A 60,948-nucleotide genomic window follows, 5' to 3' on the forward strand; every position below is an offset into this window, starting at 1 on the left:
GCCAAGAGGACCCCAAATGGAGTCACAGAAAGTTGGGATACAATTGAAAACAACTAAATGGCAACAACAGCAACATAAGAGCTCATATGGAACGTTGACTGTACCTGAAGAGACTATTCCTTTCTAGTTAGCCATCCTCTGAGAGAGCTGGGGGTTGACATAGTGATAGAGGGCTACTTAGTGCTGCCTTTTTTATCCTGAGATTGCTTCATCCAGCCTATGGCCTTCCCTTATGGAATCCCAAGTTCCTCTCTACTGAGAAAGTGAGTCAGAGTTTCTGAAACATCCCATTACTGAAACTTCAGAAAGTCAGCAAGAAGTGGGTTAAGTTAGAGCCAAGGGTTCTAAGAGGTACCTAGTTTCCCTCCCCAAACCCACAGGATTCTGGACAGTCTGAGGCTGAATACTCCTTTGCATGTCTTTATGAACTTCACCATTATTCCCCTAAGGCCAGCTTGCCCTGTGATTCTGTAGCTTCCATTATGGACTCTGACAGCAAGGCTGGCTCCTATTTGAAGGCCTGTCGTTGCCAGAGCTGCAAATCATCTCTCACCTTGTCACCGTTGAGATGGGAATTTTACAGCTGGCAACTTCAATCAACTGAAATTTGCAGAAGCCCTGCTCACCTCTCCCCTCATGCCTGGCTTGGTTTGACTTGGCCCTTGTGGTGGTTCAGATGTTCAGTTGCCTCTACTGCATTTCTCTTTCTCTCTCTCTCTCTCTCTCTCTCTCTCTCTCTCTCTCTCTCTCTCTCTCTCTCTCTCTCTCTCTCAATTCTGGGAGAAAGCAAAGGCTTCTGGTTCCCTGTGAAATGGTTGATAGTTCCTAAGGCAAGCAGTATGACTGATGGATTAGCCTCAGCCACTACCTACTGCTTCCTATTGAATACAAAAGTCAGTCATAGATAGGGATGGGGACCCTTCCCCCACTTTTTCTTCTCTGACTTCTTCAGATACCTCAATCTTTTCTCATGAAGCCTTCTTTCTGAAGCAAATGAGGTATATGTAGTTATCCAAAGAAGGAATATTGGAGAAACCTGGAGAATGGAGGCGGACGGTTTATTTCCCTAAGCTTAGAATAGTGCCTGGAACTTTTTTTTCTTTTTTTGAAAAAAAAAAACCAGATCTATCATTTCATTACTGTGGAATTTCTATTGCTTTGCTGGAGAAATAGACTCTCAATACAGATCAGTACCTGCTCTGAAAGACCTATTAAAGAACAAAATAAGTGAAGGGAACTAGGAGGGGAATTGGTAAGAAGGATTAATGAAAGGTTATTGGGTTTAAATGAATCAATGGATTGGAGCCTGGATTTCATTGCTGTAACAAATTGTCAGTGAGGACCCTTCCCCCCTACAAATTAATCCAAATAAGAGTTTTAGTTGACTGGGACACTGAGAGGCACCAGAGTCATACAAGCCAAAATGTGTCAGAGATAGGAGCTTGAACCCAAGGCTCTTCTTGACTTAGGAACTACCTCTCCTGTTCCATGATGCCTCTCACCTGGTAAGTACTTACCAAATACTTATTAATGGATTGAGTCCAGTGAGCATCAATTAAGTATTTGTTTTGTTCTAGATATTATTCTTGGTGATGGGCAATATGGAAACATGACAACTTTTTAACACTTTCTAGAGACTTAGAATCTTAAAGCAAGTGGACTCTGGGGTGTCATCATCTAGGACTTTAATTTTACAAGGGAGGAGGCTGAGACCAAAACAGTGATTTTGCCCCAAGGAATTCCCTCTGGGATTGGAATCCAGAACTCAAGAATGCCACCAATTCTGTTAGGCCACTGAGTTGTTGTCCTTTGTTCTTGGAGGGGACTGATGACATCAGGCGGAAGATTCCTTGACTTATAAGTGAATTGAATTTGTGAGTCAGAGCTGTGTCAAATGATCGGTCTCCCTCTCTTCTCCAGAGATATCAGAATTTAATAGAGGTCAAGATGACAGATGGGGAAGAAGTGAGAAAGACCAGATTTTAACTCAATATAAAGAATAGGAGCCATCCAACAATGGCCTTGGCTGCCCTCTGGGTGGTGAACTCCCTGTCATTGCAAGACGGTAGATGACCCATGCTAAGGGTACTGATGAGAAGATTTTTTTTTTTTGGAGTAGGAGGCCTGTCTAGGTAATTTTCTCTGACTCTGAAATGAGTTATATCAATTATCTAAATGTGACTTACCCACACAGATCAGAAATCACAGTCTGGTTTCCTCCTACCCCTGTCATCCCAATTAAGAGGAACTTTTCTTTAGCAGTAGCTGGGCAGTGTAATAATAGAGCATGCTTATTTTATATAGTAACCTGAGTCAGAAATTTAGGAAAGTAAATAGTGCCCCACATACTGAAAAAAGAAAGAAAAAATACATTCCATTCTAAAACCTGAAGGCAACTTTGAAGAAAACATCTCCTCTGGAGGATTGCTCCTTCTCTGCCTTGAGATGTTCTGTGTTGGAAGGCAATGCTCTTGATGGTCTTTGTGTTCTGGAAAGGAATATAATTCTTTAGTCAAAGACCCAAGTCCTTCAAAAGATCATTCTTTTGCATACAACACAACTGCAATTTTTGCCTTTGACTTCTTTTCCCTTAGACTTGTATAGTCAGTCAATCTGAAGCTCCTTCCTGGGAAGAATAATAGAATACCAAAGGTCATGGCTGGAAAGGAACTTTGAACACAGATCAGAAAAAGTCAGACTTCCAAGGGAACCTAGAATGTGGAATTCAGAAATGGAAGGGAACTTAGAACACAGGTAATTGAATCTAGAATGTATAGGCTACAATGGACCAGAACCTTAGACACAATATTCAAGAAATCACAAATAATCTTGGAGAGAAAAGTTTCAGTTATAGATATATTTAGATTTGATGTAGAAAAGAGTTTCTAAAAATAAGACTACCCTCAAATGCACCTTCAAACTGGAAGTAGTGTCTCCCTTCCCCAGACTGTTTTGAAAATGGATGGGATAAACACTTGTTGAGTTCTTGCTATTGGAGAGATTCTAATTTAGGGCTGAGTTGGCCTGAATGGTCTCTGAAGCCTTTCCAGTGCAGAGCTTTTGGAATCCTTGAATACTATAACCAAGGAATGCTTCTTAGTTTTCAGAATGCTGATGCTTCCTCTCCTTGGGAATGGCAAGGTCATAGTTGCTCTTGGTATTGAAGAAGGTCACGACATCAAGGGAGTGATATCATGACTTGCAAATAAGATTGATTTTAAAGTGAGGGAGATTGTCCAAATATTCCATTCTCACTATCCCATGTGAGACAAGTGGCCTGTCATAGTAAGACCAGGACAGAATTCCTAACGAATAGACAACAATCACTGGAAAACCTTTTCCCTGAATGTGACACACATTCCTGCATCAATCTGGGGCTCTAGATTGTCTGAGCACACAATTCTTCACTTGAAAGTTTTGTCTTCAAAGAAAGGAGGTTGGGTTAAGGGATATTCTGGGACTTGATGTGGATTGGAACAGAGTTGAGGGTTTGGGTTTTTATTGGACTGGTTTTGATTTCGTTCTGCTTGCTTTTTTGAATGGGTAAAGAAAATGCACTTTGAGTTTCCCGCTTCAGCTTGGATCATAGAAGTCTGGAGCTGGAAAGAATATTAGCGGTCATAGGAACCTCCACCTAGAAGAGCAAGAGACTTCAGAGGTCATCTAGCCCAATTTCCTTCTTTTATAGATGAGGAAACGGAGAGCCTGAGGAATGAAGTGATTTCCCCCAAGTACACAAGCTATAAGAGATCAGAGGCAGGATTTGAACTCAGGACTTCTGACTCCAAAGACAATGCTCTTCCTACAGCATCATCCTGCTTCCCTGGTGTGTTTGTTTACTCTATACAGCAGTGATAACCTTCTTTACAATCATCCCAACAAAGGGTCACGCATTTTGTATTTTGTTTCCAAAGAGAGAGAAACCTCTACTCTGCCCTAACACATAACAACTTTCATCAGGAGTTGGTTTCATCATTGTCAATGCCAACACCATTGCCAAGTCAGCCAACATGTATTAAGCCATTTAACACATGTTGGATACTAGGGAGACACAAAGATAGACAAATGACATGTCCTCTGACTTCCAGGTTCAGAAGTTGCTTCAAGATGCAAGAGGTTTTAGTTAGTTAGCATCACAAAAGAAGTGCATCATGGGATGGGAGTTCAGAGGAAGAAATAGCCCCAACCTGCCTGCCCTATTCCTGATGGCAGGGAGGGGTGGAATGAGCAACATCTACAGAAAGGGAGCAGTCATTCTTTTCCCACCACCACCTGCTTGGGTTTCTCACCACCATTTATAGGATGCTCCCCAATTCCAGTCCTTACAGCCTTGAATGATCCAGGCCTTCAGGGAACCTTGACATTCTTTCAAATAGCTGAAAAATCTCCCTCATATACAAAATACTTATGGCAATATTAATGTTTTTTTCTGACAAAGTTAAAAATAATCATTTCTGGGTAATTGAATTATTTTTTATTTTTTAATAATACCAGCATTGTAATAAAAGAGTGATCATTTGGCCCTTTTTCTCTTAGATCAAAGATCTTCAGGCTCATATGCCTATTAAAAGAGTCTTCCCAAGGATGACAATCCACTTTTGCTAATTAACAATTAATGAGAGAATGAATATTATAGTGAGGGGCTGAACCTATTCAAATGAACTTTGATTATGTCATTTACTTTTAAATTATTCTCAGCCTTGGGCAATCTATTAAAAGAATTTATCCCCACCCAAACCTGAGTAAAGCACAATGGTTTCTCTATCTGGGTGGGTGTGAACAATGAATGTTAAGAAAGTTAATCCATTCTCATTATCAGTAATGTCCTTCAAGAGACTGAAGTTTTGAAATGAGGACTTTTAGAAAAAGAGGGGGGAACTGGATCTTCACAAATAATTAGTTATTGATAATAATTTCTCTCAACAGCATTTGTTGCAATAGCAAAAAGCTAGAAGCAAGTAAAATGCAGTGGTGTGTATTAGGAGTCCTGGGTTCAAATTCTGATTCAGAATCAATGAGTTGTGTAACTTCTGACAAGTCATTTGACTTCTCTCTGTCTTGTTTCCTCATGTAAAATGAAAAAGTTGTACTAGATAGATTCTAAGGACCATTTTCAGTTCTAAATCCATAATCCAATGAATTGGAAAATGACTGAAGAAATGATGTCACCTGGATGCAATGGATCATTGCTATGCTGTAAGAAATGATGACTGAGACTAATTCTGGGAAGCATGGGGAAAACGGAGTAATTGGTGCAGAATGAAAAGTAAGCTGAATCAGGATATACAGAATGGCTACAATGAGATCAATGAGAACACAGAATCAGTCACAACTATTATAGCAATGATCAGTAATTATAGTGACCAAATATGGACTCAGAATGAGGGAGCTGTGGTGTAATTCTTTTTCCTTATTGGTAGAGATGGGGCTTTCAGGTGTGGAACATCATATAGAATACCAAACTTGGTTGATATTTTGCTTACTCTGTTGACTTTTTTCTCTTTCCTTTTTATATATTAGAAGGTATGGCTCTCTAGCAAGGAAGGAGAGACCTCTTGGGTGAAGGTGACAGTGAACACAAAAGGTAGAAATAAAATATTTAAATAGATTGCCAACTTGTGGCATCTCTATCTTACAGGAAAAGCATGTTGAGGAGCTCCTGGCAGTGAGGCTGACATTACAGGCTGACCTGGAGATATCCATCCGGCGAATTGCAGATCTGCAGGCTGCTCTGGAAGATGTGGACTCTTATACTAGTGATGACAGGTAACCAATGGGCTTCCTTTCCCAAAAGGTTGGTAGCTCTCTGGGAGGCCTGGGAAACCTTTGAAGCATGAATGAGGAAATAATTCTTATTTACATTTTCTTGAAGCTGGGCAGCATGGGCCAAGATACATGGGTCTCTAGGTGGTGTGGTCTTTGGGGAAGAGAAGGATGGAAGCCAGAGTTCATCTCAGGATCTTTCAGGACATCCCAAAACATCAGTCAGAACTCTGAGACATACTTGTGGGGTAGTGAGGTAGAATGAGCACTGACATTGGGACTAGAAGGTGCGGATTCAAATCTTTCCTTTACTTCTTCCAACCGATGAGACATCTCTCATCATTTAAGCTCTAGGCCCATATCTGGGAAGCTCCTAAGCACATAAATGAATTTCTGGCTGAGCAAGAATTCCTTTTATTTCAAAGTCTCCTTGTGGTGTGTGCCCTTACTATGTTCCTTGATAATGATCTGTTCCCTTGGCCAGGTCTCTAGTATCTATGCATTTCTTGATTCATAGGTCTGAGAACTGGTAAGATCCTAAGGCATTGTCTCACCCAGGGCCCTACATGCTCCTGGGACCCTGAGGCCTAGGGAGGTCAATTGTATTTTTTGAGGTCATTGAGCTAATTAGTCAGTGGTGGGACTGAAAGTAGAATTCATTGATTAAGAGCTATTGATCAGTGCTAATTATGTGTAAAATGACAAACTAAGCCTGCTAAGATGGGCAGGTTCTCACTATTATATGCATTGGATTTCTCACTTGATCATAATGATTCCTGATTATGATCCAGTTCCCAGCCCCTTGGCTTCTCTTGGATCTTTAGTAAGCATTTGCTTCTGGGTAATGAACTTTCCAGGAATGGAAGTCCCAATAGGGTACAGTAGGAAAAGCCTTATCTTTGGAAGTGGGAGTCCCAGCCTGGATTCAAATCCTTTTTCTTGAGATTTACCACCTGTAATACCTCTGACAAGTCATAAATTCTAGGAATCCCCTTTTTTATCATTTGTAAAATAAGGGAATTGTATAAAAGTGACTTCTGAAGTTCATTTCAGCTTTTGATCTAGGAACCTTGATCTCATACCTTTGTTATGTTCCTGTCTTTTCTCTATCTCTTTACTGTGACTTCTACTCCCCTAATCCATCTCTGCTAAGGTTGGATGAGAATTGATTTGCTATTGATCACACCAATAGTCTGGACCAAATGCATTTATGGCTCACAAGTGAAGTTTGTTCACGTGTATAAACAGATTTAAACAATTCTATCAACACACCTTGGGGAGGCATTTCAAGGCACAAATTCTACTCATAATAGGTTATAAGTATCATGGGATATACACCCATAGGGGGTGCTTAATAAATGTAAATTGAAAAGAACTATCTTAACTGAAGACTCATTTGATTCCCTGAGGACAAGCAATTCTATAGGTATCTTGAATAAGAAAACATATTGGTATAATTCTATGGTCAGTCAAACCTTTCTTGCTAGATCAATTTTCTAGGCCCAATCCCCAATTCCTAATTCTCCCACTCCCCCCCCCCTTCCTCATGTATAAAATTCATGGACCAACTGAGAGATCATCATGGAGCAGAGGATGTCATAACTGCTGTTTGTGGAGTGGGGTTCAGAAAAGAATATCATCACTGAGAGGGGCCTTAGAACTGAGAATGTCAGATCTAGGAAAGTCCTTAGAACCTAGAATGTAAGGACCAGGAGGGGCCTTAGAACTGGGAATGTCAGACTGGAAGGGAGGTGAAAATCATAGAACCAAAGAATATCAGAACCAGCAAGGATCTAGGAAAATAGAGTTGATGAAGTTAGCTCCAACATGGACTTTATAAAATATAATACTAGAAAATGAAAGCAAGAAGGCTCATGATCATCTTAGCCCCTTCCTTTATTGTACATTTGAGGAAGCTGAGGTCCACAGAGAAGCAGTGACTTTCCCAAATGTCTACAAACTCTTTAAGGTCTTGTATTTGAAGAGGGAGGCAGGTGATGTGGCTAATTCTAACAAGTTGGCATGGCTAGTGACCTTGCCTTGAGAGTCTTTTTGAAGACAAAAAAAGAATGAATACTGAATTTGGAATCAATAAAGCTGAGATCTATTATTAACTCTGTTATTTACTGGCTGTGTAACCTTAGACAAAACACTTAACTGCTGAAAACTGCTGAACCTCAGTTTCCTTCTTTGAAAAATGGAATGGTTAGTCTATCACCAAGGACCCTACATGTCTATGGAGATGCATTTTTTTCTGGGGGGGGGCGGAGACAAATGTGTATTTTCCTGTTGGGGTGGGAGAGAGTTTTCTAGATACTGTATGGGGGTGGGAAGAGGAGGGTTAAAGTATGCCTGGAGAGGGCTGGACATGGATACTGAAATCCTGGCCTAGAAAGTTCCTGCAGCTCCCTTTAATTGCTTCATCCCCAGCTCTGAGCCTGAGCCCCAAATCAGCATTCCAACACAGATACAAGCTCCTGAGGAGAGTCTATGGAAGAATCTGTCAGATTATAAAAAGTCACATTTTCTTGTGTTGGGATTTAGGTTCAAAGGCAACCGGTCTTTTTTTGACTGTCTTGGCTATGTGCTCAGAAAACCACCACTCACAGTCTCCCGGTTGGCATTTACATTTCCCAAACCTTGGGTTGAGAATATAATAAGAAGTAGTGTTATTCTGTAGATAGAGAGGCCAGGAAGACTTGGATTCATTTGTGCAGTCAAGAAGTTATGAGTTCAAACCCATAGCTGATAGTAGAGTCACTTTATAAACTCTCTGTGCCTCGGAGTCCTCATCTGGACAATGGAGATGGCCATACCCACTTCTTCCTATCTCAGGTGAGATAATGTGCACAAAGTGACTAGCAAACATGACAGGTCTATAGAGATACAAATTCTTGTCACTTGTGGAAGCCTTCATTTATCTGGCAAGAAATATTTATTAACAACTTGCTATATAAAGGGCACTAGTTTCTGGGAATGTAAAGCAAGACAAAAACAGTTTCTTGTGGGGAAGACCATGTGAAGAGTGTTTGGTATATTCCAGAGTTAGATAGAGTTGAATAAAGGAGAAGGGGATGGTTCTAGCAGCATATGGGAGGACATGAGGATTCTGGTTAAAAGGGAATCTTGAGCTGGGTCTTGAAGGGCACCAGAGAAGCCAAGAGGTGGACTTGGCCTGGGCGGGAATTTATCTAAGACATGAAGGAAGCCAGAGGGCAAAGGTGATGAAGAGGAGAGCAGAAAGCAGGAAAAGGTAGTGAGTAGCCCGGGTAGGAATAGCTTTGAAAGATGGGTATCAAGCACTGAGAGAGATATGAAGATAAATTGGATAGTAAGCTCTCAAGAGGGGCTCACTTCCTGAGTTCAAATATGGCCTCAGACACTATGTGACCCTGGACAAATCACTTCACCCTTTTGTCTCAGTTTACTTATCTGTAAAATGAACTGGAGAAAGAAATGTCAAAACTGCTTCAGTATCTTTGCCAAGAAAAGTCCAAATTCTTGGCTTGTCATGGAGAGTCAGACATGACTGAAAAGAACTCTCAAGCAACATACTGAATGATACAGGAGGAAGAGCCCTAGGAATCCTTCCCCTGAAGCTTACTTCCCATGCACCCTTACACAAGCTATTTAGCCTCAGTTTTCCCTTCTGTTCAATGAGGGGGTGGACCTAGATGACCTCTAGCTCCAGATCTCTGAGTCTTTTCAAAGAAGGGAAACCATTTTGAAAGACATCTCAGGGTCCAGAAGCAAGTGGTCATGTTGCCAGAATCCTGCTTCCCAGGACTATTTAGGAAGAGCAATGAGAATGTTAGCTCACAACTTGTTTCCTGTGTCTGGGGAGGCTATTTCAGCTTCAGCCATCCCACCACCAAGTCCGGAACCTCAGGGCAAATCTGCCATTGATCATCTTTAATTTTTAAAAATGGAAAGGCATGTCAAGGAGTCATCTACAACTCCAGGGTGGAGATGCTAGCTTTCTAAGTCTAAAGTCATAGAATCTTAGAATCTTAAGAGTTGGTAGGGACCCTGTTATTTTAGCGAGGATAAAACTCAGGCCCAGAAGGTAAAGTGACTCACTACAAAGTAAGTGACATACTTATACAGGTGACAAAGTTGAAATTTGAAAACAAGTTTCTTGACTTGGTCATTTCCCACCATTCCACAAGATGAGTCCAAATTATTCTAAATAATCTATCTTTACCTACTTTATGTGTCTATTTGTCTATCTATCTATCTATCTATCTATCTATCTATCTATCTATCTATCTGTCTATCTACTTGCCTACCTACCTATCTTGTCTATCTACCTTGCCTATCTGTCTGTCTCTTTCTACATTGTCTATCTGCCTATCTGATTACATACCTACCTTATCTATCTGTCTCTCTCTCTACCTTGTTTGTCTATTTCTTTCTTTCTTTCTATCTATCTATCTATCTATCTATCTATCATCTCTCTATCTGTCTGTCATTTTGTTTATCTATTCATTCATCTAGTCATCTAGCTCTCTAACTCTCTTCATATACTATTAGTTATGCTGCTAGAACAATGTCCCCAATCTCTGAGGAAAGGTTCATCCCCTCTCCTAGCATGAGTTCTCAAACGGTGAATACTTCTCTTCAACCAGTGTCACAATTAATTTTCCAGAAGCGTAAGAATTCTTAACTATGACTCTTAAGATTGGCAGTGTGGTATAGTGGGAAAAGTAAATAATGACCTGAAAGGTGGGAGACTCATATTTTTAGCCCCAGTTTTATCACTAAATAAGGTCTCTGGCAAAGCCACTCTATAGACTCTCTCAAGTCTCTTCCAACTAGAACCCCCAAGGAGGCCATGTCTTTGAAGGTAATTATGCTTCTGACATGGTGATAGGAATCCAAGAAGGGAAAAAAAGGTAGAAATCATTTCATCCCAACATTGAATTCATCCTTCTAACAGGATGGCCAGAAAGCTGTGGAAATAGTGGGAAATCAGAAGTCAGATTGTGTTCCCAGCTCTAACATGCCTTGTACTAAGGCCCTGCTTAGCTCTGACATCCCCTCTTCTAAGACCTTTCTTATCTCTGACATTCTTTATTCTAAGACTTTTATTTTGATCTGTATTTTTTACTATTCTTTTAGGAGCAGTTATAGCAATGGCTGAAGAGCAAAAACATCCCCCTTTAGTGTCTAGGGGTTTATATAATCAGAACCAGAAGGTACCTCATATAGTGTCCACTTCAGATGAGGAAAGTGAGGTCCCAAGTGATGAAGAGACTTAGCCAGAGTACTACAGCTAGTAAACAAAAGCAGAATGGGACTTTGTTCTCCCTTTTACCTCTTGCTCCAGTGCCCCTTGGGTGATTTATCACTGGTACCTCATTTGTTGTAGCCAAAGGCTCTATTTTAGTCTTCACCACTCTATTGGTAAGACATCATGCTTCATGCCCGCCTCATTTCATATTCATTTGGGGACATCCCAAGAGACTGCATCTGCCTTCCCAGATGTTGGATTGGGAAGGGAATGGTTTAGAACTGAGGGCTTGTGGCCCAAGTGAATTTTTGCTCCTTTTTCCTAGTGTCCGGACAACGTTGGAATCCTCTCCTACCGGAGCTGGAAGAGAGATGTAAGTGAAATGGCCTCAAGGTTGCCTGAGCACTTTACCATGAGATATGTGGGACTAATCCATAGTGTTCAGGGAGCATATTAGCTGAGCAAATGTCGATATCCATTTAGAAAGGCTACCTGGGCTCTTCCCTAAATGGGTCTTTTGAGCTATGTCTTTGTTAAAGTGTTAGATGTCACTCTGAAAGGGATCACTAGATAAGGTTGGATAACTCCATCAAGGCTTTGACAAACTGATAACAAGTTCCTTTAATAAGCAACTGGTAGTCCCTTGCTCTGGAATTGGAGATTGGAGAGGAAGTGAAAAATAAGGTGTTTACAAGGTTCATGCTGTATAATGGTAGGACAAACTAGGTGGTGTAGTGGATAGATCATTGGCCTTGGATTCAGAAGGACATGAGTTTGAATCCAGCCTCAGATACTTGCCACCTACTACATGTATGACTTTGAGCAAGTCACTTAATCCTGATTGTGTCACATCCAGGGCCATCTCCAGTCATCCTGATTCATATCGGGCTTTGGAGGAGAAAGTGAGGCTGGTGACTTACCACAGTACCTCTTCACTCAAAGTTCAGTTCATGCGCTTGTCATGGGCATTACCTCCTTGATGTCAGTCTTCTTTAAAAATGAAGGACTGGGGGGGCGGGGAAGCTAGGTAGTGCAGTGGATAGAGCACTGGCCCTGAAGTCAGGAGGACCTGAGTTCAAATCTTAATAACTACCTAGCTGTGTGGCCTTGGGCAAGCCACTTAACCCCATTGCCTTGCAAAAAAACCCAAAAAAACAATGAAAACAATGAAAAAAATGAAAGACTAGGGGCAGCTAGGTGGCACAGTGGATAGAGCACTGGCCTTGGAATCAGTGCCAGTTTTGAACTCAGATTTGAGTTCAAATCCTACCTCAGACACTTGATAATTAGCCAGTTGTGTGACCTTCAGCAAGTCACTTAACCCCACTGCATTGCAAAAACTAAAAAAAGAAAAGAGGACATAAAAATGAAGGACTATACCTCTATAATGAAAATAGTTCAGAAAAGGCAGCACAGCCCTATGGGTAGAGGTCTGACCTTGAAATCTCTCCCAGCTCTGATATTACAGGGACTAGAAAGCTAACGGTATTTGGAAAAGTCACTGGATCAGTATCCTCATCTGTAAAAAGGGGATGAATGGGATGGTCTTGTTGGCCTTGGGATCAGGAAGACCTGAGTTCAAATACTGCTGACACATATTGGTTGTGTGATTCTGAGTAAACCATTCAAGCTGGTACTCAGTCTCAAAGCCTATATGTTACAGAGGAGTTGCCAGTCTATCTCAATGGAAAGAGTGTCCCTATTGAGAGCTCTCCCTCCCTGAGGAAATCACAGGTCTGGAGCAATGAACAAATAAAAGCAAGAAACAAAAAACATTAAAATGGCAATAATAATAATTACAAAACACTTTAAATGTATTATCTTACTTGGAAGTATCATTACTGACATTTTATAGATGATAAAACTGATGCTAAGTAATGAATTAATTCATCCTCTGTCAATGAATCATTTAATCAATCAGCCAATCAAAAAGCAATTACTTAGTGTCCACTATGTGCAATTATTAAGTAGTCACTATTTAAGTATTGGTGATATAAAGACACTTGCATTTCACATGAGTGAAATGGAGTTTGTAATTTATATTCTAATGAGGAAGATAATCCCTCTATTTATGAATAGCTACAGAAAACAAGCAAAATGAAAGGATGTAGTTCAGAGAAGGGGTGTCCTAACCAGTGGCAGTAAGGGAAAGGGCTGAGAAAAACTTCCTGTAGAAGGGTTTGAGCTGAGGTAAGCAGAAAATCAGAAATTTCCATAGGCAATAGGGAGCCACGGGAGGTTATTGAGTGGGGCAATAATATGATCAGATCTTTGCTTCAGGATAATGTCTTCGGCAGTTGTATGGAGAATGAATTGGAGTCAGGAGAGACTGGAGGCAGAGAGACCATAAAAGAGGATATTAGAACAGTCCGGAAAGGAGGGGAAAAGAGCCTGAACTAGGGTGTCTGTGTGTGTGTGACAGACAGAGACAGAGACAGACAGAGAGATAGAGACAGAGAGAGACAGAGACAGAGAAAGACAGAGAAATTGGAGAGGACTTTATCCAGGGAAGATAGAAATGGTAACTTGCTGGCTATGAGGAGTGAATGAGAGATCAGAGTTGAAGATGTCAATGAGGTTGGGTAATAGTGGAATCCTTGACAGTAGTAGGGAAATTTAGAAGATGAATAGGCTTGGGAGGAAGGATAATGGGATCTGTTTTGGATACCTTGAATTTGTGATGCCTTGGGAAATGTCCAATAGATGGATGCTGGAGGACTGCAGTCCAAGAGAAAAAGTGGTGGTGCTGGTGGTTCTTGAACAGAGGGATACACATCTGGAGAGCCATTTGTATTGAGACTAAAACAACCAAATTAAACACCATTTATTAAGAGGCTACTATGTAACAGCAGGCCCTGGGCTCAATTTTGGGGTTACAGAGACAAAAATAAAACATGCCTTGAAGGAACTTTTGTAGTATAGTAGCTGCTTCACAAATGTCTAGTGTTTCATTGACATATTCTCTTGGGGCAGACAACACACAAATGAACATGTACAAAATGCAGACAAACACGATGAATGCAAAATAGTTTGGAGAGGGAAGGCTCTGGCTGTTTGAGGAATTGAGAAAGGCCTCCTCCCTCTCTCACCCCTAACATCCAACCTAAAACCAATTCCTGTCAATTCTACCTTCCCAGCATCTCTCACTTAACCCTTTTTCTCACCCCTGACACTGCCCCCTTCCTCGAGGATGACGACCCTCATTACCCCTCACTCAGACTACTGTGGTAGATGTTACGGGATTTTCCTGCTCCAGGTCTTTCCTCATTCTAGTCCATCCTTCTTCATTCAGTTATCAAATTGCTAGGGCAGCCATAAAGCACAAGATTGACCATGTCATCCCCACTCCTCCCTCCCTGCCAACCTCTCATCAATAAACTCTCATAGCTCCCTGTTACCTCAAGAATCAAATAAAAATTTCCTTACTTGACTGTAAATTACGACCTGGCCTTGTCCTATTGTGCCTAGTATTCTGGCACCTTATTACATCCTCCGTACTGCCCTGCCATGTACTGAGATCAACTATTACCAGGCTCCTTTCTCTTCCTTACTTAAGACTATCTCACAATTCTGGGCAGTTTTAATGTCTTTCTTCACAACCCAACTAAAATCCTGCTTCAACAAGAAACTGTACCTGATCCCCCTTAATGTTAGTGCCTTCTTCCAGTGATTGTCTCTAATTTTCCCAGGACACTTAACTTGTTTGCTTATTTTCTGCCCCGTTAGATGGAGAGCTTCTTGAGGGCAGGAACTATCTTTGGTTTTTCTATATATTCCTAGCCCTTGGCCAGTACCTCTAGCATATAGACACAGCATAAATGCCTGTTATTTTCACTTGATTTCATGAAGCATCTGATGGGGCTTGCCTAGAGAATCTTGAAGATAATAAAAAAAGATTTGAGAGACAGAAGAGAGCAGAAAAATACATTTTGGGCATACAGCAGTTAGGGAGATGAGTTATGGAACACCATGTATGAAGAGTCTGTGACATTCTGTGCTCTCATTTTCCCTCCATCTATGACATTCTCTGCTCTAAGGTCTCTTCCCCTCCCCCAACCAATCCTTCCTTAGCACTTGGGTGCTGAATATATAAACATATAAAACATGCACACACATACAAACATATGTGCATGTACACATGTTATATACAAAGACAGATAGACACACAGATGGATGGATGGATGGATGGATGGGATTGGTGGATAGATTAGTGGATGGGATAATAGACTGATGGATGAATTGATTAATAGATAGATGGTAGGTAGACAGATGGATGAATGGGTGAATGGGTGGAAGGGATAATTTATGATGAATCAATAGATACAGAAAGACAGACAGACAGACAGACAGACAGATAGATAGATAGATAGATAGATAGATAGATAGATAGATAGATAGGCAGGCTATGGAAGATAAGAGGGGGGAAAGCATTTTCAGCTAGCAGTCTAGAAAAGGCTTTCTGCAGTTGAGTCTCAAATTATCTGAGTTGAGTCTGAGTTGAATCTTAAATCAAGCCAATAAAGCTAAGAGGTGGAGGCAACAGAATCCAGTTGTTTGAACAGTTATAAAATGAGTGAATTGAATGTGTATGTGTTGGGCTACATGGCTACATGAGTTTCCTTCTATCTCTCAAATCTGGTTAATCTGTGGTTTTCTAATTCTGTGATCAGATGACTGCTGTCATTTCTCAATTCCATCAACTTTGTCACAGAAAACATTTGAGCTGGAAGACATCTTAGAAATAATGTTTTTCAACCCCTTTATTTTATAGATGAAAAAAGTAAACAAATAAAAGTCCATAGAAATCTTCCCCTAAATCATTCAGGGAGTAGCTATTACACCTGAGTGAGGCAGAACAGAAAGGGTTGAGGAAGGCTGGGGTCATTATGGATGGGCCAGTATGGATGGCATAGAAACTTTGTGCTTTACCTTTGGGCAGGGATAGCTAATTCTTACTTCTCATTCCAGAGATAACCAGTCCCTTCTGGACTCTTCCATCAGCTCTCAGCCAGTGGAAAGCGTCAGATCCTGGTTGAGTTCATCCCCAATCCCACCCCTGTCCAGGTCCAGCAGTAGAAGTCCATTGAAGCAACTAGCCTGTGGAAATGAGATTCTGGATCAGAGGTAAGAGACCATCAATGGTGGTCATGGGACCACTGATGTGAGGGGAAAAACTTGGGTAATCTTAGTCCTATGCAATGCCAGTATAAATATACTGGGAGGCATAGCATAATTATAAAACATTATAATGTAATAAATGTTGTAATAAGTATCTTATGAAACATTATCTATAATATAATCATAAAATCATAATTTTCATAAAAATGATAACTCCCCCATTTATCTGACCTTTCCCTTCTGGCATCCCTGGTTTCTGTCATTCCAGCTTCCTTTCTCAGTTTACCTTCCATCTGCTCTGTATAAACCTCAGAATTTGCTAAGTTAGCTTCACTTTTGTCTTCTGCCATTAGAATGGAAACTCCTTGGAGGCAAGGCCTATGTTTCTGGCTTTCTATGTATTCTGAATATGTAACACTTTACTTGGGAATATAGTAAGAAATATAATATAATCGGTAATAGAAGGGTTGAGTGATTGACTGATATCCCCCTTGCCCCCCAGTTCATAGAGCATTTACTTTCATAACATCTCCCTCCCTCTCTGAGGGAGAGACAGACTAAATATTATTATACCCATTTTACAGATGAGGTAATGGAGGCCCAGACAGAGGCAACAATGTAATGGAGTCTCTCAGAGTCAGTGTTGGAATGGGTTTTTAGAAGTCATCTAATCTAATCTAATCTCCCTTAAAAATAGCCTTTCTATCTCATCCAGGCTCAAAAGGTAGGAGCTACTAATTAGTTTGATTCAGAAACTGGGCTCATTTGACCCTCCTTGTGGTGCCTGGTAGCCTACTGCTCCCTGGGACCTGCCATACAAAAACTGGATTGGGTGTGGGCATTCAATGGGCACAACCCACAATTCCTGAGCTCAAAAGATCTGTCCTCCTCAACTTCCCTGATAGCCAGTTTTATGGTCATGTGCCTCCCCACACCTGGCTCAAGTTCCCTTCTTTTCTGGACAGAACAACTAAACCTTAGGAAAATTCTATGACTGGCCTACAGGCACACAAAGTAGTAGATTGCAGAGTTCGGCTGCCCATTTCACAAAATTGGAAACTGAGGATCAGAGGGATGAAAGTAATGGGTCATTAGCAGAGCCATGACACAATCCCACAATTCCTTCCCTCCTTCCACTAAAGATTGTGTGTAGTCCCAGGTCTTTTTTTGTGACAACTAGGAGGAGAAAATTTAATCAGTTTACCACAATAATGACCCAGAAACCTGACCAACTTCATCTACTTACTTATATATTAACTAAACGGACTGATTCAACATGTGGCTGCACCCTGTACCGTTATGACCTTAGTGATCAGTCTTAGAGGGCCTAGAATGTTCTATGTGGAGGCCACCTCACTTGGAGGGGAGGACACTGACCTCTGGAGAATGGAAAGGGCTGGTATAAGGCCCAAAGCGGGAATTCAACCCCAGACCTTCTGATGACCAGGTAGATCCAAGCTCCTTTCTCACAATGAAGTTTTCATCTTTCTAACAGCAGCCTCAAAGATATTTCCCAGATGGACTTTGCTGTCATCTGCAGGATTTTGCACTTTGCTCATGAAAACAGATGGCTGTCTCCTTTTGGGTGACCCTCTTGGCTTGTTCTTGAAGACATTTGGGGAGAAATTAAAGCAGGGGTACTAGGCTGGGTGGAAGGGTGAGGAGAGGAGAAAGGGAAGAGAGGGGAAAGAAGAGGGGAAGAGATGAAGGTGAGGAGGAAGAAGAGGGGAAGAGGAGAGAAGGAGGAGCATGAGGTGAAGGTGGAAGAGGAGAAGAGAGATAAGGAGGCAACATTGAGTGTGTACGGGAAAGACTATATTGGTAACTTGGATAAGTAACTGTCCCGAGAAGTCACCAGGCTGATGGATGCAACCTGTGGGTTGAAGTTATGTGGGGGAGAGAGTTACTGGGCTGAGAACGACCTGGCTTCTAATGCTTCCTCAGACACTCAACATCTGAGACTCAGTTTCTTCATCTGTCAATTAAAGATAATAATGCCTCCATCACTTGGCTCACAGGGTTATTGTGACAGTCAAACGAAAAGAGTATAAAATGCTTTGTGTATATGAAGGTGGTTTATAATTGTCAAATGTTGCTATTACATGCTGGGTGCGGAGTCAGGAAGACCCAAGTCCAAATATGGCCTCAAACACAAGTCAAGTTACTGCTATCTGCCTCAGTTTCCTTACTTATAAAATGAGAAGAATGTAAGCAGCATTGACCCGGCAGGATTCTGGTGACACTCCTATGCCATTGTGAATATGAGGAGTCCCAGAAAATTAAAGTGACTTGCCTGAAGTCAGTCAAGTCACAAGTATCAGAGGGAGGGGTTGAACTCAAAATCTCTGATCCTCCTTAATTTTTCCCCTTGCCTGGCCAAGTTTCACTCTCTTATCTGACAATGTGACTATAGGCAAGTCCCTTAAGCTCTCCAAGAGTCTATGAAATGAGAACAGTTTTAATCCAATAATATTCCAGTTTGTTCCTACTCCAGAGGAGGAGGACTTTAGAACCCTGAACGGATTCAGAATAACTTAAACACACTTTACTTTCGTTCTCAGATTTATACTTGATATGAGGCTGTTTTTGCTATTTCTCATTTTTTTCCTCCTCCTCCTCCTCCTCCTCCTCTTTCACCCCTTCTTCTTCCCTGCTTTCCTCCTCTTTCCTTTTCTCACCTCTTCCCCCTTCTTTCCCATTTATTCCCCCTTTTCCATTTCCTCACATGGAGGGGGCAAAGTTTTCCTCCTACATTCATTCTTCTCCTTCCCCCTTACACCTCCCCCTTCCTCATTCCCTCTTCCTTTTCCCTTTCTCTCTCTTCCTACTCCTTCCCTTTTTTTCCCCCTCTTCATTCTCTTGTCCTGCTCTCTTTCTTCTCCTCTTCCTCCTTTCTTTCCCCTCCTCCCCTTCCAAATATCATTGTCTTCTTCCTTGTTTTCTCCTCCTTGCTTCCTCTCCTCCTCCTCCCCTTCTTTTCTTTCTATTCTTCTCCATCCTTTCCTCTTCTCCCCTTACTCCTCCCTTCTCCCTCTTCCCCTTCTCACTATCATTCTTTTTGTCTGTTTTCTCCTCCTCCTTCCTCCCTCTTCCTCCTTCCCTTCCCCCTTTTCCTCTCCTCCTCCTCCTCCCCTCCTTTCCCTCCTCCTCTCTGTCCTCTTCAACCTTATCTTCCTCCTGCTTCTACTTCCACAGCTCCATGCCAGGAACACTTATTAACCCCCTGAGATGCCTCACACTCTGCCACTGGTAGGCATCCCTCCGTTCCTTCCCAAACCCCGCAGTCAGAATGGATATTTTCTGTAACCACCCCACAGGGCTGACTGCTACCGCCTGTGCTTTACAGTCCCCTGCTCCCATTCACCTTGGCCAAACATAACATGAATGGCAAGTTGGCATCTGAGAAGATGGGGAGTGATCTGCTCTTCAAAGGCTCCGTCTGGCTCTAAGTGGCAACCCTTCAGGGGAGAGGAGCCCTAAATGCTGGATGCTCTTGAGCCTGGTCACGGGCAATCTCGGAAGCATTCAAGGGGCTCCATGGGATTTTCTGCTACTTTGGGGTGCTCCCTCTTCATCAAGCCCTGGGCTTGAAAGTAATGTGACTGAGAGGATGATTTCATATTCAGAGATTAGAGCCTCTTCAGCTCTTACAATTGGTAGACTCTGGAGGAATCATTTTAATCCAACAACCACATTTTACTGATGAAAAAATGGAGTTTGGGAGAGACAATGACTTAGGTTCACCTAGAAAATGATAGTGCCAGGGCTCCCTGCCTCTCCCTCTGGTGTTAGTTATCCCATATATATTGAAGGTGCGAATATATTTTATGATGTATAAAACATGCAACATATATATATAAAATCTATTTTTAATATGACTGATATGTACTAAAGTGAGTTGATCTTTTGCAGGGAGGAAGGTGTTATTATTATCCCTCCCTCCATCCCTTCTTCTCTTTGATCCTTCCTTCTTTATTTTCCTTCCTTCCTTCCTCTCTCCTTTCTTACCTTCCCGAGGTAAGTCACTTAACTCCGTTTTCTCATTTGCAAAATAGAGATTTAGACTTGACTCCCAGAAACTTTTCCTACTCTACGATTCTATGACTTTTAAACAAAAACTTAGGACTGTGATAATGGCTTTCAAGTATCTGTCAATTATCAATAATAAGACCATTTTTTCTCCATACCTCAGTTTCCTCATTTGCATAATAAATATGTTATCTAACTTAGGGTGTGTGTGTGTGTGTGTGTGTGTGTGTGTGTGTGTATGTTTTCTTGAGTATTATAGGAGAATTATTGGCAGAGATACTATGGGTGTTACTTCTCTTGAGTTTGCCAGCTAAAGGCTATATGATCACATTGTTTTTTTGTTTTTTTTTTTTTGGCAAGGCAATGGGGTTAAGTGACTTGCCCAAGGCCACACAGCTAGGTCATTATTAAGTGTCTGAGGTCACATTTGAACTCAGGTCCTCCTGACTCCAGGGCTGGTACTCTATCCACTGCGCCCCATGATCATATTGTTAATCAAATATTGCTTTAAGATTTACAAAATTACGTTTTATTTGTTCTTCATAACAACCCTGGGACACAGGCGATATGATTATCCTCACTTTGCAAATGATGAACCTGAGGCAAACAGAGGTTAAATTCCTTCCCCAGAGTCACCCAGCCATTAAGTGTCAGAGGTAGGTTTGGAACTCAGGTCTTCTTGACTCTAGGTCCATTTCATCACTGAGATACCTTGTAAGAAGGAGGTAGTATGGTACAGGGCAAAGAGTATTAGGTTCAAATCAGAGGATTCCGGTCCCACTTCCAGTTCTGCCTCTTATGATCTTGACCTTGGGCAACTCCCTCTTTGGGATCTCTTTTGTTTATCTTCAATACGAGGGGGTTAGACTCAGTAGTCTCCAAGGTGATATCTAACTTCAGATCAGTGACCCTATATATACAGAGAGGAGAGGATTCTTTTTTGTCTATAGATTGCATGAGTTGACTTCTGTGGTTTCTTTCACCTCCAATTCTGTGAATATAATTGTCACTGTTTCCAGTCTTTTTTGTGGCAGAGTGAAATGACTTCAAATCCAGTAAAGAATCAGTTTGGGATTCTGCAGGCTTTTGAATTTGCTAAGGGGATCTTGCCTAACCCATAAATTGGCTTTAAAATCCTTTATCAAGGCAAAGAGTGACATCCCTTCTGTGGACATGCATCCTGTCTGACTTTATCGTCATTTCTCTGAACTCATTTGGTTTTCTGTCATGAGGGTGGCCCAATTGTAATTATAAGTGAATGGCAATAAATCAGAAATTATGGATTAAACAGATGCATAATTAAGATGAAATGCACTGGACTTTCATCATAACAAAAGGCCAGGAGGATAAAGTAGAGAGAAGACAGCCTGGCTAATGGGTGACCCCAGAAATGAACATTCATTTTCCTTGCTAACTTCAAAGGCTCTTGATCTAAGGTGAAGTTTATAAAGTAAAAAAGGCAGCTGGAAGGAGGAGGATATTAACTTTTGGGGCCTTAAATGGGCTGCTGATTGTTGGTAAGTGACCCAAGACTGATATGTGAAAGGAGCAAAAATATCAAAAGGAAATCAAGACAACAAAGCAAAGCTGGTGAGTTAATTAAAACAAGATCAACTGATTATTACTTTTAATTACACATGAGAGAAAGCCTATTTGAGGAAAGAACTTGGTTTTCTGGAAACTAGCCTCCATTGCAAACCCAGGCATCCACATGTGTTCCTGGGTTGCCATGATTACAGTGATGAGAATATTAGGAAAACTTAGTGTGTGTATATACATATATATGTATATATATATATATATATATATATATATATATATATATATATGTTAGGAAACCTAATTAGTATAATTAATTATATCAATAACAAAACTATCAGAAATCATAGGATCGTATTCATAGATGCTGACAAAGCTTTTGACAAAATACAGCACTCATTCCTACTAAAAACACTAGAGAGTGTAGGAATAAATGGATTGTTCCTCAGAATAATTAGCAGTATCTACATGAAACCATCAACAAGCATTATATGCAATGGGGAGAGGTTAGAGGCATTACCAATAAGATCAGGAATGAACAAGGGTGCCCATTATCACTACTTCTATTCAATATTGTATTAAAAATGTTGGCTTCAGCAATTAGAGAAGAAAAAGAAATTGAAGGAATTAGGATTATGGCGATGAGAGGAGTGGAGATGGGATCATTATTGATCATGCTGTCCCTGATGACAGACAATTTAGGGCCAACAGGTGATCCTTTTCAAGTCCCATTCTCATACCTTGCTTCTTTGGATCCTGACACTGGACCTTGAGTGTAGGGCAAGGGACCAATCCTTACCCCCATTTTGCAGATGGTAGCAACTGGGTTCACTACCCATAACATCCCAAATCAATCAGTGGAGTCAACCAACAAGTATTCCTGATGATTTATTTTATTTCTATAGTTTATTAGGGACCAGGCTCAGTGCTCTGAAATAGTCTGTCCCTCAAGGAGCTGATGTGCTAACCACAGAGGTGAGGTACAGAGCTGTGGACATATTCAAAGGAAAGGACTGAGCATGTATAAAGAAGAGAGACAGATACAGGGTGGAAGTGGTCAAACACAATGGGAAAGGACAGAGATGATATGGAAACAGACATGTACAAGAGAAGAGGAAATGGACACAGACACAGAGAAAGGACAAATACAATGGGGAAATGAACATATACAAAAGAAAAGTAGGGGCAGCTAGGTGGCGCAGTGGATAGAGCATTGACCCTGGAGTCTTGAGGACCTGAGTTCAAATCTGACCTTAGACACTTAATAGTCACCTAGTTGTGTGGCCTTGGGCAAGTCACTTAACCCCATTGCCTTACCAAAAAAAAAAAAGGAAATGGACGTTTATAAAGGGCAGACACAAAGAAAGCTCTGGGAGGAATGTAGGGGGTTTCAAGAAAGGCCTCATATCTAAGGAGCTTACCACATTTTTGAGATATTACTCAGACCTGCAAATATGCACACCTGTAACCCTTACTCCCCTCTGCCATATGCTTGCTTTCTTTAGTAAACTAGGGATTGCAATTAATTCAAAGTAAAGAGGCATCTAATTAGACAGGTAGGAGAAGTTAAATTAGCAAATTCCCATTTCTTTATGGGAAGAATCAGCATGAGGTCTTGTACATCCTTATATTGGATATATGTTTGCTTAGAGGTTGTCATTTATCTATAGAATATAAGCTGTTGAAGGCAGGGATGATTTTAATTTTTGTCTTTGAATTCCTGTCTTAAGATGGTGTGTGTGACATATAATAGACAATAAACGCTTATTGATTGGGAAAACATGGATAGATTCATATGTAGAAAACATGTTTGGCATGACACATGCCTTGAGGGGCACTCATGTGGAGAAAACATGTACCAATTGCTTCTAACATCGTACTTCTGGCAGGTCTTTTGATTGATGTTACACTGTGCCTATCTGATGTATTCCTCACTAGATTTTTAGATTTTAAAATTTTTTCATGGTAACCATTTTCTGCTGGAAAATGGTATCTGGGGCACAATCTCTGCCAAGTAAGGGTCCCTGTTGGTCTTCCATGGCCACTACTTGATGGTACACCATTGGTGCTTCGGTCATTGTGACAACTTCCAAGTTAGGGCCACTGGGCACAAGATAGAACTTCTCTCTTGTCCTGGCCTCTTCCATCAAGCTTTAATCTTAGGCCAAGTTGTGGGTTAATCTCTTCTCCTATAAGAGGAAACATTACAGTGCCCACTCTTTTTTTTAGCCTGAAGGTAAAGATTTAAGCTCCATCTCTTTAAAAAGGCAAAATTAAAATACACCCACTCTTAGCAGCAAGAAAAACCTCAGACCAACTTCTTATTCCTGTGTGGGAAGCTTTGATCTGTTCACTGAAGCCTTGGTTAAAGTCGATGCTGAAGCCTTGGTTAAAGTCGATGCTTCCTTTCTGAAAGGATATCCTTCACTTCAATTGCCAAGGAATATACAAACTTCCCTAAATATAATTTAGACTTAGAAATTCTTGTGGCCCCTGCTTAATATCAAAATTCTTAATTATAACTAGTCAGAATCACAAAAAAAGAATGTTAAATGATTCTTGGAGTCCAGGGGCCCCCACTTTTTCAAACTCCCAATTTTTCTGTTTTTTTATATTTTTAGTTATATATATATATATATATATATATATATATGTATATATTATTTTTCCTAATTGTATATCAAATAATTTTTAAACTTTTTTGTAATAACTTTGTCTTGATACAAATGAAAATACTGGGAAAAGGCATAAGTATTCAATGCTAATCCCAGGGGACACGGTTATTATCATTCTCTTGCTTAGCCTAATTCCTGTTTTTATTATGAGTTTACAGTCCGATCAATCTCTCTGAATAGAGCAGAAACTGAGATCCAGAAGTGGGAGATAATTTTCCAAAGGTTATTCAATATGTGTGTATGTATTTGAAATATTTATACTACGACTGCTGATTTCCCACTGGATAAACAGGTCTGTTTCTTAAGTCCAAAATGTTTTAAGCTCTTTCTCTAATCAGCTTTTATGTATCTAAGACTTGTTCACTGACTCCAAAGGATCTGTCCGAGTATTATCCATTAATGTCAAGAAACTTCTAATGATATGCTGTGTAAGGAGTATTCGCTGAAAAAGACACTGATAAAAAAATCTTGGAATCAGAAGATTATAGATTTTAGAATTAGATGGGACCTTGGATCCTAGACTCATAAAGGAAGGGTTTTAAAACATGGATTATAAAAACTGAATGAGGTTTTAATATCACAGAGAATATCACAGGTTAGAGGGACCTTAGAACAGAGAATGTCAGGATTGGGAGAAGCCTTAGAATAGGAGATGTCAGGGCTGGGAGGGATCTTGGAACAGGGGATGTCAGAGATGGTAGTGGTGTTAGAATAGAGGATGTCAGAGTTGGGCAGGGTCTTAGAACAGGGGATGGCAGAGCTAGGAGGGAGCTTAGAATAGCCTAGTGGCACAGTCTTTGACTCTTGACTTAGACTCTTACTTGTTCTGGGGACACAGGTTACTTAACTCCTCTGTGAAATGGATTTAATAGAAGTCCCGGCCTCCCATGGCAGTTAAAAAGCTCACATGAGGATAAAATATATTTAAATCTCTTGGCAAACTTTGAAGTAGTTTGTAAACACTGGCTATTACTAACATAGGAGGCTCATTCTTAAGGGGAGCTTGGAACCCATGAGGAAACTGAGGCAGAGAACAAGGCCCAAATCCCAGGCTACCACCAGAGCCAGTCCCCTCAGCTCCAGGTCTGTCTTACTGTCCTTGGCTGCCGTCTTCCCCACCCTATTCCTCCTGGACTGGGCGCTCTTTGAATATAACAGCCTCGTCTTCCCTAGCTCTAGGTCCCCCCCCTCCTTCCCTCTCCCCCAAACACACGGGCTGGGGCTGTGTGTATCATTTTCACTGACAATTTTGGGACATTTTAAGACTCTCATATTGCTATCAAAACAGCATTTCATTTATCCCCAAAACCATCCTGTGAATAAGAATAGAGGCACTTTGATATAGATAAGGAAATTAAGGCCTACAATAGGCAAAATGACATGTTGGTGGTTCCATAATTTAGTTCTGAGATTTGCTACCAGAATGCGAACCAAGTTCTCCAGACTATAACATACTGTTCCCACTACACCATACTGCATACAATAGTCTTTTAATAAATGTTTGTTGGATAACTGAATGACCAAGGAAACTTGAACATGTCCTAGATGGTAAGAAAGAGAGACAGAGAGATGTGGTTTTGTGTGTGTGTGTGTGTGTGTGTGAGAGAGAGAGAGAGAGAGAGAGAGACAGACAGACAGACAGAGAGACAGAGAGACAGAGAGAGACAGAGACAGACAAAGATAGACAGAGATGAGAAGATACAGATGGACAGAGATGACAGAAAGAAAGAAGGCAGAATCAGACAGAGACAGAGAGACATACTCATATAGATGGACTGACAGAGACAGAATCAGAGACAGAGAGAGACAAAAGGATGGTGACAGAGAGATGAGACAGACAGATGGACTGAGACAAAAAATCAGATTCAGAGACAGAAGCAGTCAGACAGAGACAGAAAGAGACACACATAAACACACACACACACACATATCCAACAGAAAGGAGAGACAGAGATAGACAGAAGAGACAAGAAAGATGGAGACAGAGAAAGAGATGAGGAAGAAAAAGAGATGGAAAGATAGAGTCAGTGAGATGGACAGAGATAGACAGATAGACACACACTTAACTTACACACACCCTAAAGAGAGGAGAGACAGAGACAGATGACAGACAAACAAAAAGATGAAGACAAAGAGACAAAGATGAGAGAGAGACAGACAGAGAATCAGACTGAGAAAGAAATAGAGAGACAGACAGTAAGATAGAATCAGAGAAAGAAACAGATGAGAGACAGAGAGAGAGAGGGAGAGGGAGAGGGAGAGAGAGAGAGAGAGACGGATAGACATAGAATCAGAGACAGAGACAGACAGACACACACACACACACACACACACACACAAATCCCTACACATACACAGATGCACACAGACACCTTTACACATACAGAGTTTTGTGACTCAAAAAAAAAAAATCCTTATCTGTGTATTATTTATAAGGCAGTGTCAGCTCAAGAGAAGTCTAACCAAAGCTCATGATGGATGGCAAAGAAGATGCCTTGCTGCCTCTGAAAAATGCAACAGCTTCTAGAAATGGTGACACTAAATTTAATTAGTGACCCAGGGAGAAAGTGTTTATGACTTCTGCAGTGGCTGCTGCCATCCATGGCCCAGAGTCTTCCAGAACCACTGGAAGCAGCCCCAGGAGCTTGGGACCCCATGTCAGCCTCATCTCAGATCCAATTGGCTGATGGACCATCACGTGTCCATGCATGAGCATCTACTCAGATGCTCAGAAGGACTCAGTCTACCTGGAAGTGGACATCCCCCGGGAGGAGACAGGCCTGTTAGAGAGCTTCTTCTAGATATTTCTTTGTTTTTAGGAAAGTCCCTAGAATCAAGGCGTTTCCTCCCAGAGAGGTCAGAGCTTGCTAAGGAGAAAGGAAGGTGCCTCTTCCTCCCACCAAAGGCAATGAGACCTGGTCAAAAAAGATCTATTAAACTCCTATTATATATCAAATACTGTGCAATACTGTGTAAAACCCTGGGGGGGTGGTACAAAGAAAGGGGAAAAGCTCCTTGCAAAGAGCTCACATTTTAATGGGGGAGATAGGTACATGCAAACTGAGGCTGGGAGACTTTGGGTTCAAAGATAGTGGCAGTCATTGAGGAGGTCCTAAGATTTCTGTCTCTAAGTATACTCTATCTAGGTGTTTATACACACATACATGGACATAAAATTACATGTCTATCATATACATGTAGAAACATATAAACATAGACCCGTGTGTGTAGTATGCATATATATCTATATGTATGGATGTATGTGTGTATGCATGTCTTAAGTACAGAACAAAATGGAGGTAATATCAGGAAAGACATAGAAGGGGAGGTATTTTTAGCTGAGACTCGGGGAGGGAGAGCTTTCCTCTCATGGGAGACAGTCAGGTACTATGGTCGTCCTTGAAGGACAAACATAAAGGTCAATGTCACTGGAAGGGATTGAAATATAAAAAGAAGTAAGGACATGGCTTCTGAGTTGAGTCTCGAAGAGAAAGATTTGGAGATGTGAGGATAGTTCATTTCAAGGATAGAGGAAGGCTTGTGTGATGCATTGATGGAGGGCAGTGGAGGAAAGGGGAATAATAATAATAATAATAATAATAATAATATTCCTGTTTGTCCTTCATTTTCAAAGAAGACTACAGTATCAAGCAGATGGTGTCATGACAAGCTGTGAATTGGATTTGAGTGAGGGGGATCCTGTGCTAAGCCCATGAAGTCCCCACTAGACTGTATTTATAGCCCAGCCTCAGTGGTCGACCTGTCACCACATAGCAATTAGCAATGTTATACTCTGAATTTATTACCAAAAGTCACTCTGGTCTGTTTTCATTGGATGTGCTAAATCATTTTCTCCTCTGGAGCCATCTGAGTCCAAGGGCCAGATATGAATCAGGTCTACTAGAGATGGCCCTGGATGTGAGACAGAGTTGAGTGACTTACCCAGGGTCACACAGCTAGTAAGAGTCAAGTGTCTGAGGTCAGATTTGAACTCTTGTCCTCCTGAATCCAAGACCAGTGCTCTATCCAGTGCTCTATCCACTGCACCACCTGGCTGCCCCTAGAGAGGGGAACAAGCATTTAACCATTATCCCAGAGAATTGACTTAGCACTTTCCAAATATTATTTCATTTGATTCTCCAACAATCTTGGGAGCCAAGTGCTGCTTTGTTCCTATTTTTTGTTTTTTTGTTTTTTGTTTTTGGTTTTGTTTTTTTTTTTAGGTTTTTGCAAGGCAAATGGGATTAAGTGGCTGCCCAAGGCCACTCAGCTAGGTAATTATTAAGTGTCTGAGACAGGATTTGAACCCAGGTACTCCTGACTCCAAGGCCGGTGCTTTATCCACTACGCCACCTAGCCGCCCCGATTTGTTCTTATTTTACAGATGAGGCAACTGAAATAGGCAGAGGTGAAATTATTTGCTGAGGGTCACCCAGCTAGCAAATGTCTACAACTGAATTTGAACTCAGGTCTTAGGGATTTCAGGCCCAAATCTCTATCCCCTGGGCTATATCATGAAGGTATGCTGTTTGTCCAATAACTAGTCATACAGTTTGGCTGGAACAGAGAATGAAAAAAAAAACATGTAAAATAAGGCTAGAATGAAGGTCAGAACCAGATTATGGTGGAGACTTAGGAAAATGAAAAAGAGAAAAAGAAAACTGCCTATTGCCTTCCAAACAGAGAATTTGCAGGTTTTCCCCACCTCCTTACCCATAAAACCACCAACAGAGAGTTGGTGCAGTTTTTGCCATTTTTTTTATCATTTTATGGAGAGAGAAGGGTTCTGGGCTTATAATTTCATCAATGTAAGAGAATTTCCACTGTGGAAACTTGCTGCAATAAAGCAGAGAGATACCTCGTCTGAGACTGACAATCTTTGTTTCAGATGCTGAGAGGTCAAGTGACTTTTACAGGGTCACAGAGCCAGTATGAGTCCATAGCCATTATACTTCACTCTGTCTTCTCCAGGGACTTAGGGGCATCATTTCTTCCTCCATTGGCTAACCCCACGAAGTTCCCACTAGATGGTGTTTCCTGTTATAGACTGTATTTATAGCTCAGCCTCAATGGTCGGCCTGTCACCACGTAGCAATTAGCAATGCTATGCTCTGAATTTATTACCAAAAGCCACTCTGGTCTGTTTTCATTGGATGTGTACCATATTGCAATGTGAGCATAGAGATTATTGTATAAATTATTCTCACTCACATAATCATCGTGATTTTAATTACTGTGTAATCTTCGCTAATTACTGCTGGATGTATCATTTGCTTTGGTGCCGGTTTCGTACCACGACTTTACGTTGGGCTTAAAAGACAGTATTATGTCTCTGTCATGAGAGGAGATTATTCTCTCTCTGGAGGAATTCTGTGTCCTCTTTACCACCTGGTTCATTTTACATTTGGAATCCAGTTAGGTGAAGAAGTATCCTAGGTCCATGCTTCCTTGGTGAAGAAACGTCATTAAAGTTTTGACAAATGGCTCATTGGAAGTTTCTGATGTCATGGGGACCAAGCCTCTGGGGATTAGCACCCCTAAATTTAGCTAGGTTGACTTTGAGATGTCCATCAAAAATATAATAAGTCTTTTCTTTTTGATATGATCTTCCAGAGGTTCAGTTCTGATGGTGTAGCCACCAAGCCAAGATGGCATCTTTATCAATGAATTTGAGTGAAGGCATCGAATCAGAGCCATAACAAAGCAAATGAATATCTAAAGGAGGAGAAATTAAGACAGTGAAAATAGCATTGCTCCCCCCCCCCCCCTTCTTGATGCCTCTGCTGCCAATTCTATCTGCCTCCCTCAGAGGCAGTGGCCTCATCCTGAAGTAGCCTTCTCCACTTTGGTGTTGAAGTTGGGTAAATTGTCAAGGAAAACAGAAAGGATACAATCTATAGAGAAACCCTCCAAATTTTTCACTGGCTATCCATTCTAATTGCCTTCTCTCATGGAACCTTTTGTCCTCCTCTGAATTACTGCTGAGTATTAAATATTTTCATTGTGGGTAGCTAGATGGTGGCATGGGTAGAGCAATGGCCCTACCATCTCAGATGCTATCTGTGTGACTTTGGGCAAGTCATTTAACCATGATTATCTTTCATCCAGGGCCATCTACAGTCATCCTGATTCATGTCTGACCCCTGGATCCAGATGACTCTGGAGGAGAAAGTGAGGCTGGTGGCTTAGCATAACACCCCTTCACTCAAATCCAATTCACATTCAGGCTATGACATCACCTTCCTGTTATCATGATCTTCTCATCACATTGTGCTAAGCATTGGGGATCCTAAGAAAAGACAGTTCCTGTCCTCTAAAAGCTTTTACTTTTATAGAAGGACAAACTACCTAGAGGTGAATGGTGACTAGAAAATGGTACCATGGTCTCCACTGTCTTCACTCCTCCTCTACATAACTTCACCCCTACACTGGTCTTAAGGGTAGCTTTATCCTTGTCTTTCCCAAACCCTATTATTTTGGGTAATTTCAGTGATGTAGGGAGCTTCAGGGCATACCAACACCTTATCTGTAACTTAGAGCTATATTTGGTATGCAGAGAGGGTGGAATGACTTGCTGGGGGTCATGCAGCAAATATATGTCCATGGTAAGACTTGAACCCAATCAATTGTACCTGTATTTGGCTAGACAATGTTCTTACCTATTCGGCAGCTTAAAACACTTGTGTTTTCCCAGGGAAGATTTATGGAAAATACAGGACATTTGATTTAGAGTCTCAAGATCTGAATTCAAATTCTGCCTCAGAAGCAAATCATTTATCCTCCCTGAAATGCAGTTTCTTTGTCTATCAAAATAAGGAAAATAAAACTAGCTTCCTCCCAGGGTTAATGTGAGTATCAAATGAGAATACTTATAAATTCTTTTTCAAAGCTACATAAGACTTTGCTATCATTCTTCCCCCCTCCAAATAGTATGCCCCAAATCAACCTAAGTTTGCCCGGCCTTTGGGGCTGCTTACTTGCTCCAGGTATGGAGAATGCCAGTTATGGCTCTGAGTTAAATCATAGAATTTTGGAATTGAAAAATCACCTTAGAGATATCCAATCCAATCCCAACATTTTATTGATTAGTAAATCCAGATTCTAAAAGAGGGAAGTGATTTAGTCAATGTTGAAAAGCAAATGAGTGGCAGAGTTGAAACGTGAATCTTCCTGGCCATTGTTCTTCTGCCCTACCCATGATGCTTGGCTAACTGATTACTAAAAGATGGCATCCAGTCATTACCTCTCCTAGAATTTATCCATGTCAAATTCTAGTTTGGCAGAAGGGAGCCTGGAATGGTTTGGTTTATGGTGTCATCACTTCAATTTGGGTCCAATCCCCTCTTTGTACAGAGGTTTAGAGAAAGGATCTAACTTGCCCAACAGCTGACATTTGAAAACAAACCTTTTTAGATTCTGACCTTAAGTGCTTTCCATAATATTATGCCTATCATAGCTTAAGGGTTGGAACTTAGAAGTTGTTTTTTTTAACCCCTATTGTACAAGAGAGAGAATCCAAGGCCCAGGGATGTTGAGTGAATGAAAGAATGAACGTTTATTTATTTAAACAATGAGAGAAGCATAAGGAACATGATATTCCCCCCAAGAAGCTTACATTCTAATGGGGAAGAACACACATGTGGAAGAATGGTGTCCAGTGAGAGATATTCAACCAGAAAAGTCCAAAAATAGTGGAATGGATCTAAAAGGGAAGGCGATTGATATGGTGGCTGAATTAATTTTAATGAATTAATCATAGAAATGGGGGGAATATAGAGGGGAAGGGACCTTGCAAGAAAATGACCTAGAATCTGGGGCTTCTAGATTCTAGATGATTTCCTGCAAGTTAATAGGCCCAAGACTTCTAGGTCTCAAGTTCACAGAGTAGGAACATTAATTCAGGTCCTCTTAAACCCCCATCCTGAGGGAAACAATTTGTTTTGAATGAGAACATGTGCATTCCTAACAATAACACCCCCAAAGTCCATTCATTTCAGCAATAGGTAGGCCTGGAAGGGAACTTGAAGACCATCTGGTCCAACACCCATTACCCAGATGAAGAAACTAAGGCCAAGAGAAATAGTAATGTTGATTTCCAACATCCCTTTTGACTCTAAAGGTCCGTAAGACCCATGAATTATATTGTCTTCTTTATCAACCTCCAAACACACATCTGCCAGGCGATGAATGAGGAGGTCCCAAGACTTTTTCCCCTTTCTCCATAGTATGTTGGCCCTCCTATCCCAGCCTTTGCTAGTTATCTGGATGACATTAAAACAAGTTGATGGTTTTTTAATTTTCTCTGTAATTTGAAGGTGCCAATGAAAATCGATCCTTGAAAAATGGGGGAGACAACAGCATGTCAGCAATGATTTATGACTTTAGCAAACACCCATTGAGTTTCATGTAAATAGATTCAGCTAGGTCTTGGGATGGAGGTGACCTTTGAAAGCAACTTTTTTTCCCCCCAAAGTTGATAAAATGCATGTTTCTGCTGAAATGCCTCTGGTCACTGCCATCTGGGGCCTGAGTTTTCTTACCCATTAGGTTTTGGTGACTTTTGAAAACTGTTGACATGACTGACCAATGTGAATCTATGGGTCAGTGAATCTCTGAGGGGTTGGCCTGCAGAGTAGCCCCTTCCCTCCCCTGGAGGAAATCAGAATCCCATGTTGCAATTGCATACTCAGAGCTAGATGGGAATGATTTTGGAAGATTGAGAATAGTGGAGCTGGAAAAGATCCAAGAATAGGAAATGTTTGAGCTCAAAAAGCCTTTGGAATCCAGAATGGCAGCACTAGGAGAAGCCTTAAAAGAGAGAATGTCAGAGAAGGGAAGGGTCTCAGAATAGGGAATGTCAGAATTGTGGAAGAGGTTAACTTAGAACCTATGGCAAGGGATTAGAATGGCCTTCTCCATCTGTCCTTTGTCCCTCCCAGGGCTAGTGTGCAGTTAAATTTAAAAAATCTGAACTTTGCCCAGATCTGGATTTTTCTCCATCATAGATAGATCCAGAGCTGTAGGAGTCTTTGGAGGTCATGCAAGTCTAATCCTTTTGTTGCAAATTATGAAATGAGGCCCAGAGCATGGGAATGGGTGACAATGAAACTTGATGGAGGCCCACAGGCAATGAGTTTTAGAACTGGGATTCCAACCCATATACTCTGATTTCCATACCATCCTCTTTCCATGCCATCATACCATTGGTCCTATGCCCTGGTCTCCAAGGCCTACATTTATTACTAATCTGAAATATGGAGATCAGAAAAAAACAAATGAATTCACATCCCTTGCCACTTATTTTTAGCCCATGTTTTCATCAGAGGCTGTGGTTTCCATTATGAGCCAGAGGACTATGAATACCTCTCCTGACTTTTGCAGCCTCCTCCAGTTGTGTTGTCAGGATTAAATGATATAATGGATGAGAAGGCCATATGGAAACAAAAGTGCTAGAAGATGTGAGTTAGCAGTAGGGATATAGGACAGGCTGCCCATTATTCATACTGACAGATTGACTAGTCTTGGTCAGACCCCAACTGGAGAATTGTACTCAGGTCCAGGCACCATGATTTTAGGACTTTGACATATTGGATGGGGGGAGCAGCCAGGATAATGAAGGGTCTCTTGACAAGGCTATATGATAAATAGTTGAAGGAACTAGAGATCTTTATTTTGTAAATGAGGAGTCAGTCATGATTGCTGTCTTCATATACCAGTTAGAACAGTTTTAATCTTGAATAACATATTTACACAAAGAATTTTGTAACGCCCCATCTTAAAGGTTGTCATGTTAATATAGAGCTTAAGAAAGAAGAAGTAGAATAAAGGCCAGAAGCCAAGCTTAGGGTCCATGTAAAAACAAAAATAAAAACTTCCTAACAATTGAGTCATCCCAAAGAGAAAGGGACTTCCTCAAGAGATGTGGGCACCCTCTCACTGGAAAGACTAGACAACCATTTTTAGTATATCATGGAGGACATTTTTGTTTAACTGTGGTCTAGTTTCTGAGGTCCTTTACAACCCTGAGATCCTATGATTCTGTTCATATTTAGTTAAATCATATTTTTAGAGTGGGCTTCAAGGTTAAGGCATTCATTTTATTAGTGCGTAAACTGAGGCTCAAAGATGTTGATTTGTACAAAATCACATAGCTAAAGTTATATTGGCTGCATTAGTTGGATCAGCTAAATTCCATGCACCATAGATTTAGGGGTGGAAAAAAGTCTTTAGAAATCATTCAGTTCAGCCTCCTCATTTTCACAAAGGAGGAAACTGCGGCCCAGAATGGCATCATAGACTTTGAGATGAATTTGATCCCAGGTCACTCATTCCACAGGCCATTGTTCCCTCTATAGGTATTTGAGAAATGACATTGTAATGGCTGACATCCATCTCCCATGTTCAATAGGAAAGTATTTCTCATCGATGCATTAAGGTCCTGGTCTTGGGAATTCCCAATATATAGTTGGTGCTTCTAGATGGGTCTCTACTTCAAGAATAATAGCCTTATTTCCTGTATTTGTCCACCGCATGTCTTCTGGCAGCTCAGTGAGTTTTATATAAATTGTTTCCCTTCTCTTAGACAAGATTCCAGGAGATGTATCTGGTTATTTCTTAATTATCTATAGTCAGTCAGTCAAGACAATGTTGATTGAACAAGAGTTGGGAAGAGCTGCCTTATGAGGTAACATGCTTTCACTCGACAAGAATCAGTCCCTTATTCAGGTCTTGGAAGTCCTCAAGTAGAATCTCAGACTTTTCCACTTATTACCAAATTCAAGCGTTAGGCCCTCAAACCTTGATGTTGAAAAGAAGGGACTTGAGAATAAATGAAAGAATGTCTCATTTTCATAATAGGGAGGAGACATAGGAATAGAATGATGATGATGATGGTGATGGTGATGATGATGATGTTCACCAAATAAACTGTTTGCCTTAGTTTTCTCATCTATAAAATGGGGGCAATTTCTTTCTCAATACAAGAGGATCAAATGAGATGATTATAAAATTCTTAGCATGATGCCTGTCAAATAGTAGGTAATATATAAATATTAGCTGTTTTTAAAGACTGATAACACCAAAGGATTTCTAATATAGATTAGCTGTGAGATGGATAAGATACAAGAGTGGAATCAGAAGGGCCTTTGTGGGAGACATGCACATGAAGTTGATCAGCAATAGGATTTGGAGACACTTCAGAAAAATGGATGAATCCAAGAGACAGAGAGGGTCAAGATAGTGATAAAACATTGTTATTGCCACCAAAATTGACCAAAAAAGTCATCCTTGGGGAAGTTAGGTAATGCAATGGATAGAGTACTGACCCTGGAGTCAGGAGGACCTGAGTTCAAATCTGACCTCAGACACTTAATAATTACCTAGCTGTGTGGCCTTGGGCAAGCTACTTAACCCCATTTGCTTTGCAAAAACCTAAAAAAAAAGCCATCCTTAAGGACAATTAGATAACCCAATGGATAGTGCACTGGGCTTCAAATCAGGAAGACTCAACATTGACTCTAGGCACTAGCTGTGTGACCTTGGGCAAGGCCTTTAATCCTGTTTACCCTAGTTTCCTCATCTGTAAAATGAACTGGAGAAGGAAATAGCAAACCACTCCAATATTTGTCCCAAGAAAAGCTCAAATGTAGTCACAAAGAGTCAGATATGATGAAACAACTCGACAACAATATCCCTAAGAAGCTCAGATTTACTACTTGGTGTGGATTTTGCAAGGAAATGATAGAAACTGAACAATATACCACTGCAGGTTGCAAAAATTGAACACTTACTAAATACCTAAAAAAGACAGGAAAAAGTGATCAGATTTATAAGGCAGAATTTGGATCCTTATCTTCAACCAAGCACCCACACCGCACCACACCACCAACACCACAAAAGCAAATTCAAGCACATCTTCCGAGAAATCAACAGATAGATCATCTTAGAAATGGAGAAGTGGGCTATTGTTACAGACAAATCCGTTGCCTGTAATCGCCTGTTCACTACATGGACCTCCAGGAATTTTGGAACATTTCCAAATGCAATCACCATCCCCAACACTCATAGCCACTGACCTGTATGGAATGAACAGTGCTTAAGATGTAGAAAGCTATCAGAAAAAATAAGACCTGTGGGAACAGGTTTGAGAAACCCTATTACTAGAATTATCCCAAAGATGTTTTAAGTGAATCTACAGAAAAAAAAAAAAGCTTATATCTTAATTACTAAAAGAAACTGGCATTTCATTCAATTGCAAAAAATCATCAATAAAATGCTGACCTTAGTTCAGAGAAGAAAAACAGGATGTCAACTTGTCCAAAACTCCATTGATTACAGAGAAGACTGAAATAAACAGGTTTAATTTGCATCGTTCTTTAATTTTATCTAATGTGCTACAACCTAGTGAAATAGAGTACAAGGATTATTATTTCCCTTTTGCAAAAAAGTGAATGAAGAAAGGACATGTCCAAATTGGCACAGATAAGTAGCAGCAGGACCAGAAAATGTCTCCAAATCTAGTCTCTTTTATATTTAATCAAGGTCCCATAATTAGTAAGGGTTGCAAGTGGAATTCTAACCCAGATCTGCCAGACTCAGGCTTCAGTACTCTAACTATAAGACCACACTGCTTTTCCTCAACTCAGGTGATATGTTAGAGAGGCATCTTCAGTTTCACTCTCAAGTACCACCAAATGAGATTAAAATGCAATTGGAAAATATTTAATAAACTCAATAGGAATATAATACAAAATGGATCACGTTAATCTATGGTTCCCTGAGTCAATATGCATCAGAAGGGATGTTTGACATCACTAATAAAATGGATGGAGCAGTGAACCTGGAGTCAGGAAGACCTGAATTCAGATTCATCCTGAGACACCTGCTGGCTGCGTGACCCTGGACAAGTAACTGAACCTCTATCTGCCTCAGTTTCCTCAGTTATAAATGGAGATAATAACAAAAAAACCTACCTCCTAGGATTGTAGTGAGGATCAAATTTTGAAAATTTTAATTGTTGCTATCATTTAAGTCATGTCCAACTTTTCATTTATCCCAATTGAGATTTTTTCTTGGCAAAGACACTAGAATGATTTGCAGTTTTCTTTCCAGCTCATTTTATAGATGTGGAAACTGGAGGCAAACAGCATTAAGTCATTTGTCCAGGGTCACATAGCTAATTGGAGGTCAAATTTGAACTAAGGAATATGAGTCTTCATGACTTCAGGATGAGCACTCTATCTATCCATTGTGTTATCCAGCTGCCCATGTAAAATATTCTACCCCTTAAAAGCTATAATAAATGGCATGTACATATTGAGTACAGAATCAGCTTCAAGAACTAGGGAAATTCTTAGAAGTTGTATCCATTGTGAGTTCTCAATAAGACCTATGGCTTGAGGAATAAACCTAGCTTTGAGGTTGAGCCAAATCATCCCAATATTTCATATAGAATCACTGACTCAATCAATCAATAACTATTTGTTCCTACTAGGTGTCTTTGCTAAGATGCACAGGCAGCCCAGTGGCCATTGAGGCTTAATGTATACCTTGTATGCCTGAGCCAAGAATGTAGGAGAGTCTCTTGTGACATTTCTGATCTGTAATCATTCAACCTCCAATGAGAAAAAAAAAAACTCATCTCCCATGATCACCTACTCTTCTTGTGAATAACCTGAACCCTTAGAAAATTAAGCCAAAACTGGTCTTTCTGAACATTCATTTATATTGCCTAGTCAGACCAAGAACTTTCCTTGGCAGCAGCTCTTCAAATAATTGAATATGACTAACAAGCCCCTTCTAGATCTTTTCTTAACTAGGTTAGAAAAACCTCAGTTTCTCCAACTCAATTTTTCATGACATCATCATGAGGCACTTGTTAACATCTTGATCTCTCTTCTGAATTCTTTCTAGCTTGTCAATTCTCCAGCAAATGTGTTGTTTAGAACTGAACACTTTACAATGGGGGCAATCTAACCTATAGGGCACAGAATCTTAGTCCTAGAGCCTGGCTCTCCCCTAATTTAGCCTAAAAATTCTTTTAACTTTTTTTTGATTTTCATGACCCTTGGTTCCTCCAAATTGGAACTAGGAGGCCCAATGCCTCTTGCTGAAATATGGTGATTGGTCTGCATCCACAGATGCTTACCACAATCGATATGAGGAACCAGAGAAAAAAGAAAGCATGAAATCTATGAAGAAAGAACTCCCTCAAAATTTTCTATTGCCACCTCTTCCCCTCTGTGAACTCCTGGGGTGCTTTTCCATTATATATCAATCATCATGTTTGTCTTATCACAACCCATGCCTTTATTTTTACCTAATATTCCTAGCAAATGTTTTTTTCTTTCTGTGGCCTAGATATTAGTCCTTGAGTCAGGGGCATCTCTAGAGTGAAGGGACCTGCCCATTTGAAGAAGATAAGAGACCTTAGGACTAGATCATCCATGTTGAGTTGGAGGGAACCCCAGGAGACTATCTGAATCCATTTGTTCATTCTACAAATGAGGAAAGTGAGGATCATAGAGGTGAAGGGGCTCATCCAAAGTCACAGAAAAAGTTAGAAGCAGTCAGACATGGAGTCCATGTCTTGGGATTTCAAATCAGCCCTTCAGTCAGTGGAGTCACTATTCCATCCAAGGCTTCTGATTAAGTCCTGGGATGTTACATTAGATTCTTGGTGATTGAAGGTGTGAATGGGCTGAAGTGGGGGCAAGGGGTGGGATGAAAGCTCTGAATATTTGGAGCTTCCTGCTTCTCTTGGGGGGAAGTATGCAGAGTGATCCTTGGACTGCTTTGGCCTTGAACAGAACCCTGAGAACTGTTTGCTCCACAAATGATCAGTTATTATTAGTCAGCCTCTGCTGCTGCTTTGTTGGGAATGAGGACAGTGAGGTGAGGGAGGGAAGGGAGTGCTGGTTGTCTCTAGTGTGATAGAAATCACTCTCCTCTTCCTCTTTTTTCTTCCTTGGTCCTTCATTCCTCGTTCTCTCTCCCTGTTTCCCTTCTTACCATTTTCTTTTCTCTCTTCCCTTTCCTTACATTCCTCTTTTCTCTTCAATTTTTCATTTATTCTTTTCTTTTCTTTGACTCTCTCTATACATTCCTCTACTCTCTCTCTCATTCTTTCTTCTCCCTCTTCTCCATCCTTTTATTCTCCGCTCTCCTTTCCCCCTCTTTACCTTTTTCTTCTCTTCCTCTTTTTCTGTGATCTCTCACGTCTCTCCCTATTCTTCCTTTCCCCGTCCTTTCTCTTTTCTCTTTTCTTCTTTTATTCCTTTTCTTCATTATTTCTCTATCCTTTCCTTTCCTCTCTTTCTCCTCTGTCCCTTCTTCATTCTTCTTTCCTTATAATTTTTTTGATATCTTTATACTCTCTCCTATCTCTCTCTTCTTTCCTTTTGCCCTCTGCTTCCTATATCTCCCTTCTTTCTTCTTTTTATCTCCTCTTCATCCTGTCTCTGCCCTGTCTTTCCTTCCTTGTCTCATATTTTTACCTCCTCTTCCTCCTACCTCTGTGCTATCTTTCCTCCTTCCCTCATCTCTCCCTTTCTATCCTTTCCTCTACCTGCCCTTCCTCGCTCTTTCCTTTTTCATTCTCTTTCCCTCCTTTATTCCCATTCCATTCTTTTCTTTCTTCTCTACTTCCTGTGCTTTCCCTCCATTCCTTCTGCTCTCCACTTCTCTTTTTCTCCCACAAACCCTACATTCTTTTCCTTCCCCATTTCTCTCTATCCTCCTTCTTTGCTTCCTCCCTCCCTCCTTCCTTCCTTCCTTCCTTCCTTCCTTCCTTCCTTCCTTCCCCCTTTTCTCATTTCTTTACCTCTTCCCAATCTTCCTGCAATGCATCTTTATTTGCATTTTGGTATAAAAATAATTAAGCCAGTCATTACTAGGTGATATCCCCAAAAGGGGATGGGACCAAGTTTCTTGCCCTCTCAGTGTTTTCCTGGTTGGATAGTCAACCTGCCTCATTCTGCTCCTGCTTCCCCAGAGGGGCTGCCTCTCTAACAGGACATGGACAGTGGACACATCCTTTTCAGTGTTTTCCCCATTACCTATGGATCAGCTTCCTCTTATCTGTTTGTCTTCTTGCTCTTGTCTGCTCCCTCTGCCCCAGAGCCACATCAAGGCTCTCTGGTTACTCCCTGGGAGCTGCAGACATGTCTGTGGGCACACTTTAATGTGCCTCATCCTTACTTTGTGGCTGCAGCTCCAAGAGACCTAGGAGGTTGCTTTTGAGGTGGGCTCATTAAAATCTTACTCAAGGCCAGCTGTCCTAAAGAACCTCACTAGGGAGCTTCATTGCTGACCATTCTCCTGCACTCTCAACCCTGCTACCCTCAGTCTCTTGCCCAAGGCTTTACTGCCAACCTGGGGCAGGACTGTCCCCACAGATCTCTTTTGTTTCCACTTCAAAGGCTTGGAAAGAAGATACCCTCCAGAAATGTTCAGCAACCCTTTCCCTTCCTCCCTCCTTTCTCTTCCTTCTTGCTTTCCCCTAGTGTCACAGCTATAGTCCTTCAGAATGGGCAGTCCTACACATCCTCCTTAAGTCATCTTGAAACTATTTTGTCAATATTAGGCATATAGGTACAAGCCATCTTCCCTGTTGGGACCCCTTGAGGGCAGGGACTAGTCTATTTTTGTCTTTGGGATTCCCTAATTCCCAGATTCCTAATTCTCAAGTCCTGGTAACATAAAAACCAATAAATACTTGTCAGTTAGTTGATGAGGATTAAAATCCTTTTATAGATAAGGAAACTGAGTCCCAGAGAGAAGAACTGACCTTGATCTATTCACCCAGAGCCAGAATTCAAACCTAGGTCTTTTGAAGCTTTTGTCTTTGAGACATTACTCTTTCTACTGTAACAAACCACTTGGTCTCTTCCCCCTTCCTCAACCTTTCCTTAAGCATCTGTGCTGTGCACTTTACAAACGTTATTTCATTTGATGTACATGACAGCCCTGAGATGTAGGTCCTATTGCTATCCCTATTTTACAGATGAGGAAAGTGAGGTTAAGTGACTTGCCCAGAGTCACATAACCAGTAAGGGTCTGAGGCTGGAATCAAACTCAGATCTTTCCTATTCCAGATCCAGGGTTCTATCTACTCCATCACCTAGCTGTAAAGGAAAAGAATATTAGATTTAATCAGATGTCTTAATTTCAAACCCAATTTGAGGGGTAGCTAGGTGGCACAGTGGATAGAGCACCAGCCCTGGAGTCAGGAGGACATGAGTTCAAATGTGACCTCAGACACTTAATAATGACCTAGCTGTGTGACCTTGTACAGGTCACTTCACACCTTTGCTTTGCAAAAAAACAAAAAGCAAAAAAATCCCCAAACCCAGCAGACTTTAATAAAATCAGTTGACCCTAACTAGATTCCCCCTTCATTTTCTTATTGATAAAATAAGATGGGATGATTTTGAAGGTACCTTTTAGTTTTAAGATATGATTCCTTCTCCTCCTCCTATTACTACCTTTTCCATCCTCTTTGATCATTCTATTCCTTAGCTCCTTTTCCTTTTTTCCTTCCCTAACATTTCTACTCTCTTATCTTTACACAATTCCCTTTCCCCTCTCCGCTTTCCCCTTCCTTTTTCCCTTCCTCTCTTCTTCTCCCCTCCCTCCCCTCCACTCTCTTCTTCTTTCTTTCTTCCCTCTTTTCTTCCCTCCTTTCCTTTCTTTCCTTTTCTTCTTCCTCCTCCTCCTTCTTGTTCTTCTTTTCTCTGTCTCTGTCTCTCTGTCTCTGTCTCTATCTCTCTTTCATGAAGTCATTGGCCTTTGAGAGAGGAGGGGTTGAAGGTCAGAAGCCCAGTGCATCCATTTCAAACAGAGGCAGATGGCTGCTGTCACCAGCCCAGCAGGTATATGAATATAAATTATGTGCTCAGGATACATTTTTAACATCATCTTCCTTTCAGGACCTCAGCGGAACACAAATGACTTTTGTCAGCTTGGTGGCATCCCACTGCCCCTGGCAGTTCCAAGCTGTTTATTAAAAAGGAATAGAAATGCCATCTGGATATGTTATAGGAGAGTTATCACTCACTCATTCATATACATACACACACAAACACACTGTTGTTGAGAGTCAGTTAATCAAGTGATCATAAGGCAAACTTGATGCAATGATAGAATTCTCATGGGGTCACAGAAGCTGAGCCCCAGATGCCAACATGGTGGGGCCCAGCTCTACTGGGCTATTCTTCACTTCAAGCAGGTCCCACTGGCCATCAAGCCTCTTTCTGGAGATATCTCAGAGAAGTTTGGAGCACTCCATCTCCGAGTTCTTTGGAATAACCTTTCTGGTTAGTAAACCCACACTTATTTGGGCCTCACCTTTTTTTTACCTCTAAAATAACCTTTAACAACACCTCCATTTTTAGGTCTTTCTCTATGATCCTCAATTTCTTATGCTCAGATCAGTTCCATTATCTCATACTCACTGACAGCTCCTTCCTTCCTGAGACATCACATTTCTAGACTGGCTGCTCCTTCTCTCAGACCCAGAAACCAAGGGCTGCAGGAGGGATTGGCATATTCCTTGCCCCCTTCTGACCCTCCTTCTGTCACTACCCCTCAGCAACCACTTCTCCTTTCAAATTCACTCCATTTGGCCCAGATACTTGATTCTGTCATCTTTTGACCTCCAGGTCACTCTCCCCCTCCTGTTGCTTCAGTACCAGGATCACTATTTCCTCCTTTACTGCCCCAATCCCTGCTCCCTTTTAACATCGGAACCTCCAGTCTTCATCCTCTTCAGCAGTCATGACTTCTATCTCCTATCTCAACCAGCTCAGTAGTGGTCAACCCTTAGATTCCTCATCATGCACTTCCATCTAATTCAAATTTGAGTCCATCACACTGACATCCTTGCATTCTTTCAGGCCAGCCAAAATCCTACTTTCTTGGAGAAGCCTTTTCTGATTCCCTTTTATTATGGTGCTTCAGTTTTGTGGATTATCCTATTTATTCTTTCTAGATCTGGTTTGTATGTAATTATCTCCCTCAATGGACTATGAGCTCCTTGAAAGCAGAGAGTGTCTTGCCTTAGCTCAGTACAGTATCTGGTAGATGGTAGACATTGAATACATGTTTATGGACTGACTAACTTCTTATCTCTCAGAGTTTTAGAGTTGAAAGCATGTTGGAAATCTAACAATCTTCCCCTTTCCACTGTAAGTCTTCAAGCTAATATTAGATGCCCTCTAGGTGTGAACAAGATGGGTGTTGAATCCCTTTGAGCTTCCAACTCCGAAATTCTGGGCCTTTTGTAATTTCGATGTTTATTCTTAATCTTGATAGAAATAATGACAGGACATAGCCTGTCTGGGTAAGGAATTTAGTTAAAGAAAAATATGTCTTGTCACAAAGACCAAAGTGGACCAAAGGGAAAAGAGAGAGCCTTTAATGAGGCTAAGGGATGAAGCAATAATGACTGGTAATGAACTTAGTTTCTTCCTTTTTTGGGAGACTTTTTCCAACTGCCTCATCCTTTGTGACTCTGAAGGGCTTATGCTCCCTCAGACCTAAGGCTTTTTTAAATTGACCACAGACAATTAGGCAATGATTCTGGAGCAACAGTCTTCCAATGATTAGTAATTACAGATGTGGTATCAGCAAAGTCAAAGGCTATGGGGGGACGTACTACCATGCAAGCCAAGAAAAACATATAGACTGACTTTTACGGTGGGCATTAGTCAATTGCTCCAGGGTATGGAGGATATATTTCTGGGAAGAAGAAGTTCAATTAATTATGTGCTTTTGTTCAACTTGTCATCAAATTGGCCCCTTGGGTATGGATTGCTGTTGTTAATTCCTCCTTTTAAATCATTGGGAACCAGCCCTCTTGGAATGATTGATGCCCTGTTTTATTAGAATATCTGGAAGCTGTGAGCTTCACTTAACTAAAGGCAGAGGCGGGAGGGGGAGAAAAAAGAGAAGGAGAAAGATGAGAGAGAGAGATGGAGGAAGAGAGAGAACAAGAAGAAGAAAAAGGGAAAACAGAAGAGAGAAGAGAAAGGGAACAGAGAGAAGAGTAAGGAATGAGAGAGGAGACAGAGAGAGAGAGAGAGAGAGAGAGAGAGAGAGAGAGAGAGAGAGAGAGGAGGAAAATTTAGCTCAAATAAAACCATCTAAATTTGTGTAAAATGTTTCCTCTATCTATAATGAAAATATGATTATAAAAAATGAGCCACATAATCATTTCTAAAATTTTCTCCCCTGAACTGGGTGGGACCTTCTTTGGCATGAGACCCCAGAATTTCCATTTCCTTGAAGAGACCGAAAAGGGTCTTCTTGACAAAAACTTGACAAAAGTAGTCTTCTGTCCACCTCTTGTCACAGAGAAGTGAAGGATCTGGGATACTCTCTTCAGTTGGATCCTGTAAAAGCAATGAGGCACTTTAGGAAACTAGTCCCTGGCAGTTCCCTGATTTCACCCAAGAGAAAAGAAAGGAAAAGGGAGAGCATGGAGATAGAGCAGAGCCTCTGTTCCTTTGATTGATCTAAGGGAAAAGAAAACAAGGTGGAAAATGAAACTCCAGGAATGCCTTATCTTGAAGCCCTGTTACTTCTTCAAATCAAATTTGTTCCCATGTTCCTAATCTTGTTGGATGTTGGGATGCACAGCTACTCCTCAATTTTGCCCCATACTCCAGAGGAAAGGCATTCTAAGCTCTGCCAGTTCTGCAGGTTGTTGGAGGTGGTTTAACCTTGGCCAAGAATAGAGTCAGATTTGAGTTAAGGGTACCATGCCTCATTCATGGACAGAGGATCACCCCTAGATCCAGTCTACATGAATCATTGCTCATAATAGTAAATCCATGATCCATTGAGATCTATTTCTTCCTAGGGCTCATCATCTTAACTGGAGCAAGAGGGAAAGGAGCAGGTTAATTGATACCCCTCACCTCCAATTCAATACAGATTAAAGTAACTTGGTTTCTATTGTTTAACTATGATATTGCCAAGGAAGATTGAGCAGGCAGCCCCTAAACCATCATATGAGCACTGGTGGGTCAATGAGATCTAATTTCAAACTTACTCCATCAAGACGGCTTAAGCAAGTTTCTAACACTACAGAAGGCATGTCTTTAATGGATTTTAGACTAGATCCATGTGAAGCTTTCCTAGGAGACCCAACCCCAAATTGAGAGTTCAAAGAAGGTTGAAAAAATAGATCTAAAGAGGAAAGATTAAAGGTACTAAAGCATTTCATTTCAGAGAAGAGCAAACTAAGTGATGATTCAATGACATTTTCCACTTTATAAAGAGATAAAGCATCCTAGGAGTGAGTTTCCTGTCTCTAGAGGACTTCAAATGGAAGGCAAATGAGCGCTTGGTGAATATGTTGAAGAGTGACCTCAGAAATATCCATAAAATTCTTTTTCCATGTCATCATGGAATAGAATCAGAGGATCTCAGAGTGCAAACATGTCTTGAGTTATTCAATGCACTCTCAAATTTAAAAAAAAATTCCCTTTCTCTAATAAGTCCTAAATAGTTATTCAACTCCTCATCATAGAAAAACAGTTATCAAGATCCATAGCCCCTTTCCCATTCCAAAACATTCCCAAAACCCATTTCGTTTGTAAGCTCTCTCTCTGTTTAGAAACTTCTTTTAAATTGGAAAGAAATTTGCTTCCTTGCAGCTTCTACCCAATTAGCACTATTGCTCCTCTCCTAGAGCCAAGCAAGACAACTTAACAGTTCTTTGACTAGTTTGAGCTAGCTGTCCTGTCCCTCCTATGTCTCTTTGCTGCCCTAATTATTCAGGAGTCTATGAACTTATCCTTAATGGATAAGATAATTTCAAGGCCCCTCAAACATCTTGGTCTACAGCTCTCTGGGCACTCCAGCTAATTTTATGATTAAAAAAATGTACTCATTAAGCATTTATTATGAGGTAAGAGCTAGAGTTACCAATAGAAAGGCAGAGACAAACCCTGATTTCAAGGTGCTTGTATTCTAATGAGGTGGAAAACATGGACAGAAATTTCAAGTTTCAAATCAGTTGCCCAGGGTCCTTCGAGGTCAGCAGCAAAGCAGATGGTCATGCCTTCTTCTTAATATTATTGCCACTGACAAAATCATATCAGTTCCTGTTAGTGATCCATGTGATCATATCAAGGTCTTGGAGTTGGAAAACTTCCTTTGGAGGGGAGAGAGTCTCCAGGAGCTGGGGCTGCTGAGGAGGAAACAGAGACTGTAATACCTTCAGAGGTGGTTATCAAGTGATTCCTAGACACTGATTCCTAGAACAGTAGCTATATATGGAGACTAGAAGGAAGGGGTGGAGCACTGACTGCTATTCCCTGGTCTCTTGAACATATCTTCTTCTGACAATGGGGATGGTCGGTTGTTAGCAACCCACAAGGATGGATTGCTTCCTTGGATGATGACAGTGGTGACTGGACTGAAAAAAGAGTTGGCAGTCTAAGGGGTTCTATTTCTGTGATCCTTGGCTAATGTGCCTGTCTATAGCAGTTCATTGGTGATGGCAGAGATGATGGAACCTTTCCCCATAATGGTTGCTCTCATTGATTACATTAAACCCTTTCTTAAAATGTGATCCTCAAATAAAAACATGATCTTCTAGAGGTGCCCTGACAAGGGCAGAAGATAATAGGGCCACAATATCCCTTGCTCTGGACAGTGGGCTTCTTTGTACATAGATTAAAAGTATACATATTTGCATTTTAAAAATTATCAAGAGTTGGAAAGAAGACCCTACCAACAAGAACAGCTTCACTTCAAAACCAGCTGAACTAATCTCAAAGATTCCAGGACCCCAGGTGATTACTAAGGCATTCCAAGTCTTTGCTCATCTTGGAAACAAGCAAGGTGCTCTATAGGTCATTAGAAAAGACAAACTCCACCCTGGGACCATCTGACTTGGACTTTTAGGTCCATTGTCCATGCTCAGGTCAGAATAATTCCCTCTTATGTTAGCACCAACAGCCACATACACATAAAATTGTCCACTTGACCATTGACACATTTTCCCAAACCACAGGAACATTATGGGCTCTAATTAAAACCAAAAATCTGACTTTGACTCTCCTTATTACTCAACATACTGTCCAGTACAATCTCATCATGCTTCATTATCCCTGGGACCCTTTCCTGACTTAGAGATTCAATAGTTTCCTCCATTACTTTTTGCTTCTTGCATTGCCAGAAATTCTCCACAGTTCTCTAATTTAACACACATTTATTTAAAAAAAATTATTTGCTCATTCTCCAAGGCCCATGAGGGCAAACAGGAGTGTGCAGAATTGTACTATGGGTATGTTTAGTCTGGGGAAGATTTGCAGTAGAGATCAACTATTATCTGCATTTTCGTTGATTGAAGAATAGTCTCAAGGAAAAAGGATGAGACCTGTTTTACTTGGCATTTGAGGACCCAACTAGGAAGAGTGGGTGGGAGAGGCATAGAACTTCCCAGAAGTGAGAGGACAATCCTGCTGGGCCTGGTCAGGATACATCTGGAGAGTTCTGAGTCATCCTTGGCACCATAGTTTAAGAAGTAATTTTGATAAATTGAAGAATGTCCAGCATGGTGAATGCTCCATGGTGAATGCCCCATGAGAATCCATTGATGAATTGGGGAGTTTGGAGAAGAGAAGGTTGAAGTGATATGATCACAGTCATTAAATACACATGATTATTCTAAAGTCAGAAGAGAGCTTAGAGATCCTTTCATTTGATTCTTTCTTATTTTTGATGAGGAAACTAAAGCCTTGAGTTATAATAGCTGCCCTAAGATCATACAGGATACAAGAGACAGATTTAGAATTTGAACACAGATCTTATGCCTAGAAAGTCAGTGTTATTTCCAATAGGCTGTCACAAGTCTGAGGGCTTAGATTTATTTGGTTTAGCCTCAGTGGGCCTCAAGAAAACAGATATATGGAGTAGCTAGGTGGTGCCATAGTTTACAGTGCACTGAGTTCAAGTCTAACCTCAGATCCTAGCTGGGTGATCCCAGGCAAGTAATTGAACCCCCTTTGCCTCAGTTTCCTCATCTGTAAAATGAGCTGGAGAAGAAAATGGCAAACTACTCCAGTATCTTTGCCAAGAAAACACCAAATGGTATTGTGAAGTGTTGAACACAACTGAAATGATTGAACAATGACCCAACATAGGTATATATACATACAGTAGACAGGAGATAATCTCAGGAGAAAAGTATTGCAATTGGAGAGATCGAGAGAGGTCTTCTGGGGCGGCTAGGTGGCATAGTGGATAAAGCACCGGCCCTGGAGTCAGGAGTACCTGGGTTCAAATCTGAACTCAGACACTTAATAATTACCTAGCTGTGTGGCCTTGGGCAAGCCACTTAACCCCATTTGCCTTGCAAAAACCTAAAAAAAAAAGGCATAGATAGGAATAAATGGAAGAAGACCTTCAATATTTTGGTTGCTTAGAGAAGCCTTGATCAACCCCCCTTTAGTTATAACCTGAACATCAATTTAATTATTCCAGGAAGCAAGGAGAACAAGGAGGCAGAGATGAGTTCAGGCATAGGGTCAGCTGGTGAATATGCATGCAGTCCAGAAAAGGGTGCTGTGTGTGAGCCTTGATGTTGGAGTTGGAAGACATGGATGAGTTCCCCAGGCACCTCAAAGGCTTCCCAGCTGTGTAACATGCTCAAGACATTCAGCTTCCCTTTACAATTGAGAGGGTTAGAGTAGATGGCCTCTGGGGTTCCCCCCTGCCCAGTTCTAGATCCATGAGCCCGGGATTGATTTAAGATTTCTGGGTATGCCAGAGCTGAAAACTCTTGGGATGAACTACCACTGGGCTGCTTCTAGTTCCACATGTGGCTATTCTATTTATTCTTTAGGCAATATGGAAAGAGAGAGAGAGAGAGAGAGAGAGAGAGAGAGAGAGAGAGAGAGAGAGAGAGAGAGAGAGAGAGAAACAGAGAAGAGAGACAGAGAAGAGACAGAGACAGACAGAGAGAGACAATGACAGAGAAATAGACAGAGAGAGAAACAAATACATACAGATAGGGAGAGACAGAGGAAGGAAGAAAGAAGAAAAAAGATAGGAAAGTGAGAGAAAGAAAGGGAGAAAGGAGGCAGCTAGGTGTGGCAAAGAATAGAGCACTGGTCCTGGAGTCAGGAGTAACTGAGTTCAAATCCAGCCCCAGACACTTAATTACCTAGTTGTGTCACCTTGGGCAAGTCACTTAATTCCATTGCCTTAAATAAAAAAAATTAAAAAAGAAAAGGAGAAAAGAGATAGAATGATAGATAGATATGTAGAGAGGAGAGTCAGAAAGAAAGAAAGAGAAATAGCAGAAAAGATAGGAGAGATAGAATGAGAAAAAGCAAGGGGGAGAGAGAATGGTGATATACCTTTCTACTGTGAGGATGATGTGCATCCATGTGAATACCATTATTGGCTTCTCTTAACAACCAATAAAATTAGAAGAGGAGGTCAGATTAGCCCTACATTATCACTAGGTCTCAGCAGAGCAGCCAGGTTCTCATGCAATGATCTTGGGGTGGGAAGGATTTAATCATGGCATTTGATACCATCATAGTCTGTTTCCAAACAACACTGAAGGAAGGAGAGGAAATAGATATTTGTGTGTTCAAGGTTAATGAACTCCATTCCCTCCCTTGTAAAAACTATAATGCTTTGCCTTGTCTGGGTAATTTTGCACCATTGCAAGACTCCATTTTCTCCTAGCTAGCATACTCTTAGCATTGGCTGCACTCAGGAACCCCTGGTGTGAAAGCTGATACTGGTCCTCCTCGTAACAGAAACTGTTTGTCCCGCTCTGTGTGGTCCCTATTCTTGGACTCATTTCAGATACTTAATTTCTTATTATAAATCATAATTACCCTCTCCCCTTAACTCCCTTCCCCCCTCAACTCACCAAGGAATCACATGCATAATGCATGGAGAACAAACATTTGGATAAATTTGGATTTGTTTGAGTCTTGGATAACAAGATTTGTTGAACTGCTGTTCGACTGAGACCCAAAGAAATGAAATTCCCTCATCCCCACCCCCATCATTGTATGAACTTTATCTACTGAGCAGCAAATGACTTATTTTGCAGGGTGGTCCACTATGATAAGTCCCGTCACGTCAGATACAAGACCTCATAAATCTAAGTCATCCATCTTAGCTGCTGTTCTAATCGACTCCAGCATACTTAGTTGGCTTTAATTATAGGCAGAAATTGCATTTCAGGAAGCAACGAGAAATCATTTGCATGGTGTGAATTTGTGCATTAAATCATGTGGTTCATTTGAGATTGTGGTGGGGATAAGAGGGTTCTGAAGAAAAATAGCATGGGGGCTCCTCCTTTCCTGAATCACATACTGATTGCGTGAATTGTAATCAATTGAGCAACTCTCAACTGAATCTGTTTTTATTTTGGGCCTAGGATCCACCAAGAGGCCAAAGATGCTGAAAAGAGGCAACCGACATCTTTGAGGACTGATGCCCAATCTCCAAGGGACAAAAGCTTTGGCAGACAACTCATCTTACCTTTCACCTTCCAGAGTCCAGACCCTGGTAAAACTATTGCAAGTGAGAGTCCCGAGATGTGGAGAGAAACGGTCAGCAAGTCGAAGAGTCACTCATCATCCCCGACTTTGGAAAAAAAATCCCCCAGTTCCTCCTGGGCCCTTTCTGAATTTATTGAAGGATTCCGGAGAAAACGGTCAGATAAAGAGAAAGATGCATTAGGAGCAGAAGACTGGCCCACCTTACCCATCTATCAGACCACTGGTGCATCATCTCTTCGAAGGTCTTTGGAGACGGTGACACTCCCAGAAAAGTCACCTCTGGAAACGGAGACAGAAAGCCCGCGATCTGGACTGTTAAGGTCCACCAGCCTCAAATGTCTCTCCTCTGACAAATATGACTCATCCCTTTCTTTGCCTGCTCCTCCAAAATTAATGTACAGGTCTTGTGACTCACTTTTAGAGTCTGAGAACACAGAAGGCACTTTCAACAGGATGCTGAGCCCATCCATGGGAGATAGCCCAGGGAAGTTTGCCCAGTCCAAGCTGCGCCTTCGGAGGCCATGCATTGATGCACCCTTAGAGGAAGTAGAGGACCCAGACCTAGGAAAAGAATCCCTGGTCTTTCAGAATAGAAGGTTTTCCAACCTGCTAAATGAGCCTTTGGAACCTGACTTGCTGACTTGGAAACTGCCAAGATATGAACAGAAACCCAAAGTGAGTTTTGATGACTATGTCCCAGCTATCCGAAAATCTAACTCTCCTACAAGAGCCAGGAAGGACAAAGGAGATGATCTGAAGCCTGGGACCAGTATGTATAAGAGTGAGACTTCTTCAGCTCGTCTGTCCCCGGGAAGTAGCAGTACCTTCCTGGAAAACATAGAACCCAAGGAAGACAAAGGTCACCTATCTGACTCTTCCTCATCTTCAAGTTCCGCCATGTCCTACAGAAGTGCAGATAGCATCAAGAGTCGCCCAGGATCCAAAAACCGAGAGGAGGAAACTGATAGGACATCTCGATATGGAACATGGATGGATGCCAAGAGGCAAGATGAGGTGGAAAGCATCATGAAGAAATACCTCCAGAAGTAGGGAATGGCCCAGGTAAAAAACACAAGTGCCAGGCTCTGAAAAGAGGTCAACCCACATTTGTCTTTTGACCTCATAGAAACCCAAATGGTGCAGTTGAATTTTATTTGCACCATCAATATTTTTCTCTTGAGATGTATATTTTTGGTCTTTTTCCTATCTGAAATGATTTATTCTTATTTACAACTTGGCAAAACATGCTTGACTAGATAAAATTCATTTAAAATAACTTTGTAAATGGACATAATAATAATAATAATAATAATAGCAATATCACATTTTAGGGTTGTGAAGCATTTTATAAATATTAACTCAGTTTAGTGAGAAGCAAGAATGTCCCTTAAGTATCACAATTCTGACAGCCAGACTTTCAGGATCCAGGATCCTAGAGTTGGAAAATACCTCAGAAGTCATCTAGTCCAACCCATTCATTTTACAGAGGCCCAAGAATTGAGACCCACCTAAGGTGTCACAGGTTGTGAATATCAAGAGATGGGACTCTTTCCACAATACCTCTAGGAGTTATTTCCCCTCTGGTGATGATGTTTGCTCTTCATTCCTAAAGAAGACCATGACATCAAGGGAGGTGATGCCACGACAAACACATGAATTGGATTTGAGTGAGGTGGTGCGGTACTAAATCACCAATCTCACTCTCTCTTTGAGAACCATCTCCATTAAGTGGCCAGATAGGAATCAGGATGACTGGAGATGTCCCTGGATGTGAGGCAATCAGAGTTAAGTGACTTGTCCAAGGTCACACGGTTAGTGTCAAGAGTCCAAAGCCAGTTCTCTATCCACTGTGCCACCTAGATGTTTCCTACATTTCCTCCCAAAGATCATCTGCTCTCTACTGGAAGTGTATAGTAATGGAAAAATCCCCTGGCTTTCCCAAATCAATTCATTGCATCCTCGTCCAACTGTCATTGGTAGAAAAAATATCTTCATATGGAACTGAAATAGGACTCTCTGATGTTTTTGGCTTTGAAACTAAGCATTCCTTCTGGGCAAAGGTATTTTCCTTCACATTCATGCACCTTCCTATTATCTGAAAAACATAGGTAGCAAATTCACCTTGCAATGCCATAGAAGCCGAGCAACCTCTTTTCAGAGTACAAGCCCCAAACAAATGTTACCTCTCTTTTTTAATTTTATTTTTCCAATTACATATTATGAAAGTTTTTCAACATTCATCCACTTTGTTGTATATTTTTCTACCACCCTCCCTTCCCAGCCCCTTCCCTTGGTGGTGAACAGTCAGTTAGAAGTTGTCCATGTACATTTGTGTTTAACATGTTTACACATTAATCATTTTATATATGAGGAATTAGGACTAAAGGAAAAGAAAGAAAACCATGGGATAGGAAGGAAAAACCATAAAGGCAGTTTTAAAAAAAAGTGATCATGGTATCCATTCAAATTCTGTGGTTTTTGAGGGGTTTTTTGGTTTTTGTTTTTCCCCTTGGATGTAGATGGCATTGTCCATAACAGGTTTACCAGGGTTGTCCTAGCTCCTTTCCTTTTTTTCCTCCATTCTCTTAGCTATCACTGGCTATGGCCAGATTATGTCTGAATTGGACTCAGTGACCTGTAAGATCCTTTTCACCTTGAGGATCTTATGGTGTGTAAAAGACTTTAAGTAGATCTGGCTTCCCCAGTCTGTCCTCTAAACTTACTCATCCATAAAAGGATGGGGTTATACCATTGGTTGGGTTACACATCTGGCCATATTCCTGCTGTGATTAAAGGGAGGCAGAATTATCTTCTCCCTTGTCTCCCACCACAACAGTGTCTGAGACTACATTATTAGTTGCTCATAAAGGGCTTTTTGGATGCATGGACTTTTAAGGAGCTATGGAACCAGGAAAGGAAAACACATTATCATTGATTGGCTTTTTCTGATTGACCTCTTTTACATTTAATGCCATCTAACAGCAAGCAGGGCCCATAGAGGACAACAGGACAGGTTAGTTTCAATGGTAGGGAAGAAGGAGAGAAAGAGAAAGAGGTCTGAAGATTATTGGCCCTCCTCCAGGTTGGGCCATGGAGTAGAAGGAGGGAGGACAGTTAGGCAGGAAGGAGACTATGATAGTTCTGGATTCCTGGAGGTAGAGAAAGGGAAGAGAGGCCTTTACAATCTACAGAACTCTCTTTTGCATTGACATTTACATTCATGTTATGCTTTAGGGAAAGCAGGTCAGAATAATTTTCCAGTCATTTTATAGGTGAGGAAACAGACTTGAAAGTTTTAAAGACTTGCTCATTTATGTGTCTAATCAGTAACAGAATCAATATTGAAAACCAGGTCCTTCCAAGACTCTTGTCTTGCTGTAGTTTGCTGCTTCTTGTGGAAAGACCAGTGGTTCCCATGTTTTGGTCTTGTCTGGAATTAACTGGATTCCTAGCATATCGATGTCAGGAAGTGTTTTTCTCAGGGGGTGGATATCAGAGAGGGAAATGGTTCTACAGGTTAGGATCTCATCCATTCCCCCTTTTATTCCCCTGCCCAACCTTTTGGGGGTCAAGGAAACTGATCCACTTATTCTCTTACTCTTTTTCACTCCCCACCACTGAGTCAGGATTCCCCTCGTAACTGGGAGAAGGACAAAAGATAGTGAACAAGGTTTGCAGATCACAATCTGGAATGTATCTGAATTCCTGATCAGGGGGAACTAGAGTCCCAGAGAAGGAAAGTGAATTGTTTAGTATTAGTGACTGAATCTGAAAGAGACTGAACCTCAGAGCTTCCTTGTAAAGGCTGTTTTTAAATTTCTTTTGTCCAGATTCATATTTCCATCTGAATTATAATCCCAGACATCTAAATTAGCCTAGGAGGGATGTCAGATTAAATTCTAGAATCGTGTGTAGTTGATCTGTCTTCTTTTCCCAGGAAATGGAGTTTTGACCAAAGGAGGTCTGATGTCCCCCCGCCACTGCCAGGATCCCCTCAGCTAGACAAGGGGCTCCTTGCCGAGAAAGCTGGGGATCATCTCTCCTTCATGAAAAAGACAAGTTAGCTCATTCCCAAGCTATCTCTCCTCCTCAGTGGTGAATGGGGACAAACCATGTCCTAATGAATTAGTGCAGCTCAGCAGAAGCCTTCTTCCTGTTTTCAATTGCCAATTAATGATCAGAGCTTCATTTACATGATGAGTCTCTCAGGAACTGGGAGAGCAACTTCAAAGGCCATGGGGAGATGGCATGGTCCAGTAAGGAATAGTGTTTCCTTGGAGACTATCTTTCTATCTCCTATCTTTTCCTTCTCCACAACCTGTCTTTGATGAGGATCTCAAAGTGGAGAATTATCCTAGCTAATTAAAAACTATCCCTATATCTCATTTCCCTCACTTAGGCTTTAAAGGAACAATGGGTCTTATTTCTGTTTGGCAAACATGTCCAAGAGAGATGTATTATTGGCTTGCAAATATGTAATCACCACCACCACCACTCAACCATAAGGGAACTACCAACAAAAGTTCAACTTTGTCCTTAATGTCTATTTGACCTTGGGGAAGATTCGAATCTTTCTGGTCCTAATTTTGCTCATGTTTATAAGAGGAGAATTTGATGAGGATTATAGATTTAGAGTTGAAAGAAATCTTAGAAATAATTTCCTAAGTTTACAGATGAGGAAAGTAAACCTCAAAAAGTTTAGAATCTGCCTTATGTTATACAGGCAATATCATAGATGGGATTTGATTCCAGGACCCTTAACTCCAAAGTCAGTTCACTGAAGGCTCTTCAAGCTCTGATGTTCACAATTCCAAGGTTTTTGCCAACTATCTAGAAATCCTTGTTCTAAAGCCCTCCCAACTCTGACTTTCCCTGTTCCAAGGTCCTTCCCAGTTCTGATATCCCCTATTGTAAGTTCCCTCCCAGCCCTGACATTTCATGTTCTAAGGGGCCCCTAGCTCTGACATTCTCAGTTGTAAGACTTTTCCTAATTATCTGTCAGTCTCTGTACTAAGGACCTCCTCAACTCTGATATTCTAAGACCCTTCCCAGCTTTGACATTCCCCATTCTAAGGTCCCTTTTGAGAGATAATCTGGCACAGTGGATGGAGAACCAACATAAGAGATTAGACATCCTTTCACCTCAACTGGTCATGCAATATTGAACAAGTCTGTTAGCCTCTCCATATCCCATAGAGGACAACAGGACAGGTTAGTTCCAATGGTAGGGAAGAAGGAGAGAAAGAGAAAGAGGTCTGAAGATTATTGGCCCTCCTCCAGGTTGGGCCATGAAGTAGAAGAGCTGTTGACCTGCCATAGTAGAGGGAGTTTTCTCTATAGGAAGTTCCTATATAGATGACATCACATGTAGGCCAGAACACAATTTTCTAAGTCCCTTTGGACTCTGACATTCTATGAGTCTGATAAGTCAGTAATTACTGTCTCCTAAGTAATTTTCTATATTACCTCCAGGTATGTTTGCATTTTAAAAGAGGATCCTGTGTCTCCCCAATACCTTCAGGTTTCAAAGAACAAATCCAAAATGGCAGCTTCTTTCTGTCCTTCTCCCCTTGTACCCAGAGCTGAGACTGGTGTGTCCTAAGAAGAGTCTGGAAATAGATGGCCAACTAGAGCCATCCACATGGGGGTATGTCATTGCAGGTTCCTTGATCACTTTTAGAGGATGGGGATGGGGTAGGAAGATGTTTTTGGCCAGGAGGCATCTTCCTAGTCCTGCCCAACTGGGCCATCTATGTACTGCCTTTATATCATACTGTTTGTATGTGCATACAGACAGACATAGACATAGACCCAGAAATAGAAAGCGATACATAGCAATTTGACCTTCTCCATTCTGGAAGTGAGAGAATGAGAAACCGATACAGTCTGTGTCCATCCCCCTCCTTGGTTTCCTGGAGACCCAGCATAATGATGATAAAGGATCTTTGGAACTCAATTCAAATTTGTAGGGGATGGATGGTTCTAGATGGGGAATGTTTTTCTAACTAGGAGAGAGAATAGGAGCTGGAGCAGAGGCCTTGAGAGAACCAGGATGATAGTTGAAATCATAGTCTTTTGACTTCCCTTAGAGATAGGATCATTAAAGGTCATCAACTCTAGGCCTTTAGTTTTTGATAGTGGAAAAAAATGAGTCTGAAAAACTGAAAAATAACTTGCTCAGGTAACATAGCCAGGTGTGAGATCTAGAATCATGGAGGCCTGATTCCAAAGGCTCTACCTTGTAGAAGTGAGACAACTGAGAGGCAGGGTGACTCAGGGGAAGAGCACTGGAGGTGAACTCAGCGGAACCCGGTGTGAATCTTTGTTCTGCCCTTTGCTACCTGAGTATATACTCCCTCTTCTGTAAAAGGAGGAGGTAGGACCATTTGACCTTGGAGGTCTGTTCCATCCAAATCTAAATAAAAAGTCCCTATGATAGCAATCATGTCGATTGCTATATCACTTTTAAATTTTATCAAATTAGGGGTGGCTAGGTGGCACAGTGCATAGAGCACTGGCCTTGGAGTCAGGAGTACCTGGGTTCAAATCTGACCTCAGACAATAATTACCTAGCCGTGTGGCCTTGGGCAAGCCACTTAACCCCATTGCCTTGAAAAAAAAATTCTAAAAATTTTTTTTTATCAAATTAGCCTGTGAAGTAGACATTGCTAGAATTATTATCCCCATTTTACAGATGAAGAAATTGAGAACCAAGGGGAAGCCACTTAACCATCTTACAGGTGGGTAAATAACCAGCGCTGGGATTCAAACTCAGGTATTTCTAACAGTAGAAAGAACTCTGAATCTGCAGCACTGAACTCAGTCTCAAGAGCTGAATTCAAATTCTTGGTCTGCTACTTACAAGTTTGCCCAAGTATTACCTTGGGCAAATCATTATACCTTTCATAGCCTCAATTTTATTTTCTGAAAAATAGGCAGATGGAGCTAAATAGCTTCTGAGATTTCTTTGAGCCCCAAATCTATGACTGTATAATTCTCCTTTCTACTTAAGTATGTGTGGAGGTGAGAAAATACTCTGATCTCAATTTGCTAATCTATAATAGGAAGAGTGTGGATCAGAGGATCCTAGTGTTCAACCACTAAAAATCAAATACCTCCATTTGTGAGAGTTATGAAGGGTGAAATCTAACATAATTGAGTAAACAAGGGTTTAAATATATCTATTTATTAATCAAAGCATATCAATTGCATAACAAATTGGGACCAGGTCCCTCAGCTGAGAATGGACCCTGAATATAGAAGACATGCTTATTCATTAAAAGAAAACAATTAACAGGATATAATCCAGGATACAAGAATAGGTAATCTGATTCTAGTTAGAGGAAAGATTAAGGGCTTTAACAATTGGGAGGGAGAAAGAACAAGCATAAATAATTCCCTGAAATCAGAAAAAGAGGTGTCCTACCCCCACCTCCCCTTTGTGGCAATACACTCACAGTCCCATTGTCTGTAACAAGAAAACAGTAATTCATTGCCCAGAACAGGACCAGTTTTCAGACAAGGTATATGTGTTACTTCAAATGTACAATTGTAATAAAACTTTAGATCTGACTGGGTTTCTGGTCAGCATAACCCAGGTCTTGATTAAGGGTTTCTAAGCAGCAGTTTTTCAGACATTCAGAGCTAGGTTTAAACATTTAAGTAAAGTTTTCTCACAATTCCCATAACTGAATAAAATTTTCTTACAAATTGGACTTATTCTTAGATTTCTTAGAAATAAGACTGGAACTATAATTGAATAGAAAGGGAACTGAAGCAGACCCAGAAATAAGTCACAAGATGAAGTCAAATGTGGTTTACTCAATTTCCACAATTCTCACAGTGCAGAAAGTAAAGACTGTGAATGGTCAGCAAATGGGCAGGTGACTGGTATCCTCAAAAAAAGCTTTCTGAAGGAGGTAAGTTCTGGATTTATATAAGGAGAAAGGAGCTGGAGATTTGCCCAGCTAATATTTGAGTGACCAATTGATTTTCCCCAGATAATGACTTTGGCTATTGTTAGCATATTCCAAGCATTAGATAGAAAGATGGGAGCTGAAACTATCTTCCTCTTCATTTAACTCAGTAGTATTATGTACTTAAACCAAGATGGTTACTCTTCATGTGGTACCTTCATTCAATTTTGAAACAGGTGAACATTTCTCTATTTCTCCATTCTCTATTTCCTCCATTCTCTTTTGACAGAACACAGAACCTCTGACTCCCTCCTTTCCTTCCTTCCCTCCTTCCTTTCCTTCCTTCTCTCCTCTTTTCCTTCCTTCTCTCCTTTCTTCCTTTTCTCCTTCCTTCTCTCCTCCCCTCTTTTCTTTCTTCTCTCCTCTTTCCCTTCCTTCCTCCCTCTCTCCCTTCACTCCCTTCTTCCTTCTCTTCCTTCCTACCTCCCTTCCTTTCTTCTTCCTTTTCTTCTTCCTTCCTCCATTTTCTTCTTCCTTGTTTCATTTCTCCCCCCCCCCCCCTTCCCTTTCCTTCTTCCCACAAGCATTTATATAGTTCTTACTATGTGTTATACTGGAAATCAAAGACAAAACTCATTACCCTCAGGAAGCTTACATTCTACTAGAGGAAAACAATATGTATAGAGCAAAACAGTTGCAGAATATGCAGAGTGATATGCAGAGTACACCCACAAAGTGGAGGTCTCCTGAAGGAACTAACACCTGAGTCATGTGTTGAAGATAGCACAAATTTAATGGGCCTTATTCCATAATCTCTTGTTTTCTATGACATCAAACTCTACTCATACCTGGATTTTCTTTCCAGCATCCAGAGTCATGAGTTCCTGGACAACTTCCCCTGCTGTTCAGCTTTTCAAAAGGAAATGCATAGGTGGTCTCTGCCTCTACCTGTCTGCAGGTGATGCCATCGAAAATTATTCCCAGTGGATTTTGACAAGCCTGAGGATTTATTTTGTAAGAGGTGTGGGGTTTGGACAGTGATTTATACAGAATAAAACCATGGTGGCTTCTTTGAATGAGTATGGTCTTTGTTTTCTTGACCTCCGTTGTTGAGCAGAACAAGTATGTCTATTCAATGTAGAATGTGGGGGACTGATGTCGAAAAATCAAGAATCATGATTCATAACATGATCTTTGAGTGGGTTTTGTATCAGGCCCATTTGTGGGGAACAAGATAAGTTCCTTTTTTTTTTTTTTGGGTTTTGCAAGGCAGTGGAGTTAAATGACTTGCCCAAAGTTACACAGGTAATTATTAATTGTGTGAAACTGGATTTGAACTCAGATCCTCCTGACTCCAGTAACAGTTCTCTATCTACTTCACCACTAAACTGCCCCAAGAAGACTAGTTGTTATCCTTTTTAATCAACGGTATCTGGAACCTTTCTGGGAAATGGGCTAGGTTTTAAATGTGTCCATTACCTAAGAATCGCCTTAAGAATTAGGTGACCATATTTGTTAGAATCCAAATCATGTCCCTTACTGAATATGACAAGGTCTGATAGTCAGGGTTTGGTTTTCCCCCAGTCTCATAGAGACTCTCCTACTTTAAGGTTTACATCTGCTGAATCTTTCTCTTTCATATATACATATATTCCCCACCCTATATATTTTCTACTTGAGCCACAGATTCAGAGTATGAAGAGATCTTTGATACTATCTAGGTCAGAGTTTTCATTTCACAGATGAGAAAACTAAGATTCAGTGAATTTAAGAAACTCATCTAAGGTGTCATGAATAGCAGATGTTTTGAACCCAGGTTCTTGTACCCAAGTCCATGACTCTTTTTATTGTATCACACAAAGCATATCCTCAAGATATGGGCAGCTAGGTGATGCAGTGAAGAGAGCATTAACCTTTGAATCAGGAGGATGGGAGTTCAAATCTGACCTCAGACACTTGCCACGTACTAGTTGTGTGATCTTGAACAAGTCATTTAACCCTGATTGCTTTGCATTCAAGGCCATCTGCAGTCATCCTGATTTTTATTTGGTGACTGGACCCAGATGGCTCTGGAGAAGAAAGTGAGGCTGGTGACTTAGCATAGCTCACCCTCACTCAAATCCAATTCACATGCT

The 60,948-nt window shown here is 41.0% G+C and overlaps 1 protein-coding gene across 1 annotated transcript; it reads left to right on the plus strand.

Moving 5' to 3' along the window:
* The first annotated feature begins 5,577 nt into the window (after window positions 1-5,577).
* On the plus strand, window positions 5,578-59,887 carry LOC141501828 (unconventional myosin-XVIIIb-like). The gene is made up of 5 exons (XM_074206168.1): window positions 5,578-5,766; window positions 11,322-11,369; window positions 15,965-16,120; window positions 50,774-51,959; window positions 59,679-59,887. Exon 4 carries the CDS (start codon window positions 50,934-50,936, stop codon window positions 51,945-51,947), a length of 1,014 nt encoding a protein of 337 aa, XP_074062269.1. The 5' UTR covers window positions 5,578-5,766; window positions 11,322-11,369; window positions 15,965-16,120; window positions 50,774-50,933; the 3' UTR covers window positions 51,948-51,959; window positions 59,679-59,887.
* Window positions 59,888-60,948: the final 1,061 nt, after the last annotated feature.

The sequence above is a fragment of the Macrotis lagotis genome, chromosome X (genome assembly GCF_037893015.1).
Source record: "Macrotis lagotis isolate mMagLag1 chromosome X, bilby.v1.9.chrom.fasta, whole genome shotgun sequence".
In the NCBI taxonomy this organism is placed as follows: Eukaryota; Metazoa; Chordata; class Mammalia; order Peramelemorphia; family Peramelidae; genus Macrotis; species Macrotis lagotis.

Coding starts and splice junctions, on each gene's coding strand:
- LOC141501828 (XM_074206168.1), top strand. CDS start 50,934: ATGTGGAGAGAAACGGTCAGCAAGTCGAAGAGTCACTCATCATCCCCG.